General features: G+C 36.8%; 1 protein-coding gene and 2 long non-coding RNA genes across 6 annotated transcripts; 1 reads left to right on the forward strand and 2 right to left on the reverse strand.

Annotated features, from left to right (window-relative positions):
* Window positions 1-3,537: 3,537 nt before the first annotated feature.
* Window positions 3,538-8,134, forward strand: LOC141380977 (uncharacterized). Its single transcript, XR_012400431.1, has 3 exons — window positions 3,538-3,640; window positions 6,066-6,432; window positions 6,550-8,134. It is a non-coding gene; the product is annotated as an uncharacterized lncRNA (long non-coding RNA).
* An 8,125-nt stretch (window positions 8,135-16,259) lies between these two features.
* Window positions 16,260-22,467, reverse strand: LOC103909861 (uncharacterized). Its single transcript, XR_659979.4, has 3 exons — window positions 19,429-22,467; window positions 19,262-19,356; window positions 16,260-18,957 (listed from the first exon to the last, which is right to left on the reverse strand). It is a non-coding gene; the product is annotated as an uncharacterized lncRNA (long non-coding RNA).
* Window positions 22,468-26,762: 4,295 nt separating this feature from the next.
* acsbg1 (acyl-CoA synthetase bubblegum family member 1) lies at window positions 26,763-52,552 on the reverse strand. Of its 4 annotated transcripts, XM_001344868.8 has the most exons (13): window positions 52,483-52,552; window positions 51,842-52,113; window positions 51,592-51,680; window positions 50,724-50,844; window positions 50,568-50,648; window positions 50,329-50,478; window positions 43,236-43,412; window positions 30,592-30,770; window positions 30,257-30,490; window positions 29,942-30,159; window positions 28,169-28,308; window positions 27,843-28,089; window positions 26,763-27,703 (listed from the first exon to the last, which is right to left on the reverse strand). In XM_001344868.8, exons 1-13 carry the CDS (start codon window positions 52,520-52,522, stop codon window positions 27,627-27,629), a joined length of 2,025 nt encoding a protein of 674 aa, XP_001344904.2. In that variant the 5' UTR covers window positions 52,523-52,552; the 3' UTR covers window positions 26,763-27,626. The 4 variants fall into 4 exon arrangements, with proteins under 4 accessions (XP_001344904.2, XP_009296341.1, XP_068073640.1 ...); XM_009298066.5 differs by lacking the exon at window positions 51,842-52,113; XM_068217539.2 differs by lacking the exon at window positions 27,843-28,089.
* Window positions 52,553-55,830: the final 3,278 nt, after the last annotated feature.

Genomic DNA, 55,830 nt, shown 5'->3' on the forward strand with positions numbered 1-55,830 from the left:
CTAAAATGCCCCAGCCACGAATTCAACCTCCGATGAAGTCGTTTTTAGCTTCAAGGCCTTTGGAAGTGGTAGCGGTAGATTATACCATGCTTGAACCCGCCTCAGATGGTTGCGAGAATGTATTGATTGTAACTAATGTGTTTACTAAATTTACTCAGGCATTCCCCACCAGAGATCAGCGAGCTGACACTACAGCCAAGGTTTTACTCAAAGAGTGGTTCATGAATTATGGGGTGCCACAAAGGTTACATTCGGATCAGGGAAGGAATTTTGAAAGTGAAGTTGTTGCTGAGCTGTGTCGACTGTATGGTGTGAAGAAAACGCGCACCACTCCCTACCATCCGCAAGGCAATGCACAATGCGAGCGGTTCAATAGAACACTTCACGACGAAAAAGCGTTGGCCAGAACACCTCTCTGAGTTGACTTATGCCTACAATGTAACTCCACATGCCACGACTGGGTACTCACCCTATTTCTTGCTCTTTGGTGTAGAACCGCGTCTTCCTGTTGATGCTCTTCTAGGCCATGAACAATCTGTAGAGGGAAGGCAGGATTGGTTAGCCATTCATCAAAACCGACTCAAAGAGGCTCATGAAAGAGCAAAAGTGTATGCCGAACAAAAGGCTTCTGAAAGACTTGCTCCCTTAAATGAGAGGGTTTACTGTCCCACAGTTAATGTAGGTCAAACAGTGTACTTGCGTCACCGACCAGCTGGCCGAAACAAGATCCAAGATGCGTGGGCTCCTACTGTGTATAGAGTTGTAGAAGTACAGGACACCACATATACAGTTGAACCTCTTGAGAGTGGTCCTTGTAGGAGAGTGCACAGAGTTGATTTACGCCCTTGTGTTGGTCCGGTTGTTGAGACGGTGGTATCGGAGAGTGGTTTGACACCTCCATTAACACACTCCCCACTTGTAAAGGTGAAAGATGATGTAGACCCTGAGTGTGTAGTATTGGAAGAAGTAACATTTCCTGGTCGTCAGGAACCTAGAAATATAGATGTGGGAGTCTCCAGGTCAGTAGAGGAATCATTTCCGGTGGAATCAGATCTTGTTCGGGATGATGAAGAACAGCAATCTTCTCATCCAGAGCAAGTAACAGATGAGTGCGTTGACCCATTGGTGGAGGAACATGTGTCTAAAAAACCTGTCCCAGCACCAAGAAGAACTAGTCGAGTCAATGCTGGTGTGCATTCCAACCCATTTAATGCACCAAGATCAGCTTGTAACTCTGTTTCACTCAGTCCTAAAGTGTTTTCCCAGGTTTTGACAACCCTTGGTAGTGTATTTTTCAGAGAAGCGGTGAAAGAAGTTAAGAATATGTATTGAAATCATTGAGGACAATGAGTTCTTAACAGGGGAGAGAGTGGCCAGAGGGATAAATCCAGTTCTTATATGTTATGTTGAAAATTGACCATGGCCCCTTTAAGAGAAGTCTGTCCTTGTCTCGCGATGTGTGTGTGTGTGTGTTGGTGGGCAGGCGCGTGCACGCACCTGCGTGACTGAGCAGAGAAGCCATGTTTGCATCGTGGTGAGTTGTGTGTGATGAGCTGTGATCGTCGTGGAAAAGCGTTGTTTTGGGATGACTTGGCTTGTGTACAATATAGTGGACTCCATGTTGAACAGTAATCAGGATTTCTGATGTAAGTTTATTATTTCATGTTATATACTAAGTTCATTTACTGTTTCTCGGAATTTGATAGAGTATTATTGTTGTCCTATAAAATAAGGTATCTTGTGTGGTGATACATGTGTGTATAATGTATACTTCATTGAAAATGTTCAAATTGTGTGATATAAGGTTAAATTGGTTGTGCTAACATGCTTTTATTTCTTTTTTTGTACAATAGCACTGCCGTATTTCAGTGTAGGATAAAGAAAACATTTTTGTATTCGATTTTTGTATAAATATTTTTATTTATTGGGGCACTATAGTACCCGAAGTTTTGTGCTCTTGCATTTTTCTTAACATTGTGCTATTGAGATTTGCATAAAAGTAGGATTTTGAGTTTTATTTCTGTTTAACTGTTCAGGATTATTTATTATTGTTATTTTTTGGGAAAAAGTGTTTTCAAGGCGCTTATTCCGCTGTGCTCCCTTCGACCGCTGTAATATTTTCTTATTAAACAGCAGTTAGATAAAACCCCCATTTAAAGCAATCTTTTACATGCTTGTTTTGTGTCTTGATTTGCCACCCGGCTACATATACATATGTTATGTGTCTGGCTCACATTTAATTGTTGACAGCTAATATGTCAGTGACTTGCTGCAGCATTGGGCATTCCGACCATTTCTGAAATCTCAAAATCTTTTTTTATTATTTAAATTCATTTAATTAGTCTGTTAAGCCTTTTGCCATGGGATGAAGAAAGTTTAATGCTGTCGCATTAGGCAAATCCACTCTACAGATAAAATGAACTAAATGTATGAATACAATACTGTTGACAAAAATGTGTAAGCCTTAAAAAATCATTGTGTATCATTTACCAACCAATATATTTACAGGTACTTTTGTGTACTTTAGCTTACATGGCTAATAACCAAGTACAGGTGCTGGTCATTTAAATTCCATTTAAGAAAGTAAATAAAGAAGTAAAACTTGTATAAATATATAGATTCCTTACCACACAGACTGATATATGTCAAGTGTTTATTTCTTTTAATTTTGATGATTTTTATGACAACTAATAAAAATCCCAAATTGAGAGCATTATAAAATTTCTATATTACATAAGACTATGTTGATCGCATGTTCCTTCTCATAATACACCAAAGATTTTCCAGTCTTTACTTCAGGTGATATGTTTCTGACATTCTAACATCTGTTTCTGTTTAAGTGTGGCTTGACACAACGAACGTGATGTCTGTGTATAGTGGTTCTTAAAATACTGAGTCCAGCAACAGTCTCCCACACTTTTTTGAATGGGTTTTGTTTCGCAATTCTCCCCAGAGTGCAGTTCAAATCAAATCAAGCCTTTATTTGTCACCTACTCTTTCGTATAGTGAAATAGAACCCCCCCGACCATACACAAACATCACAATTTTCAGGGTAAGACAGGTCACAGGAGGTAGCATTTAGAAAAAGGAAGTAAGATACATTTCAGGAGAGGGAGGCAAAAAAAACTCCCTCTCGCCTCGCTCTTGAATTAGGGCAGGGCGAGAGCAGAAAGAAAAAAAAAGCCCCAGCAGTCAAGCACATGAACAGACAAGACATAACATCGCAACAGGGGATAGGAACAGGGGATGTGGATATACTGTAATCTGATGAGGGCGAGAAGCCATCTGGTCCTGCAGCCAGGGGGCGCTGGTCACAGACCCTCCTACCTCCTCTAGTGGGTGAAACCACTCGAAGGCATGGGATGAGGGGCTAGGTGGTGATTGTCAATCTGTTGCTGTGTGTGTGTGTAGAAAAGGCTCTAAGGAAAGCTAGACTTTTATTAACAGACTTGTATTCTGAAAACTTAAGAGTGCATTTCCTGATGCTTCCAGTAGGAGGCGTTACAGTTATAGTTTCACTTTTCTGCTGCTTTCATTATTCAGTCAGAGATCGACGGCTGTGCAGCTTAAGTTTAATCCTGTCACTCCTGAAGTTCGTTTGGTGTTTTAAGTTTTCCAAGTGTTAGTGCATGACCATAAAGTAAGTTTTTCTCTTTATATCTGTATGTTTTAGCCTTGTTGAAGTGTATTTGTATACATTTACATCTGTATGGGCATGCCCAGACATGCAATGCTTGATGCTTCATGTCCGATCGAGTGATCATTAAGCCATATAGAGACAGCTAAATGCCTCATTAGCCACTATAAATGTTAAAATCTTTTATACTGCAGTTATTAATCAATATTATTGCATTTGTGGTGATGTTTGGGAAATTATTTAATTATTAATGCACTTGGATTCAGTATTACACATATTGCTGATAATGTATCATCATTATTTGTAAGATTTATATTATTTAGAGCTATAATTGTTATTTAGGATAAGCCTGTAAGCTTTATTATATCTAACTAAGCAAAGATTGATTATTTTGTGTACATGTACCCATTCACCTGTACTAATTTATCCTCATGTTATTTGTTATGTTATTTTTAGACTAAATATCAATACACTTTGGAAAGAAGTTCCAGTCTCCTCATTTGTTGTGTCCTGACCGACACCCAGGATTGTTTGCTGAACATAATTTGAACTAGAGCCTAGCAGTTTCCTTTCCTCTCCAACAGTGTGTGTGTGTGTGTAAGCCAGTAGAGTCCAACAGGTGTCCTTGACAGGGAGCAGGAATTTCAGAGCATCTCCTTATCTTACTATCTGAGAGAAGTTGTTTTTCTCCAGCTGAGGCCGTCTGGCAGGGAAAAAAAACAGGGGAACCGAAAGAGTAGAAAAGTACTTCAACTTTAGGTCAACTTCAGGAAATTTTCACAGATATTTAATGTCCGTCACTCGTCTCCAGATCTGGCCAAATGTTGTTGCAAAGCCGCTAGATTCACCCCAATGTTTTCCAATTTGCAGTCTAGGACCATAGTCTGAGTATTAGCGACCCTACCCATCAGCGTTTCAATCAAGCCGGCCAGCCTGGTGGGGTTTTGAGCAGCACTGACAGCTTTCATCAATCATCGATACCCCAGGGCCCCGCATAAGCCCATCAGCAGAAACGCTGTTATCAAAGTTCCAAATAGGTAAATATCTTCAATATCCTCCAGAGACAGAGCAGCCAGGCACACGACGCACCATTTCTCCCACCCGTCTATCATGTATCCAGCTGCAAACGTCCCTGCAGGACAAGTGGGCTCTCCTGAGCCCACACTTCTCATTGAGAAGATGGTGTCAATCACATTCAAAGACCAGTTGATCAAATCCATTATTCCTCATTCGTTTGGATAGCAGGGTACAGAGAGCCTCAGAGATAAAATAAGACCACCGCAGCTTCTATTAATGTGCCTGGACAAAGAGCTTTGTGAACAGCCAGCCTCTTTTGCAATGACATTTTATGTCTTGCCCTCCTTGTGCAAGTGTCAATGGTCTTGTGGACAACTGTCAAATCAGCCATCTTTCCCATGATTGTGTAGCCTACAGAACGAACTATGGTCGCAATGAACTTTTTCCCCCATGGACTTTCATTCATACCAACCCAAAAGCAACAGACAGCAAACACAAGCTGGTGCATCACGTTTTGCAGATCACTGCATTGGAAAATTCAAGCTTGGTAAACTCTAAACTGCGAAATCACATCACTTGACTGCGTGAAACCAATCGAAGATCAAAACATGACCTCTCTGTATTTAAAATAATTTTCACAGCGCCATATGACAGAATTTTACACACACACAAAATCTAGTGTGACCGTATCTCAACACTGAGAGACAATTTAAAGGTATTTTCAATACTGAACTTTTTCACAAAATTAAAATTTTATAACACACTCAATTTAGGGTTTTCATTAGTTGTCATCAAAACAACAAAATTAAAAGAAATAAACACTTGACATATACCAGTGTGTGTGGGAATGAATCTACACATTATTCATTATATAAAATAAACCTGTATTTGCTACAATAACGATCATGGTTTTGAGGATTGATAGGTCTGTCTTTCTCAACATACACAAGCACTTGCATTGATCTGAGATCAGTTAATCCAGATATTCTTATCTGATTTAAAAACTAGTTTTAATAAGTAGCTTCTAATTCGCAAATTAGCTTCTGTTTGTTCTGTTTAAAAGATTTAATGATCCTTTATCTGCCAAATTATCTCAGATGTTTTAAGTGATGTGTAAATAACAGACCCCTGATCTATACTAGATTGTGTTTTACTTTATGAAATGTAAAAGTTCTCTGTAACTCAGAGTTTGTTCATCTAGAATTATGCAACATGCAAGAAAACTTATCCAGCTTGAGCTGAGTCATGGCACAGTTGTATATATCACAGTTGCTTTAAAGCTCAATTTAAATTGACTGTTTATTGTTGTGAAGCTGCTTTAAAAACACTCTTGTACTAAATGCTACGTAAATACAGGACAAAACATAAAGGGTAAAACATTAATAAATGCTTTCTTTTTTTACTTTCTCAGAGGCTCATAAAGAAAAAAGACAAAAAAAAAAAAAAGATACATCAACCATGGTCCTTGGTGGCAAGGACAAGACCCCACAAAAAAAGTACCATGTGCAAAGCTTCAGAGATCACCGCAACTCCCAAAAAGCCAAGCATATGCTGTACTCCATCAGCATTACGGGCTTACTTCTGGAGAAATGGATTTTGCATCTTACTTGCTTGCAAAAGAGTACCCAGACATCGATGGACTTCAGTCAACACTCTTATTCAGAGCCTTACACAATGGAGGGATTGTGGGTACTCCAAGCAACCAATTTGTACAAATTGTACAACCTGGAGGCAATCACTGGCTGACTGTAAAAAACATATTTTGTAGGAAAAATCAGGTTTGTGTTTATGACAGTCTATCTACTGGTCTGGATAACAAAGACAAATAAAAGTTGTCTTGGTTACTTAGGTCAGTGGAAGATAAATTTACAATTATTCATTCTACTGTTCAACAGCAGTCCAACTTCAGCAATTGTGGATTATTTTCAAGGCCTGAAAACTGTAGGTTCCGTGAGAGCTGACAGAAGAACAGAACTTGTAACATCATTCAGAGGAGGCAGAGTACGTTTTAAATATGATCCAAGAGAGAGCATTGGACTACTAAGAAAACAACTGTGGATGTCCACTGTGTATGCAGGACTGCACACTGTAGTGAACTGATGGTGGAATGCTCTTTGTGTGAGGGATGGTATCATCCCAACTGTGTGGAGATACCACAAAATGCCATTACTGGGAATGATGAGGGGTACTACCCCAAATGTGGGATGGAAGGATAAACCCCACTTGATATATTTGGTTCATTTTAAAGGGATAGTTCACCCAAAATGAAATCAAACTTAATATTTACTCACCTTCAAACGCTTACAAGCATGTATGAGCTTTTTTCACAGAAGAATATATTTTAAAGAAAACTGAAAACCTGTAACCACTGACTTCCATTGCAGAAAAAAAAAATACCATGGAAGTCAAAAATTACGTGTTTACAGGATTCTTCAAAATATATTTTGTGTTTAAGAGAATTAATAAAGGAAAACTATACATTGGTGAAACAAGTATACGGTGGATAAATTAGGACAAAAGTGAATTTCTGGATGAATTATACTATAAGTTGTACACTGACATGTTTAAAACTCTTCAATACACGGGACACAAAATTGTGAAACAACTACTTTAGTTTCCTTAAAATGTGGTGGTGTGGTGTGGAGAGACCTCCCTCATGATTGTGAAGTGCTTTGGGTTTATGGCCATACACAATAAATAGCCTTATAGATGAATCAACCGTTTTTAACACTGTATTCTTACAGATTTAGGCCTTAGCTGAATACTTTACTTCACTTAGAGCTGTGTTACACACTACATGGAGGGGAATTTTCAAAAAACCCATAATATGGGCTCTTTAAAGAGCTTGGTTTCCGCTACATTCATTCTTCCATGGCGGGGACCAAAATACATCTGTGCGCTCTCTGTTTAATCCTTTGGCGTTACGCGCTGACAGACTGACTGACAGGTGCGCGATGCGTATGACCAGCAAACACGCAGAAGCTTTCAGTTAAGATGAACACAGTTTCTATAGTTATACTTTATTTATAGATAAAGTATGACTCTGCATATAATCACTCTATCTTGCTGGAGTTTATAGCCGTTTCGCTTTACTTCAGGAAGCATTATTGCCGCTCTGAAGGTCTAATCGCTGTTTTAAGTTTTCCAGAGCTGTATGAATGTACAAATCTTGAATATCATAATATTATTAAATATTAAAATTTTAACAACATATACAGCAACACTTTTACACAATCGATACCCAGCTGATTCAGTCGTTTCAAAAGAGGACAGCGCTTCTCTTCTTTTTTCCTTGTCAACATAAAGGCAGTAAGATGCGCCTCGCGTTTTTGGAATGAAAAAAGCCAACCCGGGCTCATTGTGGAAACGTAGCCCCGTGGACGTTTCTGCGGACCGCGATTTACGTCCCGGGAGGTACGTATTCGAGCGTTTTTTTGTCGTTCGCGCCCGCGCCGTTCTCGCGCGAAAAGCCAGCGGATCTGAAAAAAAAAAAAAAAAAAAAAAGCAAAAGCCCCCGTCTTCGATCTCGACCGCGTTTTCGGATCCCGCCGCGTTCTCGCCCTTATTTTCCGGATTCCGTTTTTCGTCTTACCTGATTTCCGGAACCCGCTGTTCCCCGGACTTGATCCCGATCGTCGTCCACCGCGGCCGGCTCCGGCTCCTCCTCCGGGGCCTCCGCTCCGCCGACGCAACGCTGTGAGCTAGGCGGTCAAACTGATTGCGTCGGGAAAGCCCTCCACTCGGAGGCGAGCCGTCGGCCGGCGAGCGCGAAGAGGAGGGGCGGAGCGGCGCCACACCGCCCTGCGGAGTTCGCTCGAAAAAAAACCCCAAAAGTGGCCTTTATGTACCTCCGGCCACGTAAATCGCGGTCTCCAGAAACGTCCGCGGGGCTACGTTTCCAGAATGAGCTTGGGTTGAAAAAAGCACGTTAGCTGTGGTCGGCCACTTGTTAAACTGCATACTTAACTTGCGGGACGATAACGTATAACCCGTGCCTACAGACACATTTGCCAAAGAAGCAAAATAGAAGAAGAATATTGCTGTTTAACAGACGTGTTGATGCCAAAAAAAGCGCTGATGTTGACCTGGATCCACATCATAAACGCAACAAACAGGCTTTACCTTTTATTTTATAGCATATAAAGCATGTATGCACATTAATGCAATATCATATTTAAACAACAAAACTGTTTACAAAAAGTCAACATATGCACGCGTGTTGTTGTCTTTTCATCACGCAGCGTGCGCACTTGAGCCGCGATGGAGAGAAAGGAAACCATATAGCAAGACATAATCTTTAAAATAATGATTTCTATTAAAAATGTAAAAAGGTTTTGTGATTATAATAATAACAGCGGGGCATTAAATAAATGCATATTTTCCGTGGATCGAGCGATGTGAGGAAGTCTGCTGTTTTATTTGACGGAAGACAAAAATATGATTGGAAAAAACAGCCTATGCCGGTTATTTAAAAATAATCAGTCAGTGTTTTCGATTTGTTATATAAATTAATTATTTAAGTGAAAATAATCTAGGGCAATCCTATTTGTTTTATTCATTTTATTTAGTTTATTCTGTTCTTCTGTGCTAAACACTGCATGTGTGTGTAAATGCTCCGTTGTATTGTTATATTATTAATATGCTAGCATATAAAAATAAATCAGTATTTTAAAATGCAATATTTAATGTGTCAGACACAAAATAGACACGTCAATTTGTTTAATATAAAATTAATAGTAATCTGACCAGTTAACCGTTAGTAACTGATTAATGAGCGGCGGTTGTCGGTTAGCAAAATTAACCGAAATGAGCATCCCTAATATATATATATATAAGTTTTGTTTAGAATATAAGGTTATCTGTTCTGGCATACTGTGTAAAAGCATTTGTAAATTTGACTTTAAAATGACATTGTTTTGGTCTTGATTGAGCTTGTGTGTAAAAGAAGTTTAAGCATTTTAAATTAGAGTTAACTGGATGCATTTTGTGTCAAAGCAACAAGAAATGTGTTGTATAGCCAACAAAGACTGATGTTTTGCTAACTGTGTTAAGAGTATAGGAAACTTGTTAAATGTATTGAAAAAACTGTCATAGCCATTGTAAAAAACTGAAATAACAAATTTCTCCAAAAGAGTGCAGTTCAATGTTTTCATGTAAAGTACACATGTAGTATGGGATGTCCTATATAAGAACTGACCAAAATTTATTTTCTATTTATTTGAAATCGGTTCTTTATAGCACTTTGAATAATGCTAATACCCAGTTTCTCCAAAAGGATGCAGTAAAAAATTTACATGTGAAGTATACATATAGTATGGGATGTCCTGTATAAGAACTGACCACGCTGTTTTTCTACTTATTGGAAATGGGGTCTTTATAACACTTTAAATAATGTTAATACCCAGTTTCTCCAAAATGCTGCAGTAGGGTTTCATGTAAAGAACACATATAGTATAGGATGTCCCATATAAGAACTGACCATCATTTTTTTTCTATTTATTTGAAATCGGGTCTTTATATCACTTTGAATAATGTTAATACCCAGTTTCGCCAAAATGCTGCATTAAAAAGTTCACATGTGAAGTACACATATCAGGGGCGTTGCTAGGGTCGAAAGGGATAAGGGGCTTAGCCCCAAAGACCCTCCCCCCCAACATATTTAAAAAAACAATGTTCTAATTCACCCCGCTAAAATACCACCGCTTTCATAAGGTAATCTACTTTTATAATATATTTAATAATAAATAAGGTTTTTGAGTTTACAGTCTTTTAACAATACATTTTGAAGCTTTGTGAAAAGGAAAAAAAAAACATTGATAAATTATCCCACTTCTCATTTACTAGTCTGTTGTGAGCCATATCATACCTCTTGAGCCTCATATCTCTTCCTGATTTGCAGTTTCTGTTTGTTTGTTTTTTTATGTGATTTTCTGCATGTCTTCAAATCTGAAAATATGATTTATTTTATAGTGTGAGTTGTTATCCAATGTGATACAAAGCTACTACAAACATGTTCATTTGGACAGAGTGAATAACTGAGGTGTAGTGTTGTCAAGATACTGGAATTTCTAAATTCAATACCTTGCAAAATATTGATATTCAATAGTCTACAATTTTTGACATAACAATTTTATCAAAAATAGTAAAAAAATAAAAATAAAGATCTATATATGCTAGAAATATGTTTACTTCAAATTTCTTTAGAGAGAGATTTTTTTCAGTTTTCCTCAAAACAGGGTGATGTGGGCATTGTAGCACATTAAATGCATCTAATGCCTGTTTCATACTGTTGTTATGACCTAAACCGGTCACCACAAATAAGGAGAAGTCGAGTGCAATTGCGGTACAAAAATATATTTATTTACTATTATCAAAGGTCATGTTGCTAGCCCACTCAGGTCCAAGACCGATCCCAGACGAAAAGTAAGTGACCAGATTCCACATGCAGCCTCCTCAATCCTCGTCTGAAACGGACACGCTATTTATAGCAGAGCAACTCAATCACAAACCGGTGTTCTCAATCCCGGCGCAATCAGCTGGACCTGCAACACACACACAGACGCACAGACCGACACCCACACCCCAGCCACAAACGACCACAAGGTATCGTCACACTGTCATGACGGTCAGTGACCACCGGAGGGTGCTGTAGTTCACAGACTCTGAGAATTGACTACAGCGCCCAAAAGACTACAAGTTAATACATACCACGCGCATTACACCCGGTCTATGTACCCGGTTTGTCTCACAGCTGTTCCTGTTTCCTGTTAATTTCCTGGACTATTTATACAATCATTTCACCTCTGTTTGTCACAGCGTCGTTTGTCTTCCTTGTCGTTCGTGTCTCCAGTTCTAGTAAGTCTTGCTACTGAGTTTCTTGATTCTTGTATTTTTTTTGCTAAAGTCTAGTTTGTAAAGTTATTGTTTCTGAGCCTTGTCTCTGTTTTAGTTTCTAGTTTGGTCATTTGTTCGTTACTTTGTATTTGATCACCTTGTTTGTTGCACTGTAAATAAATATCTGCACTTGGATCCGCACCTTTTTGTTTTTGTTCCTGTTTTGATCACTAACGTGACATTCATACATTGAGCAGAAATTCCATATATGCCTCACAAAAGTAGTAGATTATTCCAGGAAATCCTTAATATGGATGAAGGCATCAGCTATTGCTGTAGTTGAATGAAAATAAGATCTGAAAAACAAAGGCTTTAACTGATTCACACGACTGCAATAATAAATGTTTATACAGTTGAAGTCAGATTATTATACCCCTTTGAATTTTAAAATATTTTTAAATCATTTTTTAATATTTCCCAAATGATGTTTAACAGAGCAAGGAAATTTCCACTGTATGTCTGAATTTTTCGTTTGAAGAAATTCTTACTTGTTTTAATTTAATCTAGAATAAAAGCAGTTTTACGTTTAAAAAAAAAAAAAAAAACCCTTTAGGGTCAAAATTAGCCCCTTAAAGCTAATTTTTATTTTATTTTTTTCTGATAGTCTACAGAACAAACCATCATTATACAATAACTTGCCTAATTACCTGCCTTTAAATGTCACTTTAAGCTGTATAAAAATGTCTAGTCAAATTTTATTTACTGTCATCATGACAAAGATAAAATAAATTAGTTATTAATACTATTATGTTCAGAAATGTGTTGAAAGAATCTTCTTTTCATTAAACAGAAATTAGGGAAAAAAGTAAACAGGGCAGCTATTAATTCAACTGGGGCTAATCAGACTTCAACTGTATGTCTTCCTCCAGCCATCTCAGGTATTTTCATAAGAATAAAGTTGATTTTTTTTTTTTAATTAAAACTACAGTTCCTTTTTAAACAATAAGGGAGAAGTATGAATAAAATATATAACCAATGCATGAGAAAAATAAGAGGAAATGAGAGGTTAATATAAACATAAAAATGAACAGGTCTATTAAACACAAAGCAATAAGCATAAATTCTAGGAGTTAAACATCAATCTTTAGGCTAATACTACTTGTTTGAATATGCTAAAGGGTTTACATGTATGTACATTTATAGATATAAAAATTTTCAATGTAAAAATCAAAACAAGTTGTTTTGATTAGGTCTTAATAAATGAGATTATTTTGGATAATGAATGCATTTTCAAAAAAGCATTTTAATCCAAAAAGATCATGTTGAAAAGAACAAAAGGTAAAATAAGTGAGCTATGTAGAAGTTTCCCAGAAAGAGCAGGTAGCCTTTAAACTGCTAGACAGGAAATATATTTATATTATAATATTAAAACAATTTTATAATTATTTAAGAAAATAGTTCTTTAACTTAATTTGTTAAGAGAGCTTAAGGGTGGCAGGATCAATGATGATGATTATTTTATTTCAAGTCTTTAAGACTTTGAATATGAAATTTGAGGAATTTGAGTTCATATTTAGGTTATCCACTAAAATATATCATTTAAATCCTTCATGGAAATGAATGCAGTAAATAGTCTGTATAAAAAAGTTAAAAATAAACCTGTGCAAACAAGCTAACTTTTATAACCAGATTATTTAACAAAAGATGATTACTGCAGTAAAATATTTGTAGTCTTTTAGTAAGCAAGATGTGTGCAAGATAGAGAGGGTGTGAAAAGTGAATTGTTTGTTTTGAAACTTTTGAATCAGAATTTGTCCAATTATAAACCTGAAATACACGTGTCTGTTGTCATGTGGTGAACTCGGCCAATCGTGTAATATCGGTGTCGTCATCAGAGCTCCTGCAGTCGCTCTTCAGAAGCTGCACGGTCTGAGTCTGCCGTCTGATCTCGGAGCGCTGTCGTGGTACTTTGATGCCACATGTGACAGTCACGTGGTGTCGGCGCAGCATCAATCCCGACAAGATTTCTAACCAGCATGCACCGCTTTAAGACAGATTTCGATTGATCTGCACAGCGCTGCATGAAGTCGAACGCACCTATCCACTGCGTTAGGTGGAATGTGCGTGATGTACGCGGTAATTTTCAGTACTTGGATAACAAAATATACACCATATTTGTTTTTAAGTGCAATATATTGCACAAGATCAGGGGCTTTTGACAATACATCAGGGGCTTAAGCCCCCAAAGCCCCCACCCCCCCTCTCAACGCCACTGTGCCTCACAGCAAGAAGGTCTTTGATTGGAGTGACACATCATGGGTGTTTCCCAGTACTGGGTTGTGGCTGGAAGAGCATCCACTGCATAAAACATATGCCAGAACAGTTGGCAGTTCATTCCGCTGTGGTGACATCTGAAATAGAGACTAAGCTAAAGGAAAATTAATAAATAAATATTTATTTCATTAGAATGAAATTGTACAGATTGAATAGAACACAAAAAAATGTTTTATAAAATTCTTTATTGTGTGTTGTCATAGACCTGACTTATGTTATGACCAAGAATTAGGTTTATTAAGTCTAAACTCCCTGACTTCATCCCTATTTTCTGCTTCATACAAAAAATAAAAAATCTATCAGGTGATATGCTAGTCAAATAAGATCATCATCATATTAGTTAAACTTTAATTTTGTTGATTTGCAAAACTCACTGCGCACTGACACCTGTACATTAAAGGCTGTTACCCCTGCCATAAAACGCAGCCCGTCTAAAATTTGCATCTATTAACTTAAATTAATATTTTTTAATAACATCATTATGACACTAATTAGAGTGAACTCTTCCCTTACAGAAGATTACAGATTTGCTTTTAAATTTATTTGCAAACCTAGTTCATTTTAAATTGCATCTCACTTATTGTTTTTCCTTTATCCATCAAGATAATAATCAGATTACGTTTTAATAAATTATGGCTTTTTGTTTTCATTTAGACTGAGAATCCCAATGAAAGTCTATGAAACGCAGGCCTGGATTGAGAATTCAGAGGCCCCTGGGCACAATGTCTTGTAGGCCACCTGGCCACACCCCTATAGTGAATTAAAAAATAAGATTAATAAAATATTTTTAAATAAAATTATTCTATAATGTATTGCCCGCAGAAGTTATACACTAAAAATGTATATTTAAAAGTATTTTTAATGTATAACTTCTACAAACTTATAATGCATTATAACACCTCTTCAATTTAGATATGAATCGGAGTCTTCTATATAATACACAGACTTATTAATGATTCCTACCCAGCATGCAATAGCCGTCATTTCACCGGCTAGGTGAAGCATAGACCAGATCTAGCCCGGCTATGTGTAACCCATCTCTAGCCCAAAAGACTTAAATTTGCTTACCTGTCTTTTTTTGGCAAAATACTTTGTGATATGTTTGATATTCCTTTAAGTGAGTAAAGTCAATCGCATTTAAAGGTATGTTATTTTCATAGTCTAAGCATTGCCTTGAATTAGCTTGTCATCCAACCGGCTATTTATAGCCCACTGATAGGCCAATTTCACACTTCCGCATTCGTTACTTCCGGTTTTGACCGCCCCTGGGTAAACTTATTTCCGGTAAAAACAATGGCAGCGCAGTCGAGGAGCAAGGCGTTCTGCTGTGTACCAAAGTGCAGCAATTCAAAGCAAAAGCAACCATATATGAGTTTTCATGAGTTTCCCACTAACGACATGCAAAGACAAAAGTGGGTACATGCAATTAGACGAGACGAAGGGCCGAAGTTTGATATTCGAAGGGCAAGTACGTTAGTCTGCAGTCAACACTTCACTGCTGCTGACTTCATCCAGGGTAGTTGTCGTTTTAAACCTGGAGTTATTCCAAGTCACTTTCAGTGGAACAATTTTCATGTACAGCCACAAAAGCAGTCTGCTTTTGAGAGGTCAAGTGCTCGTCTAGGAGTAGATGTGCGTGCCCGAAAACTGTGGATCTGCAGAGTAACAATGACTCAGAAGTTATCGTCAAGGACCATGACTACACTGCATACCCCCCTCCTGGTAAGTATTTGTATTAAAGTGTAACTTAGATGCAAAATTACACACACTAGGGCTGCATGATTATCTCGATTAGGGTTGAAGTCAATTCATTAAGTACAATTCACCTAAAATGTCATTTCTGTCCTCATGTAATGATGTAATCAAATGATGTAATGATGTAAACCGCGAGGTCACACGTGAGCTGTCGCACTGTTTGTTTACATCAGAAAAGGACGCGCTTGCGTGCAGTGAACAGAACCTGTTAATTAAGGGAAATTAAGGGAAGGCAATAGTTTTAAAATAATGCTCAGTTTGTTGCACAAGGCGACAACTTTGCTCCTTAATCAGGATATGATTTGCATGTATGTTTTGTTTCTCACAGTCGAGGCACATTACATGGTTTAACAGTGTTTATATATATATATATATATATATATATATATATATATATATATATATATATATATATATAAAGCTGCCATAAAGATTTAAATTCATTAACCCTATAATTCATCAACTATACAGTTCTTAACTATAAATCAGCACTGATTTGATTTCAGCTTAATGAATGCGCAGTTTTAGAGCTGCTTTATAAATGTATTAAGGTGTTTGCAACTCTAAATTCACTATTTATTTTTGTAAAGGTTCTTTGGAAAAAAACGTTGTATAAAGTGCTACAAAATTAAGTAACTTGAGTAGTTTAATGTTTTTACTTCGATTTTTTTTTTTTATTCTTATCATTGATATTATTATTAAACCTTTGTAATTTGTCATTTTGTAGGTGCTTTGGATGAAGCCTTGGAATACATAGCAGAGCTGGAGGCTAGGCTAAATAAAATTTCTCTGGAGACACCAACTGTTTCAGTAGGTTTTGTGTGTCTGATCACACAATTTGCCACTACACCAGGTTTCCCTCACAGGAAGTATTCCAGGTTTTCTGGGAGTCTGTTTGTCCATCTGCCACAAACCTTATGTACTGGACAAAAGCACAAAGAATGGGTCGGGAAGCTTCCCCTACACCAAGTCCTGCATGCAAAATTCAGCTCATAGATGAACTGTTCATGTACTGCTGCCGCGTAGCTGCTGGCCTTAGGGAGAGAGTAATTGCTGACATCTTTGGCATAAGCATGGCCACAGTAAGCATGACAGTCATCACCTTGGCAAATTATCTTTATTTTGTTTTAGGCTCTGTTCTCATTTGGATGTCAAGGGAACAAATAAGCTCTTCCATGCCTGAGAAGTATAGTTCATTCAGTCCAAATGTCAGAGTAATCCTGGACTGTACAGAAATTTTCTGTGAGAGTCCCACATCTCTGACACTCCACTCAGAGATATTCTCTAACTACAAGAGCACCACAACATTTAAAGGACTCTTGGGAGTGGCTCCATGTGGTGCAGTAACATTCATCTCTCGTCTGTACACTGGCTCAATCTCTGACAAAGAGATTACAAGGAGGTCTGGCATCTTGAGTCTTTTTGAACCTGGAGATAAGGTGATGGCTGACAAAGGCTTTACAATTGGGGACATGATCATCAATGTTGGTGCTACAATAATAATTCCACCGTTCAAGCGTGACCGGCAGTTCAGCAAGACAGACTGTCAAAAAACACAAACCATTGCACGGCTCAGAATTCTGGTGGAAAGAATAATACGACGAGTTAAAGAAAACCACATCTTCGATTCTGCTATACCACTAAGCTTGTCAGGAACAATTGACCTGATCTGGCATAACTGCTGCTTCATGGTAAATTACCAGGGACCAATGTTTTTGGAGCATTAAATGAGCCACATTTCTGCAACTTCTATGGCCTTTACCTTGAAGCCAGATTGTCTGGCTAGCCAGTTAATTTTCAGTTTAGTTTCAGTTTAACTATCCTGAAATGTGTAAAATAGTAGAAATCAAACCCATCTGAGTAATCCATATACAAAGAACGGAAACCATGACAACCACATAAAATTAACTCAGTGTTTGTTTAGATACATTTGAAGGATTCTGTGCTGATTTGTTACATTGTTCTGTTTGTTATTATTAAAATAGCTACAAGTGAATGTAATTTTATGATTTCCTCTTAACTTTAAAAAAAAAAAATATTACAATATATTTCCCCCTCTGTGCTCAGAGGCAGATTTGTTACTTTTATCAAGCAAAAACGAGCAGTCTCCTGAAAATAACAAGGACAGTTTGCATAAACATTTTTTTTTTTAATAATTGCTATTGGTCAAAATAAACATATCAAACAGTTGTTCTGTTGTCCAGTTGTTATTTGACACATTTTATTGTTAGTTTCAGATATAATACAGAATTGTAAACCTGAACTGATACAACATGAAATTTTAACAATTATAATAGTAGTTTAAAAATAGACAAAGTTGTAAAACAATATAAAATAAATTACTCTACATATATACATACCGTGGTAGCAATTTTAAAGGGTTAGCTCACAAGTGCAAGTATCAAGGTGAGTAATTAATACTATAAATTTTGTGTGAATTAACCTTTTACTACAGCAATGTTTAAACCATAGATAGATACTTGTCCATATATACATAATAGTAATAAATGTCCAACTTCTCCTTCATTGATGTTATAAAGACATCATCTCGCCAGATCCTCTGAATGGTTATGTCTGACTGTGTGTCAGTCACAAAGTCACACCACTGCAGACCAGTTACGGCAAGCTGGCCTTGAACCTGCCAATAGTATTTGTGTATTTCTTTGAGTTTGGCTTGGCCCTTTTGCATTTTAATAAATGAAGCCTGGCCTATACTTTCAGCAGATGTACTTCCACTAGACCAAATGGGAAGATTTCAGATGGATCATATACTCTCCCATCTGGACTGGCTCCTAGATGTGGTGCATCTGGGTGAACAACAAAGCCACAAGGTAAAACCGTAACCCTCTTTGTTTCAGAATATTGTTTCAAAATTTCTGGTTCAAGTTCAAGTCTACGTTTCCTAGGACTTGTCTGCTTTGTGCCTTTTAGTATACGTGCTGCTAATGACTGGCTAGCAGATTCACCAACCACATAGCAGACTTCTCTAAACCTGCTTGCGGTGACTCTTGGTTGACGCACATGTGCCCAGGCGGCAAAATTTGACTGTAGTCGAGTATTGTGCTCAATCTGACCGGATAAGACATGTGACACTTGTATTGACTGCAAATGAAAAGATTGGTGGTGAGTGGGAACAAAATTTAGGTTTGTACTAAACTGACTGCCACACACTGGCAGGTTGGGGAAATCAACTGTAGGTTGATCAGCAGCTGTGAGAGGATAGTGGTACGAAAGAGGACTGCTCCGGGGTAATAGACCAAACTGCGAGCTGACCAACTCCATTTCTGACATGCCTCCAAGTATATGAGCCAACAAAGGTTTTGGGTCAATCTGGTTTAGTTTTGCTCCAGAAGCCAGGATGTGTGGATCTGGAAGTGGACCTAAAGAAATAAATGCTTGTTAGTGTTAACTTATAACATATGAAACAAATTTCTAAATGGAGTCTGTCAGTGTGTATGTAACTTTATGATGAAATACATCTGTCAGCCTCTCTCTGTTCTTTTTGTAAATAATGTATGTGAATCTATATTTAGATGTGTGTCTGTACATTTCTATGTGTGGGTATGTCTTCTGTGTGTATATATATATATATATATATATGATGTTTGTATATTGATATACATGTATGTGTTTCTGTTTGTCAAGAGTATGGATACATTTTGCATACACACAGTTTATTATTACCTGTGTGAGCTTTGTACAGCGTAGACTTTACTCCTGTCTTCCCTAAAGAACATGGTTTCTGAACTAAGTTGACTCATTGCCTCTGGACTGACACCCTTAATATAAACAAAAAATGTGTCAACCAGGAATATTTGCAAATGCTGAAAAACGGGAAACATTACACTTACCTGTGTCCTTGGATGATGCCATCTCTGTTGTTCACTTGTGCAAGCCACTGTTGGTGGGACAGATTTTAGATGAAGCTGCATATATATATTTTGTATTGTTAATGTTGCTTTGTTAAATTAGTTTGAATAGATTGTATTTTTGAGAACCTGTTAATTAAAAATGTTGATATGTATATGTGTATTTTGTTGTTTATTAAATGTATAAACATTCATTCATTCATTAGCTGAAATTTTGGTTACTTGTTTATGTTTGGGCTGTACTTAGACGTCTATAAGATTTTCTCTGACAGCCCAAATTTAACCATTATTTAGCCAAGACCAAAATTCACCGGCTATTAGAGGTATGCATGTAGTCGTTGAAAAGGCGTCTAAATCATGTCTAGTCTAATCTTGGGCTACGGTTAGACGTCTATTAGATTTTCACTGACAGCCCAAATTTAGCCGTGATTTTAGCCTACACCAAATTTCACCGGCTATTAGACGTATATATGTAGCCGTTTATTAGCCATCTAAATCATGTCTAGTGTAAACTTGGGCTATGCTTAGACGTCTATTAGATTTTCACTGACAGCCCAAATTTAGCCGTGATGTTTAGACTTTTTGTCTTTTGGACAAAAAATGCTTGCTCGGTACTTGTCTTCCTCGTGATGAAGAGTGTGCAAAATCTGATATGGGAAAAAAAGAAGAACGTGTTTATCAGAAGATGTATTCAAACCGGTTTCATAATCCATCGCGTCAAAACATGATGCTGTGTGCCAAACAAGCTGCACCACTTACCCCGCTGTTTTAGAGGTGCATTTCTCGGCACAACATGAGCAGCGCCTATTTTGTCCGGCATGCATGCATTTCCACACCCGGGATTCATACCAGGAGCGGCAACGCGACAGTCTGTCTTGCTGAACTGCCGGTCACGCTTGAACGGTGGAATTATTATTGTAGCACCAACATTGATGATCATGTCCCCAATTGTAAAGCCTTTGTCAGCCATCACCTTATCTCCAGGTTCAAAAAGACTCAAGATGCCAGTGCATCAGCGTCAAGCAGAAGCGGTGCGAGAGGCGCGCAGGTGTCAGTTTGTTTTTGATTACATTGCGTTCACCAGCGTTTGATCGGTTGCACATAGTCAGAATAACATCTTTATAAAACGATAAAGTCTTTAACACCGTCTTTATTATAAAGGGAAAAGATATTCATGGGGATGATTTTTCTGCGTGAGAAAATGGATGTGTGGCGTGAGAGCGTGAGAATACGGTCAATTGCGTGACTCTCACGCCGAATGCGTGAGAGTTGGCAACCCTGCCCTTGGCTAAGGATTGTAATGAGTGTTTAGCACAGCCACTAGCTCATTATACGTTTTGTCTCCTGGCTTTGTGGGGCAGCGCAAACTTCTTAATAAACTATATGTAGATGCACCAACCTTAACTAACAGCACTGCTTTTTTTCTCAGCTGTCAAATCCATTTGTTTGGAAAAAATAATCAAGCATTTCAATATATTCATCCCATAGCTGTGTTGCACTATCAGAAGAACTCACTGTCCCTTTTAACAAAGTTATTTGAAATATTATGAAATATTCTGGGATGCAGTAGAATATGGAGACAGATAAACATAGTTAAAGACTTTACTAACAGATGCGGGACTTTATGACAGGAAGTGAACCTAGCTAGAACAACAACACACTGCTCTGATGACCGCCCAGTTGTAATCGTCTTACCCAATATCGCCCTCTAGTGGTTACACTTTTAAATAACGTTACTTACTACTTCACTACAAGTAAGAACTTTCTCAATGCTTATTTGATGTATTTGTTGTGGAGGTAAAGCTGTAGTAAACGAGAGAGTAATTGACAGCTGACAAACTCAGTATCAACATGACCTGTTTTCAGTAAGAACAGAGTGGCCTTGCACCCATGAAAAGAAAGATTGTTTTTGAAAGTGCTTCTGTTAAAAATGCAGACTCAAAACGGTTCTACTGTAAATCCTGAATCATTATTGGAGTTACTTTTGCATGCTGGAGGGATATAACCTTATGCAGTTCAAAACCATAATCTGAAGGATGACACCATGGCTAAAGTATTACTTTTAGACAGGAATGTTTTAAAACTATTTTAGTCAGTCAAAGCTTTTATAGATTGTGTTCTTTTTTTTTTGAATGAGCTCAGAGATGTTTTTCAGCTACTGAAAACATCCGTTGAAAGACTGACTCTTTTCAAGTTCATAGAGTATCTTATACAGCATCGTTAATATAGTCTGATTTTTATTTTGTTGAATAACAAAGTAATAAATAGTGCTCTTCCAATTAACCAGCTTTACTGAGGTGAAGTTTTTGAACAGTGGCAACTTGTGACACGTATATTTGGTCTGAAATAGCATGTAGTTACAGTATGACTTAAAAACAACTTTAATATTATTTTATTGACTTTTTTTATAGTCATTGGCTAATTATGTTTTCACTATTTAGAATTTGAAAACAATAGTTTTTTTAAATTATATTAATAAGGAGAAAGTCAGAGTGTGAATATAAATCCAACTTTACCCCAGTGCCAGTTTTGGGGAAATGTAATTCCAGCACTCCGCTGGCTTGTCAACAACTATGCTGGACAAAGTGCACGTCTTCATAGAGTTTTCTAACTGGTGAATGACATGATCTAATGTCACATAAGATTGTCTATGGTCATCTATTTGGTGCGGAGACATGGCTTCAGGAGACATGGCTTTGAATGGCAGAAGAAGGAAGTGCATTTTTTAAAGCCATTATGTTAACATTAGAATTTTGGCAGATCACCTACTACACCTTTAAGATCATTTAATGGAACCTTAAAGAACAGAAGCTCCCTTTTATAGAGGGAAACCATAAGCACAACATTGTAACCACATGAGGGTAAAAATAAAGAACTCTGTGACTCACAGACTTATTTCAGTAAATAATGATGTTTATTAAATGCATTCTTCAATTTTATGTAAAAGGATAGAAATTTTTCTACCTGACCTACACCAGGTGTCTTTCTACCATTGAATTAATTTCTTTAATAGCATTGTCCTAAATGTGGTTGTACATTAAATTACCATTGTTTCTAAACTGGTAGGATAAGATTTTAAAGTTTTTTCTGTAATACACTACTAGATTCACATTTTTTCTTGCTTGAGCTTTTAGATCATATGTGAACTTTGCATAATGGTTAATTATTAATATTATTCAAACAGTAATGAACTTTGCTGTCAGTTTGGAAATCACTTGGCAGTTGTTGTAATATATACTTCTATTTTTATTGAGAAACATTTAATAATATATATAAACCACAAAGTGATATATGATATTTTACAATCATATATGATTACCATTATTCTACATTAATCAGAGCATTACTTATATCTTATCCTATCAGTTTTGTAACAATGGTAATTTCATTTAGGACCACATTTAAGACATTTGTATATTCACAGAGAGAGCACAAATTATATGCTTTTTTTTTTTTTTTTTTACACATAGAAGAATATTGCATAATTTAAAAACCAATTATTTATTAACAGTATGTTTAATAATTAAAGAAAAAGTACAGTTAATGTTGTTAATGTACCTTATTTATTGTTATTAAAATATTTTTCAGTTGCACACAGAAAAATGTTATGCTATATTTTTACTTTATCAAACTTCAATATAATTTATATATAAAGTCTAGCATTATAGGAGGATTAACTTTTTGTTTTGCAATTAAAGAAAGAATGAAGACAAATTTTGTGTGTGTGTGTGTGTGTTTTTTTTTTTTTTTTTTTTTACATGTTTTTGTTATTTTCACAGCAAGCATTTTTTTTTGTTTTTAACAGATGTATAATAGATGTCTAAACATAGTCATCTTGGCTAAAACAAAGCTAAATTTGCATTGTCAAAGAAAATCTAATAGACGAATAGGCCAAAACTAGACATAATTCATTCATTCACTTTCTCTTAGGCTTAGTCCCTTTATTAATCTGGGGTAACCACAGCCAATCGCCAACTTATCCAGCACATGTTTCACGCAGTGGATGCCCTTCCAGTTGCAATCTATCTCTGGGAAACATCCATACACACTCATTCACACTCATACACTACGGACAATTTAGCCTACCCAAATCACCTGTACCGCATGTCTTTGGACTGTGGGGGAAACCGGAGCACCTGGAGGAAATCCACATGAATGCAGGGAGAACATGCCAACTACACACAGAAACTCCAACTGACCCAGCCGAGGCTCAAACCAGCGACCTTCTTGCTGTGAATCGACAGCACTACCTACTGCACCCCCCCGACTAGTCATAAAATAAACAGAAATTAATAACTACACATATAAAGTCTGTCTGATCTGTCTATTTGACGTCCATTATGTCCAGCTGTAGATTAGATTTTCACTGACAGCCCAAGTTTAGTCTTGTTTTAGCCAAGCCGTCTACGTTTAGATGTTTATTAGATGTCTATTACAGTTGTTTACAATTGCTATGACACTTTTGTCAATACATTTAACAAGTTTCCTAAACTCTTAACACGGCTAGCACAACATCCGTCTTCGTGGGCTATACAATTATCACATTTCTTGTTGCTTTGACACAAAATACATCCAGTTAACACAAATTTAAAATGCTTGAACTTATTTTACAAATAAACTCAACCAAAACCAAAACAATGTAATTTCACAGTCCAATTTACCAATGCTTTCACACAGTATGTCAGAACAGATAACATCATGTTCTAAACAGAACCTGTATAGGCTAAAGCCACAGTAAACAGCTGTTCATATTGTCAGTTGAAACACAAATCTATTCCCTGTATATATAGATACAGAGTTCTGTAATGTGCTCACTGTTCCTTTCAAAAACCTCATGAGTCCTCTTTTTGAACATACAGTATGATCATGTGATTTAAAAAACCACAACACATGAGTGTGTTTCTAGATGGGAATCCGCTGTCATATGTCATATATATATACACACACACACACACAAACACACACACACACACACATACATATATACATGTGTATGTATATATATATATATATATATATATATATATATATATATGACAGCTCCCATCTCCCATATGAACATGATTCCCATCTAGAAAGCACACTCCTGTGTTGAGATTTTTCAAATCACATGTTCATACTGTATGTTCTAAAAAAAGACTCATGAGGTTTTTGAAAGGAACAGTGAGCACATTGCAAAACTCCGTCACCAATACGTCCAGATAAGGTTATGGAATACAGTCATTACTTTACTATGCACAGTGTGTTTTGCAGTAACCTACTCTATAAACATGGCGTTCATTAGTACATACATTAGTTATAGCAGGGGTTTTCAAACTTTTTCAGCTGAGGGCCCCTTTGTGTAGGGCAAATTCTTTTGGGGACCCCCAAAAATAAAAATGACGCCACCCCCTCAAATTAACAACTGTACTTAATTTTTTTTTATTGTATTATTCAATACATTTATATTATTATATATTATTCAATAAATTTATATTATTCATTATCTGGATTAATTTTTGTAAGATGTTAGTTGAGTTGACATGGTTTTAGTGCTTCAATCTATTGATCAAATCTTGATGCGCAGTACTCATTGTGGTCTGCTTTCACTGGATTATTCCATCAAGCCATATTTTGTGTACAAGTCGTCACTTTACACAGTTTTTATGCCATTTTTATGCTTTTTTTCAGCATATGCACAGCTAGACTCTTCTGTATTTACCCTTACAGCTGAGAGTCTAAATGTATCTAAAGATTTAAAGCTTTAAAGTTTTAAAGAGTTTTGTCATTCATCAGCCTGTTAACAGTTAACTGTGCTGTTGTAACTAGCAATACTACAATGGAGGCTGTGTGTTGTGTTTATTTTTATTCCTTTTTTTTGTGCACATCATAATTTACTCAGGTCGACAATCCTGACTTACACTGATAAAAAAATAATTTCCTAAATGCAATCTAGAATTGGGTATTCAAGTTCAAAGAGCCACAAGTTTTACTTTGCATAATTTTAGAAGCTTTGCTGACTTTAAAATGTTCATACCAGTTTGTTCTATTAATAATAATACTGAACATTACATTTTAATTAGTTACACAAACAAATATGGGAAAAAGTGGAACAAAAATGCATTTATATTCAGAGTATTAAAATTTTATCAGGTATGTTGAGCTCCATTAAATACAGAGCACTAATACATTTTAATATTTAATAATTATTAGCCCTATAACATAACACAAACAGATACATTATAATTTTTAAAGGCTATGGTGGTTTTACTCAGTGTGTATACAATTTAGTTTTTTTAATCATCCAGTTATGAACCAATGTGAGTAAGAGGTCCACTGCAGAGCTCATCCAGCTGTCATTAGTGTAACAGGAGTGAAACTGAGAACTCGCTGATGTGATGACAGCTCCATTCATTGTTATTGCAGCACTTTTTGCTTTACAATTTTAATATGTTTGTTTGCCATGCTGCAAATAGGACCGTCTGATATTTGTACAATGCAAAGTGTAAAAGCCTGTCGCGCTGTGGACGAGGTGCAATGTTGTGCCGTGTCTTTAAAATGCTATTTGTTCTCTATGAGTGAAGCCTGCGCAGAGAGGCGCGTACTCCGCAGCACCTCGGTTACTTAGGAACGCAAGCCATAAACAGGGAAGTGCTTTCAGCCTCCGATAATGTTCTTATTGATCATGTATTTTAACTGAAATATAGTCAGTCAAACCTGAGCATTCATTTAGTTGTTTAGCGTAAAAGAGGTAAGCGTAAGTGAAAGGTAAACGCCGTCAGGTGCAGCAGACAAGCGCCAAAAATCACAGTCAGGAAGCGCCTGGCCAGAAGCGCTTATTAAATAAAAGTCCCCGTCCACGGAGGCGGGCCGCTGCGCTTCTTTTCCTGTGTCACGAAAGTGTCAACTGCATTTAAATGACATAAGCATAAAGCTTCATTTTTGCAGTACTTTTGAGCTCAAATTATAATAAAAATATATTAACCTTCAGAATGATGCGGGACACAAAATTCATCCATGTGGGCTCACTGATCTAAAATTTCTTTGCGGCCCCCCTAGCGCCATCTGGCGGCCCCACAGGGGGCCGCGGACCCCAATTTGAAAACCCCTGAGTTATAGTACAGTGAACCATTTACATTGTGTCTAATTACTTTTAGAGAGTCATGAAATTGGAGGTCAATCAAGTCCCACATGAAATTATCTATGTTGACGAGACTGGCTTCAACTTGGTGAAAAGGCGTCGCCGTACGAGAAACATAATAGGCCATAGGGCCATCATTACCATGCCGGGCCAGAGAAGAAGTCGGGCAAATGCAGAAGACCAGGCAGTATAGAAAATTATTTAGTTTTTTATTATACGTAATTGCGTTTCTTTTTCTGTTTGTGTATCTTGCAGTGATGTCCTTTTCCAAATAAAGACTGTACTGCAGCAATTCTGTGTCTGTATTTTTTTACATCAACTGTAAATTTAACAAAGCAATTTTTTTCTTTATTTTTGTATTGAACTTTTGCAGTAAAATAAAGAAAATGCCTGCCTTTACTAAACCCAACAAAATGAAAATGTAGAGAGTCTTGAAATAAAAGGGCAAAGCTGACACAAACTAATGCAGTTTCTGTAAATTTAACTGATGATAGTGTTTTTATTGTCAGTGTTTTCTGATTGACTGAATGTTTCTGTTGGAAGAGAACATGTGTTTGTGTTTTGAACAATTATGTCATTTTGAAACGTTTGTAGTGTTTTGTTAGACAGTGTAGTGTGTTCGTTTATTATTGTATTTTGAAAAGTAGTTTAGAGGTTTAGTTTACAATGTGGGATTTTGAGCATAAAATTAACTGTTTTGTCAATTGTGTGTTTTAGGTGTGTTGGTGCGTTAAGAGTTTAGCAAACTTGTTAAATGTATTGAAAAAAACTGTCATAGCCATTGTAAAAAACTGTAAACACAAAATGGTTTGCTGGGTTTTGAATCTTTCTAATTATCTAATTTTTATTTCTTTTCATTAAAACAACAGATTGTAAATAAGCAAGTTTAAAGGATTAATGTCCTGAAAATTAATCATTATTTAATGAATATCCTTATGACCTTTTTTGTGGTAGACATTTTGTATTGGGACCTCTGAGCAACCTTTTTAAACTGGTGCAAAAGTGTTGCTATTTGATTTGATATAAAAAGCAACTGAGATGCATCCATTCTGGGGGACTTCTATTCTCTGTAAAAATTTTCTATTTCATTGTGATACATCTGCAAAACCACTGGCCGGCGTAGCTTCATTGTAGGACCTGAAAAGAAATTTAGTTTTTGTCATCTCTTGTAATTCAAAATTGCTGAGATCTATGAGAAAAAAAATTAATACTTTTTTAATCTCCCTGTTTAAAAAAAGGTCAAATTGGGTCAATGCTTAAGTGTTGCACCACCCACCTAGTTCTCCTCCAGCAACTGAGAAATCTTTATCTAATATGGTCCATTTTTGTATACGCTGAGCATTTGAGGTTGCTTTGGAATTGACCTGTCCAATACCATCTTCAATGGACTTGTAAACTAACTTGTCTTTTCCTCCAGTGATATCTGACAATTTTGTTGATTGGCTACCAATCCGCTGACAGAATTCTACAGCCTCCAAGCTAAGAATGTCAGTGGGCTCAGTGGTCTCTGGATTGACTGTACACTAAGAAAGGAAGGGAAAAAAATTGACCTAAGTGGTTTTGGAAGTGTTAAAGCAAGAACTTTTTTAAAGCATAATATACCTTTAGTGTTAGCAGCATGGACAAAAATTTCCTTTCGTCACCAATTAGCATGGCGTTGCTAATGATTGACAACTCCTGTTTCACAGCATCCTCAATGGGTAGTGGTGGAATATTTTCTCCTCCGGCAGTAATAATGAGTTCTGAATGTAAAGACATTTCATGGTCATTGAAAGGTACTCTTTTACAGTTTTTTACAATTGCTATGACTCTTTTTTCAATACATTTAACAAGTTTCCTAAACTCTTAACACGGTTAGCACAACATCCGTCTCCGTGGGCTATACAATTTACACATTTCTTGTTGCTTTGACACAAAATGCATCCAGTTAACACAAATTTAAAATGCTTGAACTTCTTTTACACACAAACTCTACCAAAACCAAAACAATGTAATTTTACCGTCCAATTTACCAATGCTTTCACACAGTATGTCAGAACAGATAACATCATGTTCTAAACAGAACCTATACAGGCTAAAGCCAAAGTAAACAGCTGTACATATTGTCAATTGAAACACAAATATATTCCCTGTATATATATATATATATATATATATATATATATATATATATATATATATATATATATATATATATATATATATATATTTATTTATATGACCGCTCCCATCTCCCGTATGTACATGATTCCCATCTAGAAAGCACACTCATGTGTTGAGATTTTTCAAATCACATGATCATACTGCATGTTCTAAAAAAGGACTCATGAGGTTTTTGAAAGGAACAATGAGCACATTGCAGAACTCTGTCACCAATACGTCCAGATAAAGTTATGCAATACAGTTATTACTTTATGCACAGTGTGTTTTGCAGTAAATGACTCTATAAACCTGGCATTCATTAGTACATACATTAGCTGTAGTACAGTGAACCATTTACACTGTGTCTAATTACTTTTAGAGAGTCATGAAGTTGGAGGTCAATCAAGTCCCACATAAAATTATCTATGTTGACGAGACTGGCTTCAACTTGGTGAAAAGGCATCGCCGTAGGAGAAACATAATAGGCCAAAGGGCCATCGTTACCATGCCGGGCTAGAGAAGAAGTCGGGCAAATGCAGAAGACCAGGCAGAATAGAAAATTACTTTGTTTTTTTTTATTATAATTGCGATGGTTTTTCTGTTTGTATATCTTGCAGTGATGTCCTTTTGCAAATAAAGTCTGTACTGCAGCAATTCTGTGTCTGTATTTTTTTACATCAACTGTAAATTTTATAAAGCAATTTATTACTTCATTTTTGTATTGAATTTTTGCAGTAAAAGAAAGAAAATGCCTGCATTTACTAAACCAACAAAATTAAAATGTAAAGAGTCTTAAAATATAAGGACAGAGCTGACACATAAACTAATGCAGTTTCTGTAATTTTAGCTGATGCTAGTGTTTTTATTGTCAGTGTTTTCTGATTGACTGAATGTTTCTGTTGAAAGAGAACATGTTTTAGTGTTTTGAACCATTATGTCATTTTGGAACATGTTTGTAGTGTTTTGTTAGACATAGTGTAGTGTGTTAGTTTATTTTTGTATTTTGAAAAGACGTTTAGAAGTTTAGTTTACAATGTGTGATTTTGAGCAGGAAATTAACTGTTTTGCCAATTGTGTGTTTTAGGTGTGTTGCTGCGTTAGGAGTTTAGCAAACCTGTTAAATGTATTGAAAAAACTGTCATAGCCATTGTAAAAAACTGTAAGCTGACTTGAATCAAATTAAGCAATCAGCTAGCAATAGAAGTGGGTAGTATGTTAAATGGCATACTTTACCTTTTATTCTTCCATTAATGTAAATAAATCCATCTTCATCTACCTTTCCCAGGTCTCCAGAGCGGAGCCATCCATCTTCATCCAAAGCCTCCTTTGTTTTATCCTCCAGGTTAAGAAAACCCATGAAGACATTGCGGCCCCAGAAACATACTTCACCAGATCCATCAGCATTTATGTTTATTAGTTTGTACTGGCAGCCTGGAACCACTTTACCACAGCTAGAAGGTTTAAGGAATTGTTACAAAGTGATCCTGTAGAATATTGACTTTTCAAATTGAAAGTGATCAACCTGTAAGTTGAGGTAATAGGTCTTGCCTTAGAAACTGGTAAGCTTCTGGTCCAGACATAAAATGGGGTCCTGAGGTTTCACTCATTCCATAGGCTTCATAAAGCCGAATGTTAAGGCCAAGAAAAAATTGAAGGGTTTCCCTTCCAATAGGTGCTGCACCTGAAAAGAACTTCACACAACTGGAGAAACCAAGCTCGGCACGAAGCTTCTGCAAAATTAATTTTTCAGCAAGAGTAAAGAGAAAAGACTTCTCTTCATCCCTGATATAAAGACAAATAAAATAAAATTTAATTACAATAAATGTCCATAAATCCTGAATGCAGCATATAAAAAACAAAATGCTGTAAAACAACGGACATACTTTTTAAGCCTTTGATTAGCATCCAAGCTAACTGACATGGCCCAGGTTACCATTTTCCTTTTCATATATCCACACCTTGAAATGCCTTCTTTGATCTTTTCCATAATTTTCTCCCAAACACGGGGAACACCCATGTGGGCTGTGGGAGTCACCTCTCGTAGTGAGTCCACCAAAGTCCCCTAAAATTTACCATAAAATTTCATGTCAACATCAGATGAATGTATTTATATCCTTTGCAATATTTTATATTTGTAACTTCAGATAAACCATCAATACTGCCAACCATCACTAAGTAAAAAATTTGCCCAAGCAATACATTTTAACAAAATAAAGTTTGTAACCCTTCATAATGTGTGTTATGGTTGCTTAAACCAGTGACTGTCAATTTCAGTACTTACAAGTCACCTCTTTGCATATTTTGCATGTCTCTTTTATTCAAAACACCCAATTAATATAACCAAAGGTTCATGCAGAAATGTTCCAGTTGAGAGAGTCTCTAAAAAAAGTGTTAATTGCTTTCTACTTTCAGAGAAAATCATTATATATCTTGAGTAGGTTAATTCACAGATTTGCCCAATGCCACTGCGTGCAGCATCTACATACACAGATGACACTCATCCAATGTAACAACATATCTCAGTATAAATAATTGCATGTTAAAAATACATACTAAGTTTGACACGCAGTGCTTAAACTAGGTATTACATTCCTGGGTCAAAACCAATGCAAGAGCAGGTTGCCAGATTGAGTCTGACGATTGAGCCTAAAAGCTGATTTTAATTGTGTTCTAAATAATAGCTATGTCACGCAATAGAGAGAATATTTTCCATATTAAAAGGAGTTTTGTGCTAACTAACACCTCAAATTAATATATTAGAAATGGCTTCTACTATCTATCTTGCAGCTGAACAACAGGAAAACTGACAATGATCACCTCAGGTTAACCTCATGTGCTTTATTCAATGTTAAATGCTAATATTATGAGTTTGAATGCCATTTTACATGACATTTATTGCCATACTACTGAAAGCAGCAGCAGATAGTTTACCTCAGATCTTGAAAGTAAAATAAACTGTTTGAAATTGAACTTTAGAACTGTGACTCAAAACCAACACATAGGGCTCTATTTTGCCAATCCATGGGCAAAGTCCAAAGCACAGAGCGCAAATGCATTAAGGGCATGTCAGAATCCACTTTTGCTATTATAAGGATGGTAAAAATCCACTTTGCGCCATGGCGCATGGTCTTACAGGGTTGAGCTTATTCTCTTAATGAGTTATTGGTGTGCTTTGAGAATAAACCAATCAGAGTCTAATCTCCTATTGCCTTTAAGAGCCAGTCGCTCCGTGCCATAGTGCATTTGCTACTTACATGGCAGACTTTGTAAGTGGAAAAACTGAAAACTTCACTAGAGAGAAAACAGTTAAACAGTCCATCTAAAGCGCGAGAATGAGGGATGAGCCTCCTCATTGTTTACTTTCGCTTTCACTTTCGTGGATAGGCAAACGTGTTGTACGCACAGATATCCATAAGCCTATACATAATTAATTACGTTTGTTAAGCGCAAAGATTTGTTTCAAAACTGTTTCTATATTTAGTTATAATTTCCAGCAAACTAATAAATTAACAATAATAACGAAGTGTGTTCAAAAAACAGTTATATCCAAATACACATGATGTACCCCATATGGTCTAAAACCTGACAGGTGGATAAATCAAAGCTAGTTTTTAATAAAACAAATATAAATATGGATATAATAAATAATACTGCTAATAATGATAACATAATACAAGCAAATTGTAAATAAACTGAAAAAGCCCCCGAGATAAAATCATGAAAATTTTTAGATTTATATAGGCTAGAAAATAATAATTTTTGCAATATTTTAATCCTTTAATTCTTCTTCATTTGTAAAGATATTTGCGTATTGCTGTGCATCATGTGTAAGCGAGGCGCACAACTAACGCACTCTGCGCTGGACAATAGACCAGCTTTGATCTAATTTATTGAACAGACTATTTTAGTTCTTCAAAAAAGCATTGCATGAGCAATGCGCCTCAACACGGCTCTGTTTTTAGACCAGATTGCCCATGGGCGCACGTATGAGCGCAAATGCATTTGCTATTTAAACAGTGTGGTGCAAAAATGTCAAAACGACTCTTACGCCAAATTGAAACAAGCAAACAACAATTGCGTTGTGCCTTGCGCTCATAGTCCATAGTGATTCAGCATATTGTTAAAGAGGTTAAATGTGTACTAATTAGATTATAAACCTTACCATTGTGCAAATGAGTGCATATTCTCTGCTTCTGAATGGCTGTATTTCAATTTTTGTCATGTTTCGTCTGGTGCAAACAGCACAATTGCTTATCACTGCAAATCTCGCCACATAGCTTGTTGTTAGGACACGGAGTTACAATGTAACCTGCTCACCTAATGTTTACGTTCATAATACGTTTATATTATTTGCTAATTAACAACCTTATGTTATGTCTTATTTCGGAGTCTGCTACTGTCCACCAGGGGTCGCATTTGGGTTTTGGGTGCATGCTTTGACAGCCTGTCTATAAGAATAAGAGAAAATATGCAGTTTTCCACCAAGGCAACCCGGGGTGCTGAAATATAATTAGCTAAACTGGCATTGGGTGGGTTAAAAGAACCAAAACCGGCATGAAAAACACATTTGCATGTATATAGCAGAGTACAATGCCATTTGAATAAGATAAAAATGCTTAGCCTGGTTTCTCCTAAAGTTGGTTCTTCATTTTTGTCAATTGGTGGTGTAACATAACTGGTAACATATATATTGTAACATATATGTAGGAGGTAAACATTCCGTTCAACATTCCATGAAAACGGTCTGGTTTCAATTTCCAGGGCAATTTAGATCACTCGGTGACAAAGTCTGGCCTAAAAAAATACCTGCTGACAAGTAACGAGTTTGGGACGCTTCACAGAACGGTCCTAAACTACTCTCTGCCGACTTCAAAGGAACATGGCAGATAAGATAAGAGGAAAAACCCATCTAGCAGCCCTCTCCTCACAGAAGAAAAAGACATTCCTCTCCAATGTATTTTTTATTTAAACAAAGACATTTAGAACTCAAATCTCTTGTTTAATTACACTTAACTTTTGTAATGTGTACCATTTCTCATAGTTTATACAAATTCGTACTTTTAGGCCCTTTTTAGTTTAAATAAGGTAAGGATGTGAAAAATTATGTTGATGTACTCTTAAACCCCCCCATGTTTGGTAACGATGGGTTTCTGCTGACATTTTACAACACATGATGCAGAAAGCAAGATCATAACTCGCATTGCTTCCCTTCTTTAATCCCCTGCATTAAATGCCTCTCCGCATGCTTTGGGCAGACACTCAAATTTGCATACGAGCAGCCTCGAGACAAAGGAAGTTTCGCGCTCAAACTTTGTCCTGAAATCATTGGTCGAGAATGCTGAACGGGTTGTCACGTGACCCGCAGGTATAACCAGACTGATCCCCAAACATCTGGGCAGAGTAGTCCGGACAAAGAACTCGAAAAAGGTGGTCCCTTTAGGGGCCAGTGGCTTTTCTAAGCCGCATGGACTTTTCCCGCCACGCTTTTCTTATTTTTATGGCAAAGTAAACTCAGTTTAAAGTTTGCGAACGTGTTCGTCCGAACTGTATTACAAACTCAACCCATCAAGAAGGACATCAAAGGAGTTTCATTAGGAAGAGACCCACATAAAGAGAGAGACCTCCAGACATGTAAGTCCAGGTATTTTTAGTTATGCGAATAAGCTGTGCCCCTTTTATCAAAAAGGGGTTTTTATAATCTTGGTGATCCTTAATGGTGAATTTATTTTTTAAAATTTTTTTTTTAAATTTTACCTGAAATCTCAATTTCCTCGCTTTACTATTTCTCTTTGTTGTTACACGTTCTATAGACCCAATATCTCCACGTGGTTTAACTTTGTTCTATGTTAATTTATGTTTGTGCGTTTGTTCGTTATATGTCCGACTAGTCAATAAATTCCTTTATAATCAAATGAATTGTATTGTTTGCCTCACGAGAAATATCACTGAAATACAGATTCCCCTGCCTAGCTATTATAAGTTGTTTAAAACTTATGAATGATTATTCTACTTCACAAGAAGTAGCAATTAAATTCCCTTTTTCTAAATAAATAGATCATTACCGTGGCCGCTCGGAAGAGCGGCGGCTCTAGTTATGTTTGTTTGGTCAAGTTAACAATAAATTGATCCAGAATATTAATGGTTAATAATAATTCGTTATTGTTGATAATTAATATTCATAGTCTGAGAGTCCGCTCAGTCGAGCGGGCAGGATCAGACACGATCATATGTTTGTTTGACCAGATTGACTGAAGCTTAAGCCAGAATATTAATAATTAAGAATAAACCGTTATTGTTGATTATTAATATCTATAAAATGAGCCAGTTTCTGTTACAGTGGAGTTTCTATTTTGGTTTCTCTATTTTCTTTCATATATGTTAAGCTGCTTTGACACTGTAAAAAGCACTTTAGAAATAAAGATGACAAGACTTTATTTCACAAATATATTCTCATTGGAGATAAATAAATTCATTCTGCGCAGTGTTGATTTTTTCATTTAAAACCCTACATTTCAACATGCTCTACATGTTAACAAAATGTCATCAGATTATAAACAGCTATTAAAAGGGGAACCTCCCTACTCCCATTTTTGCAACCCAAACACATTCCAAAACCTCCAGATTAAAAAAAATATATTACAACTCAAAACTCACTCCAAAGGGTATATAATGTTTTTTTGCAACCTATATGTTTTGCAATCTATATATATATATTCCCTATAACAAAAGTAGTTAAAATATTATATGCATGTACAAATAGACCCCTTTCGGATGTTATATAATATAGAAATGCGCAGATTAAAAATGATGTGTGTTTAGAGTGTCATGGTTAGAATCGTTACGCTTCTCCTGCTGTTTTACAACAAATGATTCAGAATGCATGAAAAAACCTTATACGGCTTATACGGCTTGTATTAAAGTCCGTCCGACTTTGCAGGGTGGACTCTCATTATGTATATAAGTGGCCCAGAGACAAAGGAAATCTCCTGCTCAAACATTGCCCTGAAACCATGCCCGGATTGGCCAATCGGGAGGACCGGGAGAGTTCCCGGTGGGCCGGTCTGTTTTATGGCCGCGAGGGCCAGTGTTGTTTAGCTATTTGGACTCTCAGCAGCCGCACTTTTTTTTCATTTATTTATTTTTTTTGACCATTGCCTCACTCTCTTTATTCATTTATTTTATTGTCTCGCAGCCCCATGAGCAAAATGCAGCCTGCAGGGTGATGATGTAACTATCATTCCGGCCACACAAACGTAGCAGTCCCATTGTGGTCCAGTGATCAGCATGTTGCGTTACGATGTCTTCGATCAGTGTTCGATCCTCATTTAAGTAATTCTTTTTTTTTTCATTTTTATTGTTAAGACATATAAAACTGTAAGGTTGTTGAACATTTGAAGTTCTAAAGCAGCTGTTTTCTTGAAAAAGACATGATAGTGTAATTAGAAACTGAATTGGAAATGACCTTATTTTATTATAGTCAATCATGAACTGAGGTGGGCCGGTCTAATGTTGAAACTCCATGGCTTAAAAGGAGTCCAAATCCAGCCCTGCCTGAAACGATTCGTCAGTCAGTAGAGAATGGGTGTGACTTGACCCATAGTTAAAACCCATCTACGTTCCAAAATTGGAGCATGAAACTCTTCGGCAGAACATCTCCAGAGAAAAACACTTTCTGTCCTCATTTGCTTTCGTTTCTGACAATTAAGCTCTTGACAATTGTTTAATTTCGCACCTCATGGGACCATACAACTTAGGCCGCAAAGTTGAGCAGGAGGCAAGAATTGCTAAAAGATCTTCAACTTTAAGAAAAACATGCACAACATGAGAGAGTAAATGCGAGCATTTTTCTTCAAATGCATTTTAAAGCTGTGCCCCTTTTTTTAGGTGTTTCTATGATCATTAGTGAGTCTGGTGAGGCTGATCTAAATGAAAATATGAACATATTAGTGCTGTCAAAATTAGTGTGTTAAAGCATTGCAATTAATTTGAAATAATTAACGTGTTAAAAAATAACGCAATTAACGCAGTTGCAGGTTTTTTTTTTTACTTCCTGTTGTGGTGGATGTGTGTTCAACATGCAAGAAATATGGATCCAAGACCAAGGAAACACTTTTTCAAGGCAAGTTTCGGTATAAAACAATAAGACGCATCACCAGGCTCTCCAGAGTTTTATGCAATTTCAGGTGTTTCATTTTTAACTTTCGACTTCTGTTTAATGTAATTTGATACCGCATGGCGAACGAAAAAAAAAAATCTGCATTTCGTGACCCAGTGGTCCTTTAAAGTAATCCAATCGCTGCTTACACGAGAGACTTTTGATAAGAGTATTATCTTAATAATATTAAAATCGGAGTATTGGTGTCTTATGTAAATGTACTCAGAAAGTCTCTGGTGAAGTCGCGAGCTGTCAAAGACAGCGCATTACTCTGCCTTGCAGCATGAGCCCTCCAAGTTTATCGTGTTTCCTCATTAAAGCAATGAAAGCGTATGTGCGTTGTGTCAGAATCCTTGTGAAATACAGCCATACTTTAGAACGCTTAGTTTAGTAAATTTCATCATGCGTGTTGAATCTGAAGGGAGTCACTCCAGCGCGTTGTGTGTGTGTGTCTGTGTGTGTGTCTGTGTCAGGCCCGTTGAAGGGTGTCAGGGGTTGAGTGAGATTTCCAACATGAAAATAAATGTTTTCTTTGATTGGTATTGATTGTTTTGAAATTCAAATGGCATTAACATGCCTGTGTTTTTATTTCTGTAATAAATATGGCTGTTAAGTCAGGATCTTGATGGTTTATTATGGGTATGTTGTTTACATGAAGAAATAAGTGTTACAAGTTAAACAAAAATTCTAAAAAACTTATTATATTTTGAATTTAAATAGTTTTTGTCTTGGGTTACATTAATTTTACATTTGAATAGCCAAAATTACAAGTTTCAGTATTTTAAATGCGATTAATCACAATTAATTAAAAAAAAAGGTGCAGTTAATTCGTAAATTTTTTTCAATCGATTGACAGCACTAATATATATATATATATATATATATATATATATATATATATATATATATATATATATATATATATATATATATATATCTCAGAGGTCGCGTTAGACTTTCTCATTGTCCGTTATTTTGACAGAGAGGGTTGTAAAAATTCCGTCATAACCTGTTATTGACCGTCATATTTTCTAATCGATTTTCTCATTTATAATTTAATAATGAACTTGCACGACGAGCATATTGGCTAAATTATTCATTTATTTATTTGACAAACTAACAAAAACTCCTATCTGCCTTAATTCATATCTTCCTCCCGCGTCAACCTGAACTGGGTGCTTGCCTGTGCGTAATCAAACGCAACAAGGAAGACTGATGCTGCAGAGGCAGTTGTCATTAAATTCTGTGTCTTTGCCTTGGAAAGTCGACTTCTCCTGATGGTTTAATTTTGTTCTGGAGGCTGAAGCTGCGTTCTGCTGCCACACTGGAGACCGGAATTACTAGAGCCACTTCAGCTAGTGAAGAGCGGGAGGGGTAGGTGTGTTGTGCGTGTACTGAAAGGCGCGGAGCAGGTATAGAGACGGTTGTGTGTTGTGTTCGGTACGCATTAGGACTGTTCCCAAATCTGAAGAGCGGGATGATTTCGGGGGGGATTCCGGGAGTTTTCCAGGAGTTAGAATGATATACGATACGAGAGATGGGTGGGAGATGGGTCTGAAATACGGGAGACTACCGGGAAAAACGGGAGTGTTGGCAGGTTTGTCTGTTTTTGCATCTATGCAGCGATTATGTAAGATGGCTAAATCTCTCCAGAAAATCAGACCCTAATAACTTTTATGGATTTTCATGAGGCAAGACCTTAAGAATTGCTATGCAATGCTACAATTGACTTTCTGATCTGAGAAGTGATAAGGAAACCAGCTGTTCAACTGTTCTATTCAAGTCATCCTGATTAAATATTTCTGACTGTATGTCTTTGACAAGATCAGTGAAGAATGCAAGAATGCACCCTTCTCCTTTCACCCCAAGCCCCCCTTCTTGACCTTTAAGCAACTTTAAGACCTTTAAGCGATGTTGGTCATTAATGAACGTACAATTTAGAATATCGGACCCCAGAAAATATCAAAACTCTAAATTAAATCATAAATGATGAATGTGATCCGTTTTTACAATTAGAAATACAATCTAAATTTTAGGATTATTTAAATTGGAGTCAGATTAAATTCGGAGCTAAAAACGAATATTAATAAATTCTAAAATTCTTTTCAGAAGCACTAGAAAAGGCTTACATGCATTAAACCTTCGACCATGATATTAGTTTCGTAATTGGGTTAATAGATGGACTCCTACAGTTACAAGAGGAGACAAAACAAGAACAATCGGCATCAGCTGGACAGGAGTGGGAATTACAGTTAGCAACAAATTACAATAGATCCCCCTCAGCATAATTCATCCAACTGATCGATCACCTTCAAATTTTTCCGTCACTGCTAAAAAAAAAAAAAATCTGTCAATGATGGAAAATATTCGGTTAACGCGACCTCTGACATAGATATATATATATATATATATATATATATATATATATATATATATATATATATATATATATATATATATATATGAGCAATATCACATTCGTAGCAGTGCGATATGGCTGTAACGTGGAGACTGACACGGAGGGATTCATTTTGCAGTATTTATTAGACACAGTTCAAACACAAACATCCAACACGCACTAAAGTGCGAACTCACATCAACAGTATTCAATAAAGATCGTGGGGCTGGTGGCTGACAGACACAGAGTGGTTTACCAGGCATAGATCAGTGGCAGGCGGCGTGGTTCAGAGTCTGTATAACAAGCGTGGGTCGTAGGCAGGCAGCGTGGGTTAGAGTCCGTATAACAAGCGTGGGTCAAGCGCAGGCAGAAGGCAACTCAGAGTCAGAAACAGTCCGGGGTAATGCACAGAAGATCAGGCAAGGAATAACGCTCAGAAATGTTGGCCGTGGCTGAACAAGACATTGCAATGAACTAGTGTTAGAGTGTGGCTTATATAGGGAGCGTGGGTCGTTAACGGGATTCAGTTCAGGTGTGTGCACAATCAGTCTAAGTGGATGTGATGTAATGCTTAGAAGTCAGGGGATGGCGGCCTCTGCTGGCCAGCGAGGGGAATGACTGGGACCGAGTCGGTGACAATGGCTGTATATCGGCACTGGTGGGAGGCGTGCGTTGTCTTAGTGCCCCCACCAGTGCCGATATACAGCCATATCGCACTGCTACGAGTGTGATATTGCGTTTATACAACGGTTTGAGGGCATAATTGTGTATATAAAAACAAAATCAAACATGGAGAGTCTCAAAAACCTTTTTGTAAGAGGAACTACTTTCTTCCGGATTCAAATCATAATCTGACAGTTAAACAGTTGAGTGTACATCTTTTAAAATTTGGATCTGTAGTGTCTGCTTTTTGCTGGCTGTAGGTCGGAGTAATAGAGTAATAATAATAATAATAATAATATAATGATAATAATAATAATAATAATATATAATAATAATAGAGTAATAGAGGCTGTCGGAGTTCTGATATTGCAGAATATCGCACGGCTATCAGCCAATCAGATTTGAGAACCAGACAGAACTGTTGAATAAATATAAATATATATATATTAAGGGTGAAGCCGAACCCGAATACGGTATTCGGAAAGGCACGAATAGCGTGTTTTTACGAATACTTATTTCGAACAAATACTTGAAAAATTATTTGTATTCGGGAGCAAGAAAAACATTATATCAAAAAGCAGCGTTTCCTCATGAGACCACAGTGCATGTCCGCGTGAGTGAGTGAGTGAGTGAGTGAGAGAGAGAGAGAGAGAGAAAGAGAGAGATGGAGAGACGCTCAGTCAGTAGTCGGAGGGCGGGGCGGAGATAAAATGTGTCAGGCACAAGCTTCTCCACAGATACAGACAGAGAAGGCTTAGCTGAGCGAAAAAAATACTTCACTGCATCAGTATTTTTGTTAAATAGATTTTTGTACCTTAATTGGGTTCCAGATGCAGTTTATAAACTTAGGAGTTTGATCGGGATTTTCCATTACGCTGCATTTTTGAAGTTTGCAATCGGGTGCTCTCTGTTTACGCAACTTTAGCTCTGTTAGCACAGTAATTTAGACAATAGACTGTTGACAGAGTAATGTTAACGTTCGTTTATAAAGGTTAAAATGATGCTTTTGCAGTTGTGTCGAATAGTATGCACTTATGGGAGTTATATGGTACGTCTACATTACTGTCTTTTGCAGACAGCAAGATATATGCTATAGGCTAGTTAACCTTAGCATAGCTTCCCGTCACTTTTTATTAACTTGAAACTCCTCAAATACATTTGGGCACCCGAATAGAAAAAGAGTGAGACTGCATCTGAGCCATTTCTTGGTCCTCCACCAGTCAAAAAAAAAACCTTCATGTTCTTTCTGGAAGAATTTTACAGTCAGTGGAGCTGCAGATAAAACGAACTGATACTGTATAATGTGTGCAAAAGTGAAATCAGCAGAGGCAGAGATATTAAACATCTGTCAACATCTTCTATGCATAATCATTCATTTCTTTTCGGCTAAGTCCCTTTATCAATCTGGGGTTGCCACAGTGGAATGAACCAACAATTTATCCAGCATATGATTTACGCAGTGGCTGCCCTTCCAGCTGCTACCCAGCACTGGGAAACATCCATACACTCTCTTTCACACACATAAAGTAGGGACAATTTAGCTTACGCAATTCACCTGTATTGCATCAGTTTGGACTGTGGGGGAAACCGGAGCACCCGGAGGAAACCCACACCAACATGGGGAGAACCCAGTCAGGGCTCGAACCAGCAACCTTCTTGCTGTGAGGCGACAGTGCTACTCACTGTGCCACCGCGCAACCTTCTATGTAATGTATTATCACATGCACTAAAAGCATCCTCTCCTGATACTGTCTGTGAACCCCCCACAAGCATCAATCCCCTCAATCAGCACAGCTATGTTCTGCTAAATCCTCCACAATCACCAAACCATCAACACAGCCACATTCTGCCCCAGCAAGTCAGTTTCAAACATAAAAACAAACAAACTTTGTGTGTTTTGTGGCTGGCAGATGACAATAGCAGGGCTGTATCTTTTAGTATTATATAGAATACTTTTGTTCTGCCAGATCTCCCAGGCAGGGTTTTATTTAGATTTATTTAGTTAATTTTAGTTTTTGGAATTCTGTCCATTGGAAAAAAGTTTTTTTGAAGTATTATTTGTTTTTATTCTGTCTATTCAGTGTCCTTCCACAAGAACGGTGGTGGTGGGGTTTATAATATTCACAATGGTATTTTATTAGTTGTTGGTTTAACCATGGATGAGATAATGGCTTCTATGTTATTTTCTTTTCAATGACATTTCTTGTCACATGTTCAAAAACAACAACCAATATTGCATGTCTATAATTTATATAATGGGTATAATAAAACAATGCTTTCACTATAATGTAAATTAGAAGTGTATTAGAAAAAATATATATTTTTGCGCCATTTTGAATTTTACTCGAATACAAATACAAATACTTTTCCCCCCTCAACAAATACAAATACAAATACCGGCTGCTCCACACATCCCTAATATATATGCTTGATTGTCTTTACGATCACTTTAAACGTAAAAGATCTTGCTACCAGCTTATTTAAGTTTGATCAAACTTTTAAAACTATTCATCTACTTCACAAGAAGTATAATTAATTCCCTTTCTAAATAAATAAACTAAAGACAAGCAGGCGAAGTCATTGTTATATTTATATTGTTAAATTAACTATAATTTAATTATTAATATTCATAATTAATAATAACTTGTTAAAGTTAATCAATAATCCATAATTCAGAAATTTAGCTAATTTTGCTACAGTATTAACAATGGAATGACACCAGGATAATCCACTAAACTACAGAAACGTGTTTAATAGTTTATGCACAATGCTTTATTGGTGATGGCAGCTTAAATATGCCTCTTATACAGAGCGTATCATGCTTTGCTCAGGTGTGATTTCTTTTTTTTTTTTTCAAAGTTTCACAAACTTTTACTGAAACCATTGGAGAGTTTTCTTTAGCTGTGTTTTGCACCCTTGTCCTGCTAAAAAGTCCACTCTGGTTTCATCATTCTGGTAATGTAGATGCTGGACTAAAGCAGCTGACATTTACAATTACGAAATGGGTTGCTGAATAACTCCCAAGAGATTTCAGCTGCAGTCTGGACTTTAGCTGCCTGTCTACAGCTCTCTTTCTTCCTGTGCTTATACTTTTTTCCCTGTGTCATTTAATTTTATTTTATTTTATAATTTAATTTGTAAACTAATTAATATTGTTTTCTTTGCATATATGGATTTCTTTGGGTGTCACCAACATCTGGTGAAAATTCCACCTCAATAGCACCTTTAGAAATGGTGATGTATTGAATATACATGAATATTGAATATTCCCCCACTGTAGCTATACAAATATCCCGTTCTTCAATATTTACCTTTAGAGCATCTGGCTGGGCAAAGGAAATTTGCTCCCCCCACTTTATCCCTGTCCAAAGATCGTAGATCTGGGCAGCAATGTGGCTAAGAGGTAGGTAACTGACCAGAGACTCTTGTCTGATTTCAGCTGGCTGCATATCTCCAGCTCTGCTTGCATGGTGGGCTGTCCATGTAATCTGTAAGAGTCCAGAATTCAAAATTGGTAAAATCTATACATCATTGGTTCTCTTTAAAGCTGCTTTGAATAGTCATCCTTGTATACAGCCTTATCAGTCAAATACATAACCTTTAAATCAACAAAACACCTCTCTTTGATGTATTCTTTGATTGATTCTGAGTCGTTGAAAAGACCCATTCTTTGTATGAGGCAAAAGAAATTTTAAAAGGCTGAGTGATGATGTACTTTTTTGAACACTCTAAAACGGCAGTGTTGCTCACACAAACATATGCTGTCCATATGCATGCTATGTTGTCAGAGAAAAAGTTTTTTTTTTCAAATTATTTTTCTCAGGCATGTATATTGCTTACAATAAAAAGCTTTAGTGACACTGTATCAGTTTCTTAATTTGTCTAAGTTAGTTGATTTCATCTGAGACACTACTGTACTATATTTATAGTACACAGCACTGTAAACTGAGATACATTTACAAAATATACACTATTAAACACATAATACATTTAGATATAAATAACACATGATGATATTAGTAATATGCAAATTTAAGCATCACATCATCTAGTGATATTTAGTGATTTTTTGAGCAGAGCTTAGCTACTTTCAAACAGATTCTGATTATTATTATTATATATATTTTTACAGTGTTTTCTATTTGCTGCAAACTGACATAATGGAACAGTGTTTAGAACATTGAGACATTGCAAAACATGGTGGCTCTTCTCCTCTAGTGTGTGACCCCCTCTAAGACTTAAAAATGTATCTGCAAGCAATCGTACAGGTGTGGATGCATCGATATCAGCTCTGCTTCTAGGTCCTACTGTTTATTCATGTTGCTAACTTGATTGTGTTGTTTTTTTATGTTTTGCTACCCTGTCTGACTTACACAAATAAGAGATACAAATAACTTTTATCTCAAAGAAAGCAGAATTCCAGAACACACTTTTAATCCTGATGGACCAATGGTAAATGTCAGGGTTCTGCCACTCTGTTCTTGTAAATTCTTGTTTTGGTGGCAGAGCTCTGACACTACCCATGTCTGTTTCTGTCTCTGTGTGCGCGCGCGCCGTCGTGGGTGTACGCAGGGTGTGCGCGCTGCCGCTTGGTGGCCGCGCGCGCTCTGCGTCCCTCAGACGAGCGCGCTCTTATACTAGTGTTTGTTTGTTCTGTCAGCATCGCGCTGCTTTATTCTCGGCGCCTCCGTCTAGTTGGTTTCGGTTTTGGTTGGCGCTGAGATGAAGCATGTGCGTTGCTTAAGTGTGAGCGCACGGTAAGGTGTTTAACTATCGTGCGCTCGTGTCTTGTGTCTTTTGTCAAAGCACGTGGCTCAGTGTTTACATTGTGGTTATTTTGTCGTGTGCTTCAGTGTTGTGCTTGTCTTGTCATGAACATGCGGTTAATGAGTTCTCTCATTGGCCGCATGTTCTTGTCCTGTGTTATGTGAGCGCATGGCTTGTGTCGTCTCTCTGTGTCATGCGCTCTCCCGTCTATTGTCTAGTCCCACCCTCCTTGTTTACTCATTATTAGTTTGTCGTGTTCACCTGTGTGTCAATTTACTTTTTGCTTTATAATCCCCCTCATGTTTTCAGTCCTTTGCCAGTTCGTCGTCGATAGTTTCCTGTCTTGTTGTGTCCAGCCCTGTCTTGTCCTGCCAGTCCAGTCAAGTTTGCTTGTTCGTTTATTTGTTTTATTAGTTTTCCCCCTCGGGGTTGTTTGTTTTGCCTTTTTGTTTTTATTTTATTGTTAATAACCCATTATTTGCTGCACCTGAGTCCTCGCTCCTTTTTCCCCTCACCGACCGTGACAGTAACTCAATGGTAATAAGGAGCCAAGATGAACGGCCCAAAAAGTTTGCTTTGGTGAGCTGTTTTAAACTGTCAAAAAAAAAAAAAAACATTATTTTAGCCATATTTTATGCGACATTTTTAGTTTGTTGTTTGATTTAATTTGAAGTATATTTGAGGTTTATTTGAAGCCTTAGCCATTCCTGATTATGCTCTTTTTGTAATATACAGATGACTCAACCACTACAGAAACACACAGTTTGATATGCAATATGTCCTTGCTGAACAAAACAACCCAGTTTGCTTATAAAGTTTTGATATCTGATTATTGTAATATACAGATGCAGATGATTACAATGACACTGTAAAAATCTGATTCTGTTACTAATAATATAAAAATGGCTAATAATTTAATAAAGTTATTATTTACATATTTAGATGTTTACTGCAAAATTTCTTAAAGTCTTATTAATTGTCATTCATTATTTTTCTATATACACAGAGTTTTTTAAAATACATATTACAGCAAAATTCAGAGTAGTTTCAGGTCTTACAGGATAAATTTAAATTCACTTAGCAACTTAATGTAATATAAAATAAACTGAAAAAAAAATCAAATAAAATGTCTAATATAATCTTTATAATCAAGTCAGGCTGTCAAATGTTTAAAAATAAACGTAATTAATCACACTTTTTTGTAATTAATCATGAATAATCATAAAATGTAATTGACGTAATTAATCATGATTAATCACGAAACACCCTATTTATTACAGAAATAAAAACACAGCCATGGAAGTGCCATTTGAATTTCAAAACAATCAGTGCCAATAACAAACAAAAATGAATTCCATGTTGGATTCTAAGTGGACTACAAACACACACACAAACACACACACACACAAATCCTTGTTGATGGCTAATAAAAAGCAACTAAATGTAGTAACTAGATTGGACCTCTGTTCTTACCAACAGCACCACTGGCTTCAAGCTAGCTGCCTAAATCCTCCCTCCTAACTCCTTTTCAGGGGAGGTTTTTCTTTCTGTTTGCCTTGCTGTATCAAATTCCAGTAAAATATCCTGAATGAAAATATGCTGAATGGGAGAAAACTACTGAACTGCAGTTAAAGGGCATCGCTGCCCTGTTTAAAGATATCGATGTGTGTGAACAAGTGTAATTTGGTGACTATTTGTCTTTTGAATATCTGCGTATAGCACTAAAGGGTGCTCCACGCAACTTACTGATCATTATTTACAGACCTCCAAAATATTCTCCATCTTTTATTGATGATTTTACAGAGCTGTTATAAATAGTAACATCTGAATTTGACTATTTTAGTATTGTTGGGGATTTTAATATTCACATTGATATTCCAGAAATCAATGCTGTAAAAGAACTGATGAGTGTTTTTAACACTTATGATCTGACTCAGCATGTTCAAGGACCCACACACAATCGTGGACACACTTTTGATCTACTTATAACTGAGGGTTTACACATTTCAGCGACTGTTGTTAAGGATGTGGCACTATCTGATCATTTCTGTATTTTCTTTGATATATTGATCACTCCAGCTTTTAAAGGCAGATCTGTATCTGTCAGAAAGAGATGCATAAATGAGAACACCAGTGAGCAGTTTATGAAGGCCATATCGCTAGCACCAAATATATCTACAGACTGATACTCTCCTGGATTTTTTTAACTCTAAAGTTAAGATTGTCATAAATGACATTGCTCCTGTTAAACTCAGGAAGAGAACTGGCAAAGAGAGAGCCCCTTGGAGAAACTCGAGAGCAGTCCAAATGATGAAAAGACAATGCAGAAAAGCTGGGCGAATGTGGAGAAAGACGAAACTAGTAGTCCATTATAATATCTATAAAGACAGTCTTCATGCTTTTAATTTGGAACTCTCACTGCAAACCATAACGTAAATAATGCTCGTACACTCTTTGCAACGATAATTCACTCTTTGTAACGAGATTCACAACCTTCCCCCAAAGCCCCCCCCCCCCCATTCAGATTCCCAGTGAGCTACTCTCTGAAAGCAAATGTAATGAGTTTGCTCATTTCTTTACTGACAAGATCAATATTATTAGAAAGACAATCAGCTTATCCAATCAGCCAAGTTGTATCAACGTCAGACAAGCTCAACCACAACTTAAGAAATCAGACATTATGTCGGATTTCATGGCAATTAATGGTAAAATCTTAGAAGAGATTGTGCAAATTTTGAAAACATCAACCTGCAGTCTTGACACGCTCCCCACATCATTCTTCAAAACAGTGTTTACCTGTTTACAAATAGATCTTCTAAAAGTGGTAAATGCTTCACTTCTCTCAGGGATTTTTCCAAAATCACTTAAAACTGCAGTTGTTAAACTTCTCTTGAAGAAGAGCAACCTGGATAACACCCTATTGAGCAATTTCAGACCAATCTCAAATCTCGCTTTCATTGGCGAAATCTTTTAAAAAGTTGTTTTCAACCAGGTTAACAAGTTTTTAAACTTAAAGGGGTGTTTAGACAATTTTCAATCTGGTTTCAGAGCACATCACAGTACAAAGAGCGCCATTATAAAGATATTCAATGATATACGCCTAAATACAGATTCAGGCAAACTAACAGTGCTGGTATTGCTCGAGCTCAGTGCCGCATTTGACACTGTCGATCACAGCATACTTCTGGATAGGCTGGAAAACTGGGTTGGGCTATCTGGGACGGTCCTCAAATGGTTCAGATCTTACTTTGGAGGGAGAGGTTACCATGTCAGTATAGGTGACTTTAGGTTGAGGTGGACACCCATGACATGTGGATTTCCACAAGGCTCGATTCTGGCACCTCTCCTGTTCAACCTTTTTATGCTCCCTCTACGCCAAATAATCAGAAGGAACCAAATCTCCAACCACAGCTATGCTGATGACACTCAGATCTACTTAGCCGTACTGCCTAATGACTACAGCCCCATTGACACCCTCTGCCAATGCATTGATGAAATTAACAGTTGGATGTGCCAAAACTTTCTTCAGTTAAACAAAGAGAAAACTGAAGTGATTGCGTTTGGGAACAAAGATGAGGTTTTCAAGGTGAATGTGCACCTTGGCACTAAGGGTCAAATGACAAAAAATAAGGTCAAGAATCTTGGTGTGACTCTGGAGTCAGATCTGAGTTTCAATAGTCATGTCAAAGCAGTAAGTAAATCAGCATACTATCATCTCAGAAAAACTGCAAAAATCAGATGCTTTGTTTCCAGTGAAGACTTAGAGAAACTTGTCCATGCTTTTATCGGCAGTAGGGTGGATTACTGTAACGGCCTTCTCACTGGCCTTCCCAAAAAGACAGTCAGACAATTACAGCTTATCCAGAACGCTGCGGCCAGGATTCTGACTAGATCCAGGAAATCAGAGCACTCAGAGTCTCTACACCTGCTCCCAGTTACATTCAGAATATAGTTTAAAGTATTACAACTGGTCTATAAATCACTAAATGGCCTATGACCAAAATACATTACAGATATGCTGACTGAATACAAACCTAACAGATCCCTCAGATCTTTAGGATCATATAAACTAGAAGTTCCAAGAGTTTAGTCAAAGCAGGGTGAATCAGCTTTCAGCAACTATGCCACTCGCTGCTGGAATCAGCTTCCAGAAATGATCAGATGTGCTCCAACATTGGGCACATTCAAATCAAGACTGAAAACACATCTGTTTAGCTAAGCCTTTACTGAATGAGCACTGTGCTGCGTCCGAAAGATCGCACAATTATGTTTTTCTTTTCTTTTTCATTATCTTAAAACATAATTTAACACATTTTTATCTGTTTTATCTATTTTTATTCTTATTTTATTATTTGTTTTTATTGTTTGTTTTCTTTTTCTTACACTTGTCTCTTTTATTCTTGTTTATGTAAAGCACTTTGAATAGCCACTGTGCATGAATTGTGCTATATAAATAAACTTGCCTTGCCTAAAGTCTAAAGAATAAAAATGAAACACCCGAAATTGCATGAAACTCTGGAGGAAACGCAGGATAGCCTGGTAATGCGACATTATTTGTTTTACACTGAAACTTCTAAAAGCACGTCCTTGGTCTTATCCAAATTTCTTTGCACGTTAAACACACGCAGGGCTGGAGCAAGCTGAACTGGAGCTCTAGTCAAACGCCAATCACACCGCCCTCATCCCGAAAGTGACCGGTTCGCAGATAAAAGTAAGGACTGTAAGGGAGGAGGTGGGTCGCCTCTATGCACGTGCTGCCCCTAAACACACATCGTCCATAACAGAAAAAAAAAAAAACTGCAACTGCGTTATTTTTTTTAACGCGTCAAATATTTCAAATTAATCACGTGTGTTCACGTGCTAATTTTGACAGCCCCAGTCGGTCATTTTGTGGACTGGAGAACTTGCGGCAGCTATCCTGTGCATTGGTGGACTGATGGCAACCATCTTGTGAGCAGCAAGCCCCGTCTTGCTGTCCTTTGCTGCTGCATCCATGTGTAGCCAAGTCTACTATCATGTAAGGGTCTGGGACAACAGAAGTGAGGGAAGATTCACATGCAGTTAATTAAGTTCAATTCAGTTCAGGGTGCGGTATGAAAGCTCTAATCTGTTAACATGGACGCCAAAAAACGCGCTGCTCACGCACTGCTTGCACTTGCGGTTTGAAACAGGCATTAGAGTTTCATTGCCCAGAACGAATGCAGGACCTTACATTTATGGTGGATGTTACAGAGCACATCCTGAAGTTGGCAGCCTCTCAGGATGTGACGCCTGATATTGATGCGCTGGCAAAAACTAAAACATGCCAGGTATCAGAAGTCAAATAAACTATGCAACCCCACTTAAAAGTGCTGCATGCGGCTGTTCTGTGAATCACTGAAATGTGAGTTTTCTTTCTATGAATTTTCTAATAAACTGTCCTCAGGCCCCTGCTTTTTAGTTGATCATATTGTGAGTCGTATATATATATATATATATATATATATATATATATATATATATATATATATATATATATATATATATATATAGGTTTAGGATCTTTGTAATTCTGCTATTTAAAAAAAAATATATTGATTACCACTTATCTACAAGAATTACATGTTAACAAGACAGTTAAATTTCATTACAACTTACATTGTCATGGCTCAACATCACTCCTTTTGGCGATCCAGTTGTCCCAGAGGTGTAAATAAGCACACAGCACTGATTGGCTCTCTGTTTACTGATGACTTCATCTAGTTCATGATCAGAGACTTCTAGTCCTAGTTCCATGAACTCTTCCCACTGTCCAAATGGTCAAGGCAATAAGTCAAACAAACTTAACTTTGTCCTACATTGTAACTTAGACAGACCTTTGCACATCAGACACTCACAGAATAAAGATTTGCCAGCTTCTCCTTTAATGATCCAGAATACTGAACTATGGCTTTCAAATGTGGCAGCTTATCCTTTACCTAAAATATAACTAGGGGTATAAATAAGTTGTTCATTATGTTGTGATCCTGATAATAAATTAAACAACATGTTACCTGCATAATTTTATCCAGTTGTTTTTGATTTTCCACAACAATAACATTGGCTCTTGAGTCATTAGCAACGTGGAGGCAAGCATCTGGTGAGTTTGTGGTATAGATACCCGCCATTATACCCCTAACACACAAACAAGATACAGATATAAAGACAATGTTTCTAACAGCAGTATTCACTTATCACTTTATTATGTTCACAATAGGATGTGTTTGATGGTACAAGAGATTGAACAATGTATAAATGTTTTTTTTTCCTTGTAACTGTTAACCCTGGAATCACCTGAAATCATGTCGGTATGATTTATGAGAAGTTGAAATAACTGAGGCAATGACAAATATTGCTCGGTTTAATCCAGAATGCACAGTACAGTACATGTTCATTAATCTGACAACATATGTCCTCTGTATGTGCACAATATACAAAATACAAAAGATGCACAGCAAATTTAATACTTTTATTCATTCATTCATTCATTTTTCTTTGACTTAGTCACTAATTTATCAGAGGTCACTACAGCAGAATGAACTGGTAACTATTCTGGCATATGTTTTATGCAGCGGATGTCCTTCCGCACACCATGGCCAATTTAGTTTATTCAATTCACCTAAAGCACATGTCTTTGGACTGTGGAGGAAACAAGAGCAAGTAATATCAGTTTCACTGCACAAAATCTAGCTGTATCTAGATGTAATTATACACTCATGAATCTATTTAGAGTTTATATTTTGACATTTTAGCCTTTGAGTTCATGAAAGTGATTGGCTGTACAACACTGGTTTATCAACAACAAAACTTGACCATGTAATGTTTATAATGTAAAGTATACAGTGTATTCATATTTAAAAAAAAACTATAATTATTTCTTACCCTGCAAATACAGTTCCAACAGCAGCAATAAACCATTCAGCTGAGTTAAAACCCAAAATAGCTACACCGTGGAACTGCTCCAGACCAAGCTAGAAAAACATGTGAAAGCACATCAAAAATGTGTGAAAACAACCATACAATACCATACGACATACATAGCATTCACATAAATTATGGGACTGTGGGCTGTGCAAATACATTTTGTAACATTGATGTTTGATAATAAGAACATTTCAGAAATTTAGATCACCTTTAGAAAGCCTTTGGCAGCCATTCGACAAAGGTGATAATATTCTAGAAAGGTAGCTTTTTCCCATTTATTTCCTCTTTTGCTTGCCAAAGCTGTCAGATTTCCATACTTCTGAACTGAGTTATAAAACATCTGATGCACAGTGATGGGCTGTTCTGGACAGTGTTCATCCATTCTCAACTGAACTGATCCACTGGCCTCTGTAGTCCATAGGGATTGGGCTGGGGCCAATTTTGCACATGCCAGAACCTCCTCAATGACATTTTTTTCTACTGCATTGAATATTAGATATAAGCAATTAAACAACGTAAAAATTCAATGTTCTATCATCATTTGCTCATGTTCCACTTGTTGGATACCTGTCTTTGATAATGGTAACCACTGCCTCTAAGGTTACCATAAACCTTAACCTTAACCTTACCATTACCTTACCTTATCTGTAACCACAAATTTAAACTTTTCTTCTTTTGGGTTAAACTGAAGACAAAAACTCATAAGTTATAAATGTATGAAGGGTAAGCAAATGGTGACAGAATTTTTTTAGGTAAGCAATCCTAACAACAATAGGACTGGAAAGTCAGAACACGATTATAATATCTAAACTTAAATACAATAAGCAAAATAATAGTTACTCTACTTACACAATCCATCCCCAACAATCTGGCCCAAAAGGTCTGTCATAGCTGAGCAGTCTGAGTTTAAACACAATGTGCTTGCCTGTTAGACAGCAGTGGACTCTGGGTCTCTCTGTGTTTGGACATGAATCACATGGTACAACTGCTCAACAGTATTGCAAGCCCCCTCAATGATTTCAGGTTCCGGTTACCAAGTACAAAAGCCACAGCAGCTTCAATGAAAGACAGTAGCTCACCAATCGTTAGAAACTTTAGTTTCCATTAATCCAAGTAAATCATTTTATCCTTTATTTTTGATGGATAGACACAAGTCAAAGGCATGGCAGGTTGCTATGAAATTGTATACAAAGTAAAAATAACTTGACTAATTTAGTCACAAAAGCAGAAATGCCAATGTTCCCAGCAACCAAAATGGATAAATCAGTTTCTCCAAAATTTTATTATAGATCCGATTCTCCAAAATAAAACTTAATTAGGCTGTTTGTTCATTTATAGTATTTTCTGATTTTGCTCTGAGATTCTCGAATGTTTCATACAGTATTTTTCCTAAGTTGATAAAAGTTCAGTGTTCAGTGTGAAATGTGTGAAAACAGCACACATCAATGAGTTATTTGCAAATATTTACAGTCACCACAAATAAATTAATATTAGGTTATTCTAACATGTTCTTAGTACAATTAATTTATTATAATAATATGATATTGATTTAATTTTCTATTGCTATTAAGTATTCCAGTTTTAACTTCTTAGAAATAGAGGATTTGTTTTTAACACACAGAGCTGCTTTTTAGCAAAACATCATTAAATAAAGAAAAATATAAATGCTTATGTTTAAGTTTATGTCATCAGTCACTGTCAATACTAATTCAATATTAAATTGTCTGACATTTAGGACCCTGCATTATAGATTATACTAGGTAACACTAACAATCTTTAGTCGCAAGTCACACATATGGTAAAACAACAATAATAGTATTAGGCCTATGTGTAGGTCCATTGTTGGCTAAAATGCTACATTTTACATAGACTTGGTATGGTGGAAGGCTTGGGCGGTATTACGGTATTATGGTATACCGCGGGATCTAAAAATAGCAATGGTGTCAGTTTCAATACCGTTATACCGTCAAAAAATATGAAATATCCTTTATTTAATGCCTACAAAAACGTATGTGTGGTTGTCATTACGGGACAGTGTGGAGGAGAGAGGGAAAGGAAGGGGGAGAGGGAGGGAGAGAAGGGGGAGAGGGAGGGGGAGAGGTGACGTGACGAATCGCGCTTCAAAGTGTCCTGCAGTTTGGCAGTTTCGACTGAACAGAAGGGAGACGTGGTTAATATGAACGAGAGGTCTGCATTAGAACTAAAGATCTTTGCCCGAACCCGGCGAGACCCGAAAAAATCCAAATCCCTGCATTAAAATCCATCCCTGCAAAGGTGAAACAAATGATGACTAAGTAGTAAAAAAAGCTAATTTTGCCGGTGGTCAAGCCAGTCACTAGCTCATAAGGAGCGGTTATTCCAGCCGCAGGTATTTCGTGGTCGCTCATACACTGCCTATTACGGTAGAGCCCTAAACCGCAAGCTGACAGGTAAAAAGAAGAGGCCACTCGCTAAAGTGAAACTGCTGTCATGGAAAATTAAATGCATGTTCCTGACTGGTAGAAGATGAACATACAATCCTACCCAAAACTTGCAAAATCAGCCGGATCAGATCTCTGCATCTCGACCTGTAGCCGCAGGAAAGGGTGTTCAGCTGCTGGACGCACCATGAGTGAGAGACTGCGCTAAAGCCAGTGGATTTAATAATGTTCCTCCACAAACACACGTAGCCTAATCTTGGTGCGTAAAGGGTTTTTAAATTATAAATAAATATTAATTAAACCATATAATAATAATGTAGACAGAGTATACAGACTAATGGTGGCATTATTCTTTTATTATTCAGCTTCACCGCCGTCCTAATGCCAGATTGTGAAGAGAAGTGGAGAAACACATCTTGCAGAGCCTTTATCTTAATTTCGTTATTGCCAAAATACCCGTCATCATTTAGAGTTTATTTTAATTTGATTTGTTAAGCAAGATTTCTTTTCATTGGTGTGTAGGCTAATTTAAAGGCTAAGTGCATGTACCTAGACCTATAGAGTGCTGAGATGTTACGATGTTACAGCTGTAGGACTTATTTTATTTCTGTTCCAACTTTCAAGTGGCCTATAGTCTACGCTTGTTATGAATAAATGATGTTAAAACATATAAATGACTCATTCTTGAAAAAAAATGCATTAGAGCTGTGTGCATGAGCACATTTTAATGTCGGGCTGTAAAAGGGTTTAGGCTTTATAAAGCTGTCAATCAAAATGTACCTGTCGGACTCGGGACCTATCGGGTATAATTTTTATTGCCCGATTACAGCTCTGCATTCCCGCTGCTGTTCCGCGGGAGCCGGCCAGATTTCTTACGGTGTGGGAGTAAATTTGTGAATAAATCGCGGGAGAGATGTGTGTGTGTGTGTGTGTGTGTGTGTGTGTGTGTGTGTGTGTGTATGTGTAAAAGAGAGAGAGAGAGAGAGAGATGCTGTGCGTCGCTTGGCTCTCTCTCTCTCTCTCTCTCTCTCTCTCTGACCGCGAGCCTAAGGTCGCATAGAATGTATTCAGTTTCTGAATGGTTTAGGCTTAAGCCAACAGTTTGGTGACACTGTCTGAGCCTTACGTCATAATTTTTTTTTTTTACGCCGGTAATACCGGATACCGGGGTAAAGTATGGAGGCGGTTTGACGGTATCAAAATTTGGATACCGCCCAAGCCTATATGGTGGACTTGAACAGACTTTAAATATGTCCTGTTTGTTAATTTACAGCAAAATGATGACATCACAATACAACTATTCATAATTCTGAAGTTGAATTATTATGTTTGATAAATATGATTGTCATTTGTCGCTGACAACGCTATTAGACCATTTTATTTACTGATAAAATGTATAAAATGAAACATTTGTCATTATCAGATTCCTTCTCGTATTATATTCAACATTATACAGGTTAGAGGAGTTATACTGACCCAGTAAACATTTATTTGCATTCACAACACTTTGTGTTTGCTATGAAAAAAAAACATATCAAATGCTTGTCTTAATCATAATTGTAAAATGGAATATTTTGTTTCACTTTCACTGCAGAGTGCAGCTCATATCATTGCTGTCGTCACTTGGAGAAAAAACAAAAAAACTCATGCAAATAATACTTCCAGCATGGTTCCTGATAAATGATTGCTCTGTGCAACAAACTGAACATTATTTACAATTTTATTACCTGTTACTCACAGCCTATGCAGGTTCGGTTTGCAAAAGTAAACATTAAAG

This window comes from Danio rerio, chromosome 25 (genome assembly GCF_049306965.1).
Source record: "Danio rerio strain Tuebingen ecotype United States chromosome 25, GRCz12tu, whole genome shotgun sequence".
NCBI lineage: Eukaryota > Metazoa > Chordata > Actinopteri > Cypriniformes > Danionidae > Danio > Danio rerio.

Excerpts from the sequence above, each read along its gene's own strand:
- acsbg1 (XM_001344868.8), bottom strand. The coding sequence starts at position 52,522 with ATGACAGACCTTTTGGGCCAGATTGTTGGGGATGGATTGT. Across the intron at positions 51,681-51,841 it reads CTGCCAAAGGCTTTCTAAAG|CTTGGTCTGGAGCAGTTCCA; the intron begins GTGATCTAAATT and ends ATGTTTTTCTAG. Across the intron at positions 27,704-27,842 it reads AGTTGCTGGAGGAGAACTAG|GTCCTACAATGAAGCTACGC; the intron begins GTGGGTGGTGCA and ends ATTTCTTTTCAG.